Source organism: Haemaphysalis longicornis, unplaced genomic scaffold, assembly GCF_048455015.1.
Source record: "Haemaphysalis longicornis isolate Haplotype H1 unplaced genomic scaffold, Haemaphysalis longicornis Haplotype H1 scaffold_5, whole genome shotgun sequence".
Classification (NCBI taxonomy): Eukaryota; Metazoa; Arthropoda; class Arachnida; order Ixodida; family Ixodidae; genus Haemaphysalis; species Haemaphysalis longicornis.
The window spans coordinates 188,944,562-189,015,493 of NW_027526385.1; the positions used below are offsets into that span (position 1 = coordinate 188,944,562).

Consider the following 70,932-nt stretch of genomic DNA (forward strand, 5'->3'; position numbering starts at 1 on the left):
TAAGTGGCCCATTTAAAGGAGCCATGAAGAGAAAATACAACTTTGTTTGATGTGAAAGAACTAGGATGCAGTATCTCACTCAGCTCCATTAGAGCCACAAAAGATGTTTTTTTAACGAAAAACAAAGCAAGAAGTATTCAAAACTTTCAAATTTTACGCCACAGTGACGTGTTATGAGCAAGAATGACGTCATATGGGCCAACAATAAAATATAATTTTCAGGGCGTTAACTGCACATTAGCATTCAAGTGATGCGGTCAAATGGAACTAGAGGCCCCATTACAGACGTCCAGTCATGTCTCGTTGCAACAGGTCAGTTAGGCGGCCGCCAATTGCACAAACAAGGTTCCGCGACGTCATAGAAAAGTTGCTGGAAATTGGCTAGGGGGTCGCCATGGCTTCACACGTTTTCTTTAATATCTCCGTTATTTGTTCGAAGATTGCGATGATATTGGTATCATTGTTATCTCGACTAAGCAGTCTTTTTAATAAACCCAACTTGTATTTTGTCTTCATGGCTCCTTAACTGCCCACACATTATCGCGAGCCGTTTCAGCACTTGCACATCCCAAAATCTTAATCAAGAACCAGCAGTTTACACCAAGTTGTCTGTGACACCTCATTACAGTGAAATTTTGGCGAACAGGACTTCATTACACCGAGGTTCGAAATACGTGGTGTGGTGCACACCCTTGAAGTTGGAAAAACTTACTCATTCAATTTCATCACATTTTGTTACTTTGAATCTTATTAATAAGCAACTTATTTTCCATTCCATTTCTCCGTTCTGAAAGATTTCCGTGTGTATTATTGTATGCGTGGCTAGAAATACTTTTCTGTCTGTCTGTGTACGCAGACATATAGGAATGGGCACGTAGTTGGTACATACACGTTGCTACATTGTAATGGCACTATGCATTGTCATTATAACCTGCTTCCCGCGACTAAGCTCTGGCAAACGGAATGATGGACGATATCACAATCCCGCTGTTTTTGTTTTCTGCGCGTCGCACAGCTTTATTTATTTTCCCGTATTTATTTCGTGTCCCCCGTAAAAAACGAAAAAGGAGGCAGGGGGGAACAAAACTCGCTCCAACCAAGCTTTGGCAGAGGGAGCCAGTGAAAAAAGTAGGGGCAGAAGATTAAAAGCATTTTCCCACGAAAAACCAATTTGTAGATGGGGAAAAAAAACAGCGGACACTAAGAACAGAACCAAGAACACTCCACACGCATTGATATTGTGGGGAGCGAAAATAATAGAAGCCTAATTTGTACACCAAAAAAGGTTGACGAATCAGTCGATCACCATAGTTGCGTAAACGAGCATGTCTGACTCGATCAAATCCAGTACCAACGGTGAGAATCTCGTCATTGGGAGAGAGTGTAAAGTTACGGTGGCGTCATTCTCTTCCCGCGCAGCTGTATGGCCGGAGAGCGGCGTGGGAAGACCCGGCCGAGTGGGTGCTCGAGACGTACCCGTGGCCGGGTTCCGCCTCCGAAGCACCGCAGCTGCTCAGGTTGCGACCCGAAGACGTCGGGTACGACCCCAGTGCGGGGCCAAAGGTCGCACCGGAGCAGAACGACGCCGAGGCGGATCCTCTGGTGAGTCTCCGTCGCTTTGTACCTCTTGTGAAATGCAAACTGTTTGTTGACATGTCACAAGAAATTCTTGCCAGCATTAAGTGTAAATACCCCCACTATTGTTCCTTTGGTTTGCTTACTGGAATGGCCGGTGAATCTAGAAATGGCCTACGAGGAATGGTTTGGGACCTGAGTACGTCAGAACAGTTGTCGGCACAGTTGAATGTCAAAAATGTCGGAACGGTTGAATTTGAAAAGCTCGTTATCCGGGCCTTGAAAATCCTGGAGTTCTTATAAACCCTTGAAAAAGATTTAATGTTCTTTGTTACAAAGCATATAAAAGCAACATGAGTCTAGGTAATGCATGCTGGTTGTTTGGTTGATCTTTAGTGAATAAGTCTTTGTGTTTTGCAACACACTGGAAATGTTTATCCATGTAACTCTGAGACACCATTATTAGAAATGAAAAATATTGCTCGAGCCACCGTTTCAACAAGGAGAACTAATTTCCTTCAGACAAGTTGAAACATTGGCTTGAGCAACATTTCCATTTTAAAGTGAAGGTTTTAACTTCTCGCTGATGTCGTCTGTAGGCCCGGTTTACATTAGCATATAAATTATTATTGAGGGATGGCGCAAACGTCAAGCTTCTCAGCCAAGTTTACATTTCTGAATTCTGTCAGCACCACCTGATTCCAAGGAATTTTTTATGCCCTAATGAAAGAAAGTGCACAAAAGACATAATGCTTTTATGGCACTGTGCGTTCAGTAAAAGTCCTGCAGAATCTTCAGCTGTCATTGCTGTGAAAAGTTTGAAGCAATGAAAGATTTGAAAAGTGCTTAAAATGAAGAAAACTATACTTCAAAATATTATAGGGAGCGTTTGGATGTCTGAAAGTATGATGGGCATTATACTTTATTCGCAACATATTTAATGCAACCACACATGTAGCATGAGAAGGGAAGTACTTTCGGAGCATCACAAAAGAAAGCAAAAATTACTGCAATGGTCACACGATTTAGGTCTAACTGAAAAAGCAAGCTGCATTATTTTATTCCATACTGTAAGACTGAATAGAATCATTGTGTGGTGGCGCTGTGGTGACTTGGGTCGTCTTTTCTGCATAGCTAAACTGCTTAGAGGTTGAGCTCGTTGTAGTTCTAGGTTTGGGAAATAGAGAGTGTCATAATATCTGTGGCATAAGCCCAAATGTTGCACGAGGTGTGCTTTTGGGCGGGCAATTACAAGAACCTTGCCTCTTATTTTTAAAAATACGGTGTTGATCACCAAGGCCACAATTGCCAAATCTTGCAAAATGCAAATAATAGGCAGCAATTAACAATAGATGGCAAATAAACACCCCGAATTTTCTCGCCAGCCAGTTTCATTTTAGCGGTAGCATTGGTGATGATCATAATCGTTGCCTGCTTCTTTGCTTAGGCATACATCTTGTTCGAAACTTTTTCTGGATTGCAAACAAAGCTTTTAGAAAGTGTTACAAAACATTTCTCCGAATACAAGGAAACAAAAGCACTTTTGCGTGGTTAAGGGGGGACGCGGCTTTCAACTTCGGAAAAATGACCAAAACATCGTTTTTTTGAAACCCACATATTCGGCTTCTATGTTTCCTATTCTGTGCGTCTGCAAAGTTTTTACGCTGAAAAGCGTCGCAAAGTGGCATAAAAAATACTTTTGTCAGGCGCGGTGACAAACTATCAGCGCAAAAGGGCGAAAAAACGGCAATTTTCGGAGCGCTCTATCTCCGCAACGGTGCCACCGGGCGCGGCCATTTTGATATGGTTAGGTCGGCCGAGCGATCGTCTTTCCCGTTCCGCTCGTCTCTTTTATCTTCGTTCATTCACAAACGCACGAACAGCCCAAAAGAAATGACGCACAAACGAAGCTAGAAATAGATGCTGAAGCGCTATTCGTCCTCCGGTCGGGCCGCGCCAAGCCGGCCCTCCTGATTGGGTGTTGCGGCGCAATGCAAGATGGCGGCCGCCAGAACTGCGCAGCGTGCGGTTTGAGTTCATTTTCGGTGCTTCGCTCGGCCAAGTTTCTATTCAATCGGTGGTATTCAACACGGACGTTATCGCGATGGGAATGCCAGAGATAACGAGCCAGATTACGGGAAGTTGTGTGGCTCGAAAGGCGGAGGTCATCGAACGCTTCGTGGTGCGCGTGACTCTACCGTCGCCAGACCCCGGAGGGTGACGCGGTGTGCGCGCTTGCGATAGCGGTTCGTGAAGTGAACTTTTAGTCGGGTTTGCGATGTTTACACGCTTAGTTATTGCTGTGTTTTGACTGTGGGCTCGCTAGCCTTGAGAAAGAAACGGTCGACGCGTCAAACGCTGCGGCGCGCACGGCATAGCCGACGCGCATTGGAGCATCACATGACTGGGCAACCGGTTACGATTGAACGCCAGTAGTTGTAATTAATGCCTGCGACGTTAGTTTTAATCTTAAAAGCGACCTGACCAGCCATATCAGGTATAATCTAAGCTCGATATGTCGCGGTAAGCGTGCGCTGCGATGCGCGCGAGCCATATCGTCTTTCTTGCGCAACGTTTCCCGTGCACTTGTAATTTTCATGCAAGCAGGTTTGAGTTAGTAATATAGGAATAAAAATATGCTCTCTGCGTTAAAAATGTACGTTACTGTGGCAGCATTTAACAGTGATTTTTTTAGGGAAATTATTGATACCATTGCTCAGGGCATACTAGCTGTGCTGCGAGAAATATTGGATGCCTTGAATGTCAAAAGTAGTAAAAAAAAATATGCTCTTGCATTGAAGTTGGGAGTTATGCAGAATACTCTACCAAGCTTCAAAGTAGCTCATTTTCAACCTTGTGGTATGCAAACTTTTGGCAATGAACACCTGCACTATGAGTACTAAGTTGCTGTGCCAGGCAAGATAAAACATGAAAAAAAAGCCAAAAATGTTCAAATTTAAGTTAAAAAAATGCTTAACTTGTTGCCATGGTGACAACACTGCAAAAGGAGGTTGTCCAGTGCGATACAGCCAACCAACTAACCTACTTTGCATTGAAAGCCCATTGAAACCCATCTCCCCTCCGTTTGGTTTGCAAAGGGGGGTATGTACTCTTCACGGAGGAGCTGAAAATGATGTTTTCTGGAAAGAGAAAGGCTGAAAAGGCACTCCAATTTCAAGGCAAGGCCTTCCAGAAGCCCCATGTTCAAAAGGACATGAAAGGCTACAACCGTGACGACTTTTGATATGTGAAACCTATGTTGCAACTTCGGAAGCCGTTTTCTCAAAACAGTTTTTTTTGCCACCTGTGTCGCTTGTCCCAGGGATTTCTTCGTGACCGCTGGATCTATTTTGATTCCGTTTCTTGCATTACATTCCTTGATGAACTGTTCAGGTCGTGACACTTTTAGTTTTCCAGATTTGTTTTTTGTGATTTTTTTATTCAAATAATCGTTCACAGTTGACATGCCTGTTGCACATTAACCTCTAAAAAAATGAAAACTAAAAAACATTGTGTTGTAAAAAAAAAATTCTAAAACTGTCACGACCTCGTCCATTCATTTGGGAATGCAAAGCACTTCGAACAAGTTTTCTATCGTGTTTTATAAGCCGCTCAAGCTCGGTACAAGCGGAACAGAAAGAAAATTTCATACATAAAAAAGTTATCAAAATATTAACTTCAAATTTTTATGGTGTTATCACAGAAGCATTTCCAGTTGCTGTGCCAATTTTCATCAAAATCCACAAAGAAATAAAAAAGTTGATTTTGAAAGCCACGTCCCCCCTTAACTCGTGAACCGGCCATTCTTGACACGCAGCACCCATCACCGACCATTTTTGATGTTCAAACTTGTGCATTTCCACCATTGCAGCTGAATATGCTTATGCGTCTGCAAGAAGCCGCCAGCTACTCAAGCCCACAGGGAAACGAACCCGAATCGACCGACATGGAGACGACAAATGCGTGTTAACTTTTCGCTAACTGACGACGGAGGCAAACTATTCCCTGAATCACCAATGCAACGCACATGTCACCTTCGTGACCGAGACAGCATGGACACAAGATGAGCACCACGCCCTGTGCTTCGAGTGATGGTCTTGCAATGCTCCGTGCCGTGACTTCGTCCAGTTTTTGTACATTTCTCGAGTCTTCTTCAAACCTCGAACAAATTGAGGCTGCGTTTTTGCTGGATGTTTCACAGCCACCAGACAGCGGAAAAAACAAAAGATGATAGCCGTGGTCTGTTTGAGGAGCAATTCTCTGAAGTAAGGCAACTGCCTGTAAATAGGAAGTGAATTCTGTGTAAATAGAAGTAAACGAGAGGGGAAAAAAAAGTGACCGCTTTTTTTTTTTCAAAGCTGTAAACCTCCCGACGATGACTAATGGCTACTGTACAGAACAGAGGAGTGGCGAAAATCGATGCAAATATTGCAGAATGCTGTATGAAATATTCTTGTATGTGGATCCCTTTTGTACTGTGTGAGCACCTGTATGTTTATTGTTGCTGGAAAAGGGTGACAGTATGACGGTCAGTACGTTTATGCATGAAGGCGAAGTCAATGTAAACTCACATTCGTTTTGTTTTGTTCGAGCTAGATGCATGCGATGGTGGAAACGGCATGACAAATAGCTTCCAATTGTTTTGTCTGTATGTGTATCTATGTTCAATGTTTTGTGTAGGCCTATGAAATGGTTTGAAGGAAGCGCTTGCTTTGTAATGTGGGAAGCATCGAAATTTTGTAATATTTTTGTGGTTCATGTGTCCTAAGTTAGTCCTATCGCACAGCTGGTCAATCGCTGACCCTATCGACTGACTGTCCACTGTACAAGCTACAGAGCGAAGCGTCTCAATTGGACGAAGCAATTTGCAGGCATAGGATGCCTGAAAATAGCAATTGTAGATATAAGTGTGAAATAAAAAATAATAAAAAATGTTTAGTTTTAAAAATTATGTTTATCAACAGATTTGTGCGGTGAGGTTTTATTTTTTATATGCAGTGTCTAATGGTCACAAAAAAGCGCACTATGGCAACATGTACTGCGTGTCTCTCAAGCTAAAGTCAAGCTGGAATAATTTTGCTGAATTGTGAACTTAGAAAGCAAAAGGCACACAAAAATTGCTCTTCTTGCTGCACTAAACAATATAGCCTCCTCAAATTACAAGGACACAGCAAAAACAAATTTTCTTATCTTAGATCATACCATTAGTTGCATGCAGTGAAGATTATAAAACATACAAGCCTTTGTTTGCTTTGAAAGTTCATATGCTTCTGAATTCTGGATACATGCCATATAAATTGATGAGGTTTTAGCTTAGCCAAAGTTAATTTGAAACACAAAGTTTATTGGTTTCAAACAACAATAATGTAAAAACTTAATTTGTGCAAAAACACTAATTTATATGACTGCATATACCACTCAGTTCAGCAACACCAATCGCATGCAAATCATACTAGGTCACATTTCAAGTGCATCAATGGCTTAGAAGGTGCTGGTGGTGCCTTTTGAAATTGCATTGAATTCTCATTAAAAAAAAAGAACAGCATTTTTAAGGCAGTAAAATGGTGACCTAAGAAGTGTTAGCAGAAAAAGTACATTAGATGCTTCTAGAAAAAAAAATTGTGAGCGAGCTAGGAATTATTGCAGCACAAAATACATCCAGGCTACTCTGTTTTTTAGGCTTGGAACAAATGTTATACGTACATCACATGGTTTTCATTTCATTCTGTAAAGTTGTGCATTTTTTAATGCGCAAGAATTCTTATAAACATTGCATTAAACAGTACATCATAACTTTTGCACGTCCCTTTTATTTTTTTAATGCCGATTTTAACTGCAACAACTGCACGGGCTTGATCCGTAAGAGGCAATAAAAACCCAATTGCTTTCGATAACTTTTACTTTCGTTGAGAAGCACCTTAAATACACCTGCCGTAATGCTTTATCGAAAGCTATTTAGACATTTGTGGACCCTGAAATATCTGCCAGAACACAGAGCAACCCCTAAACCAGGCTGCTGCTTCTGCAGGATATCTCACAGTGGATCATCTTCAATGCAGAATGCATGCAGTGATGCGTGGAATGGTTTTGGGCATGGCATCTGTTTGACACTTTCTTTGAAGTGCTCACTTTATTCTTCAGCTAGACGCGACGAAATTCGAGAGCTTGTGGCAAGTTGCTTCATGAAGTATTTGGTACAAGAAACAAACACAGTGTTGCCACGAATACACGCAGATTTACTTTCAGTGTTCAGAAACTAATTACGTGGCATATAGCTTTCTCAAGGTTACATATTCGCTACCTCAATGGAGGCTTTTTCTGTCGCAAATTTGACATGTTACTTTCATTGTCCGAACAAGGCGTGGTATACGTAATACTCAAGAGGTAAGAACCAAAAACTACATATCGTTATCTTATTCTCCTGGGGTGTAGCATTTAGCTTGAACGAGATATATACGTGTGTATATTTGATATTTTAAGTGCTCATAATAGTCATTGGCAGACCAAGAACACATGCACACTAAAGTGTCATCATTTTCAGCGAAATACTGGGTATACATGTACGGGTTTAGCTACTGAGGCTAGGTAAACGCTGACAATAAGGATAGTTCTTGCTGTGGCTTTCTAAATGCAAGAGAGGACCAGAAAAAGTTCCGGGGCGACGTTTTGCGGTTTCTTGTGCATATTATTTATTTCCCAAAGCCCAAGGCGGTGCGTGTATAGTGTCTGCTCCGAAGCTTGCCTCAAGTGGTGTACTCGTGTGACCTTTGAACGTTTTCTCGCACGTATTCCTCGCGAGTGAGTGACCCTGATGATGGTATGCTGCTGCCCTGAAATGTGTGGAAGAGAGATGATGTGATTAAAAGACTCTTTTTCTTCAACGAAACGAGCCTGTGTAATTACTTCTTACAAGCTCTGTGACAGCTCATTGCTAGTGACGTCTCTGCCGATCTAAAGGAACTCGGCACTGAACACGAGAGAAAAAAAAAACTGATATTGAACAAAAAAATCAGCTACTAATCGTAGCAGATTACAAGCGTATTGCCCCAAAGTGAAATCGTTTTCTCAGCGACTGTTTTCAGGCTGATGTTGAAAAAAATGTGCTTGAGAGCACAAAAATTCGGAGAGGCATTTAAGACTGCTCACTTGTGTGGGTGGGTATGCTGGTGGCATAAACAAATGGGCATTGATGAATTGTCGGCGACATTCGGATGGCAGCTGCCATCGTCATTGGCCAGTTCACCCAAATGTTTTAAGCGCGCATTTAAAGCTCGCAAACGAGAGGGGCGACTGAGGCTGACCTTGCCGCGAGGACATGGCTACCAGTGATGGAGTCACTAAGACTGAAAAAAAGAAAAAGCAGCAGCTTCCCCCATTAGTCTCGAGGATACGCTTCCGTGGCTTTCCTGTGAAAAGCGGGGGTGACCATTGGATGCAGGAATGATCGGGCGACGAGACCGTTCCATGCACGACGAAGTTTTCGACAGCAAGACTGTACTGCATTCTAGGCAATATATAGCAAGACTTTTGGGGGTGTGCCTGACTGACATTTTTTTAGTTCACTCTGGCAAACCGGTCCTGAAAAAAGTAAAATAGCAAATGTTCAGAAAAGGCACCGTGACTTTGCTCCTGAAAAAGAAATTGGCCCAGTTTCACTGATCGTAAATGCTGATGTTAACACCGAATTAAGCTAGCTGGCATTTCCAAATCACAAGGCCAAACTTCATAGAACTTCTCACAGTCAGCGGGTTGTTTTGCGCTAGCCAAGACTGGCTGAGCGGTTATCTATTCGCTTGCGCATTTGGCATCTCCCACGCGGGCTTCTGTAGTCTCCCAACGCCGCCATGCCCGTTCACGCGCAAACTCTCGCTGGCGCTTAGCATGGGTGACTTCTCCATCCCTCGCTCGTGCACTTATTTTATTCCAGCATGAAGGCTAGACTTCTGCCAGTTTACGAGGACATCGTAACTTGGCTTCAGGAACGACAAAAGGTAGGTTCTGTAGCTAATAACAGCTTCGAGTTTCAGATTTACAAAAAGCTAGCAATTATACTGGACGAAAAGGCCACTTTACAAGTGCCCTTTTAAAAAGGGCTGCTATAATTCAGGAATGTTAGTATCTGAACAACCTCCACTTAAACCCTTTCGCACTTACCCCCGCCTTTTAATATATATCCTCCTCTGGACATTGAGGTGTCCACAAAAATGTGCATTCTGCTCTTTGTTCTTTCAAGCCCCACTAAAACAAAATTAACGCAACGACTTGGATAGTTTCGCAGTGTCAGCAAGAGTACTCAGAGTTCCCAACCAATTTTATAAATGAATTGTGAAACCGCCGCACTTCTATTGCACTAACGTTAATCACAACAGTTACCGAAGCCTGAAAGGAACTTTACATTTTTTTTGTGTATCAGCAACAGCTGAAAAAGCCTTGCTGTAAACAAATTTCGTACCAAACATTATGCTTGCATTATGGCACATATAGTTGGGATGTTTCGTTGCCGCTGCTGTACATCACAACTTTACATTAATATCAGGCAGAGTTAGAATGACAGCAAGCATTCCCCAAATGCTTTAGAGAAACTGCTGCTAAACAAAATATATAAAATATAAAATCAGCACATGTGCAAAAGGCCGTTAATTGTGAAAGTAAAATTAGAATTCAATGAGTACACTTGAAACACAACAAAAACCAAAGAACATTTTTATACAATAAGTGAATTAAAAGCGATGTATTGCAGGTAGTTCATCGGTAATGTGACTTGACTGATTTCTTGTTCATACCTGTAATTCTGCCTTAACAGTGTGAAGCATTCAAGTGGTAATGACTGTCTAAGCTGTAGCTATACAAGCCACTTAACTGCACTCAGCAATCCCTAGCAAAAATTCTGATAGAAACTTGTATTAGTCTTATACATTTTTGTATTAGGTGTATAAGACATGTATTAGTCTTATACAAACTTGTATCAGTTTTATAAGTTTCATATACAAGTTGTATTAGTCTAATACAAATACACCTATTAGTTTGTATTAGTTTACAAATACTAATAGATCTGATAGACCTGAGTCTAATACGAACTAATAGAGACGTATTGGTTTTAATAAAAACTAATACAAATGGACCCGCAAAGTGCGATTTCCTGAATTTTATTTTTTCTGGAAAATCACAAGCCAAAAAAGGTTGAAATGATCGCCCTTGAGCAATAACGTTTATTTAGTATATTATAGGTCAACTTTTTTTTTCATTTTCGCTCCTAAAAGATGGGAGCTGGGAGTGCTGCGCCAGCGATAAGCCACCTTACCTGACCTAGCGTAACTAAATAAGCTACGCCTTTATTTAGTGACGCTAACCTGACCTTAAAGGCCCTTGATCGGCGTTTAAAGCAGATGATGGGACTTTAACCTGACCGTACCTGCGAGGCTGCAAGAAGCAAGAAGCAGAGTTACTGGCAAGAAGAGCAGCAAGAAATCTAACTAAGCCGAAAAACTGCAATGAAGTCAAGCCAAGCCATGCCAATGATCTTCGTTGGGTAGCCAAGATGGCGACGGTATCAAAGTGCGGCTGGCGTGTGTGTACGTTCGGGAAGAAGACGGTTAGAAGGAAGCGGCTTCTAGCGTTATTTCACATCAGTCGCGTGTGCATCGCGTCATCTAGAAGTGTTGGAGATGTGTCTAACGCCCGTTTAACTTTGGCAAGTATGAACCAGGCCGCAGCGCGATCCATTATGGACCCGTCACCTCGCGGCTCCGGACATCTTTGCTCTGTCTGCTATGCTGACATCGAACGCCTGACATCGACGAAAGCCTGTGCATCACGTCATCCAGAAGTGTTGGCGATGTGTCTAGCGCCCGCCGAACATTGACAAATGTGATCCGGGCCGCCGCCCGACCCATCTTTGACCCGTAACCTCGCCGCTTCGGACTCCTTTGTTTCTCAACGCAATGCCTCACGAAGAAGAGACTCCGTTCGAATCGCGTTTTGCGGAAGGGTGAATGCCGTTTTGAAGTTGCATCGAAATGGGAATGGTGTTCAATCGGCCATTAATGCGCTCGATATGTACCTACGACTGGACCGTACAGGTTTGACGAGCTTTTCTGATTGCATGCTGCAGCTATTTTGTGGATTCGCATTCCAATTTATTCATTCGTTCTTAATCAGGTTACGAACTGATGTAACATTAAATTATTCAGCCAGATTTCTGTCAGCCAGAGGAATTTGCCTGTGTACCCTGATAATAAAATGTGTTGCCATGTTTCATTGCTTTGTTCGAACTTGCACTGGTTCTGATAGAACTAGTACACTCTGGTAGACCTATCAGACTAATACAGTCTGATAGACCTACCAGACTAATACACACTGATAGACCTAATAGACTAATACAGACTAATAGACCTGATAGACTAATACAGACTGATAGGACTAATAGGCTGATACAAACTGATAGACCCAATAGACTAATACAGACTGATAGGTCTATTAGTGCCAATAAGCATATACGTGTATTAGAATTTGTATCAGAATTTTTGCTAGGGATGCTACAGGTCTGTGAGACAGGGTAGTTGAGCAGACATTTATTTGAGAGCAGGCCTCGTGTACATGTGGGTGTACAAACATACTCAAAGTCAAATAACATACCGAAAGACAAACTAATATATACACAGGTAAACAATCCAATGTGGAGTAATAAAATGGAAATCAAAGAACACAAGACGACTCACACTTTGTTGTAGAGATACTGGTACAGACCACTGCACCTCTGTGCAATTAAAACTCGCGGCCATTGCAGGAAGCCTCCACAAAGATTGTTCCATGGTCAGTTAGAAAAACACAGTAAAGAGAACAGTTGGTTTTCAAAACACAAAAGGCACGAAGCCAGGTATATTCCAATACATTAACATGCATAGCTTACGGTACATGTATGCCACACCACTCTGATAAACTTGAACAAGGCACGGACATTACACAAATATAACAATAACAATACTTTATTTCAACCCAGGAGGGCTGGGGTGTGCTGGAAAGGCCAAAGGCCCATACCGAAAGGCCCAGCAAATATCTATTATTTAAGTACGTCCTAAGCATATACTACTGACCAGTACTTTATTGCTGAATTTAATTTCTCTCAAGTGACCCTTTTATTGTTATAGCAGTCAAAGAAACTAACACGTGGCATAGATACAGTAATGACACCAAAACAGCATACGTATCAGTTAATGACACAGCCTGCCGATTGAGCATTTTTGATCTCAAGTAAGCACGAACATATCAGACAAACCTCTTTTCACTGTCTTTAGAACAGGGAGTTCAGTTCAACAAAAAAGCACACTGTCGGGATGTCTGTGTCAGAATTTCAGTGTAAATGTAACATTAAAAAAGCCATGAAGACAAAATGCAAGTTTGGTTTATCTGAAAAGGTGTCTTGTTACAATAACCCTATACCACTTTAAGCGCAAGCTTCACTCAAATAAGCTATATCATGAGGAAAACAGAGAATAGGCATGCAACACCCTAGCTACTTTTCCGCACTGTATGATGCATTATGGGCAGCTTGTTGTGATTGGCTGAGGCCGACATAGCTACTTTTCCGCACTGTATGATGCATTATGGGCAGCTTGTTGTGATTGGCTGAGGCCGACAGTGTGCAACGCAAATCCAACAGGGATTGTAAGCTTGTAGAATGAGATATTTGTACCTAAGTAAATTTGCTGCATACAGTCAAACCCGTTTATAGCGAACTGCAATATGCACCACGATTAGTTCGATATATCCAATAGTTCGATATAGCCGAACCCACCTATAACGAGCTTATTGTTACGAGTTCGCAATGAGCAGGAGCCCCCCGCCCCCTCCCCAACTCCGCCATCCGCGTATGCAGAAACGAACACAGTACAGTAGCCATTACCATACCAAAATAATCCATTTATTGCAAGTAATAAAGCTACTCTCCGCCTTAACTGCCCACGTTGCAAAAAAAAAAACGGTGATTTTTGTTTTCACTTTCGTTTTGGCGGCTTCAACTAGCATAGCATTCTCTACACGAAACATTGTTTGCACCAGTTCGAGTCCGCGTCCTCAAAAATCTAAGAAGCATTGGCGGAGCACATCGACTGCCGAAAGCGCTTCATTATAAGCGTCGGGCGGATTTCACTCGCGACATCATCGGGAACGTTGGCGAGCTCTTCCCACCGTTCACCGATGCTGCTGTCTTGGTCCGGACTCGCTGACTGGGCTGACTGGGCGGAGTCCCGCGCATCGGAAACAGTTACGGAAAGTATTGGGCGTCACGTCGCTCCGTGCGAGGCGCAATGTCTCAGTCGCGGCTCTTGCTCCGTGGTCGCGGCCAATCCACATCTCAATCGCCGCTCCGAGATCATGCATTTCGGCAGCCATTCTAGGAGCCCAGAGTTCGATATATCGGATGTGAACTTCGTTTAAGGAATATGTTTCCCGTGTATTTGCGTAACTGAATTATTTTTGTTCCATATATAGCATAATTCGCTCTATCCGGGTTCATTATAGCCGGGTTTGACTGTATTCCTTTTATAGCAGTAAGAATGATAGGGTACATAATAAAAGTTACAAACATAAACTTAAAAGCACCAGTGCTAATGGCACGCACTATGCTGGCCGAAGCTGCGGAGCCGTCGGGCACAATGGGCTTGTCTGACAGGACACTGTTAACTGGCATAAGCTACATTGCCACTTGTGTAACTCTGTTTGTCGAGCATAACCAGTGTTTCACGAAACGATTACGATGCACCGTAACAAAAACAAGTCAGGTACACATCCGGTCAAAAACAAAGCGAGTGTGGACAGCTGTCCTTGCGCAGTATCATTGTGCCACGTAGGAAGGTGGACGGTAAATTAAGACAACAAATGACATGTCTCGCCACCTGCCCTAAATATGCATCGCTGATGTTGCGAAACACACGCAAAATTCAGCGGGAAAAATTTTCAACTTAAATGGCTTAATTTCTCAGTGAATAAGGCATTGTTTGCTGCCGACAAGTGCTGGAGGCACCGTAAAACACCAAATCTTTCACAAACTTGTATTTTGCCTTCGTGGCCTTTTGAGCGCAAAGCATTTTGTGGACAACTTGGAAGGACTTCATACACCACTCGCAAGTCACCTAGCCCACAGTAAAAGGATAGCGCACTATAGGCATTTCCGCTTTGGAAGGGGCTTCAAAGATGAGCATCCTTTCGTTGGTGAGCCTCGAATTTGAAGACCCGAACTGTGTGGCACACATTCAGCTAACCTACGGAACGCTGATTCAACCATTTTCTCGGTGTCCAACAGTGCATCAACGTCATGGCAGTAATGAAGAAGGGAGCTGCACTTTTCCCATTCTTCAGCTATGTCTTTTCGCAGCACTGACGCTGCCGGATTTCTCAGAGCTTCTCTCTCGGAATTCAGAAAGGGCCTCAAAAACGTGCAGCTCGATGAGATCAAGAACATCGGGAGATGTATCTGATAGTGGACAGCCGCCCAAAGTAATTGCGGGCCGATTACGGTAACCATCTGGGAGAGATGAAAACGACCACCCACTAACGTGCTTAAAAACAGCACAGATCTGCTTGCACGGGTATTTGTGCCTGGCAAAGTCAGGGCAAGTGCATAGAGGCTTGCAGAACTCAACTGTGTGTGCTTCATCATCATCTCTTTCCTACTGAACAGCAAACGTGCCTTCAGTAGGCAGCTGTGCACTCCTCTGCATTTACAAGCCGCCTGAGCACGTGCCTGATAAAGCTGTGGGGCCGGTTGTGAAGAAATGCGGGGACAGTGTCATTGTACTGTCTGTACAGTGACGACTGCCTCATTGTCGACTCGCGGAACCTTTTCTCGTAGTTCGGAAGGTAGCCACAAACAACGGCTGTGATCAGAGACGTCAGTGACCGCTTTCGACTCGCACTTTCGGCATAGTGGGCCTTGAGCACCCTGTTTTGGGCTTCACTGCCATTATTTGTCGTTAGAACGTCGTCAAATTCAAGCCTGTGAAGCATTACCCACAGCTCCTTCACACTCACCCACATCGTTTCAAATTAGTTGCGAATGCGAAATTTCTCGTTGTTCCAGTACTCTGAGCTTACAAGGTCTTCAAGTGCCTTTTCAAACTCGCCCTCATTTAGAGCGCTGCCCAGGTGTTTCATTAGCTGCAGGGCATGCTCTGGATGAGAAATGTTATTTTCTTTTCTTTGGAGCCACCTTTGCCATGCCTCTGTGAAAATCACAGATCGACACCCTGCTGTTCGCAAACACCTGCCGGACGGCACTTATTTTTGCATTGCTATAATCCACCACCCAGTAGTGTGGGCAAAAATTGTTGCCCCGCTGTTTGAAAATGTTCACAGCTTCAACAATGCAAAAGGATGTTTGAAACTGCACAATAAAACTAAACAGCATTACTACGGAAGCAAGCCATCGTTCGGTGAAATTTCGGATTGGATAGGAAAGTTATTTCTTTTGCAGTGCGCAGCCAGAAGTGGCGAAGATCGGAGATGCCGAGCGGAACGCGTTCCGCTCCCCGCTAGCAGACGACTCTCGCTTTCCTAGCGCATCTCGCAACCGCAGCGCCGCGGTGGCGAGAGTTGCGGCCGGCCGCCTTCTCTCCACGGCCGCGGCGGGGAGATACGGAAATGAAACTAAAGCGTGGCAAACTGTTCGCATGGCGACGCAGTGAAACATCCCCCTCGCGAGGGGCACGATCAAATGCAGAGCATTTCCGGGGGCGCACGACGTCAAGTAGTTTGCGTTACGTTAATGTTGTTGCACTTGTGGCAACTGCTGACGAGAGGGCGCTCGTCAGCAGTAAAATTGGAAGCCTCAGCGCACGTTGAGTCCGAGAGAGGGGAGAGAGTGTCCTTGAAACGTGCCTGGGCGCGCTATCGAATGTTGATCGCGCCGATAGCGAAACGTCTGAGCCGGGCATGTCGAAGCGAGCGATGCGGACAACTACGGACGCCAAGAACGGGTGACATCATGAGTTAAAGAAATGTTCTGCATTTAAAAGTGCCAACAGCTGTGTACCCTGATGGCGTCTTGGCAACCGGAAGAAACAAAGCCAATGCATAACCACTCGTTTTGTGCGTTGCATCTAAACATACAATTGCGCTGCCGTACATTACGAGCATGGTGTTCATAAACTTGGACTGAAAACAGAAAAGCAGTGTTTCCTCACACTCACTGGCGACAACTTCTTCCACATTCTCACATTCAGTACTGGTTACGCAGTTGCGTGCCCTGTATGGACGGTAGGGGACAAAGCTGTCTGGTTGCTCACTGCTGATTTTTTGAACTAAGTCGCCGGCATTCTCCTGGTCTATCGTGCTGAAGCGATCTTTTATCAGCACTGCCTGAATGTGGTTGCTCAGGTCTCTGTTCGTGGGGTAAAATGCCCTGCTACTGGTATTAGGCTTTTCTTTTCCTGAGAAAAGCACATCACGCACGTAGTAAAGAAGGCACTTCTTTACATTTGGCACAGACGTAATTCCTTCCCTTACAAGCATTTCAATACTCTCGGTAATGTCCTTGTTTAAATAAACCCTGGCTGAAGGCTTCAATTTCATCAAAACCATGATTGCAATGAGCGTCCAAGTCGGCAACTGCAACGTACACCCTGCATTCAGTGCTCACTGCCTGCTTTGCCTGCATTGCCTCGTTCAGCTGTCTGGCCTTGTCCGACTTGAGCCTCTCTTCCTTATTTCGGCCGCATGGCTGTGGTATGTCCGCCTGAAAATTAGGCATTATGGCTTGTAACGTCTATACATCAATCACAATGATTTTCATCACATGGGCACTGGACTATGAATGCAAAAAAGATTACATATTGTGCTACCACTATTCAGTCAGTAGTAGTTTCTCAGATTACGATAGAAGCCCGTAGCAAAAGGTGTTTTCAGAGAACTTGTAAGAGCCATTACATTATTACAGAGGTAAAGATAGCCTTGCTGACCAACAAAACTGATAAGTGAAGCCAACATATCATTCAAAATAGAGAGAGAGAGAGAACAATCTTTAATGAGTCTGGCGATGTCAGCCGAGCTAAACCGCTTGGCTTGCTACGCCAGATGAATGCTGTGACAATGATGATTATATGATGAAGAGGAACACATGATTTGAACAATTTACAAAGTATGATCAAGGCTTGTGGCTTTTAGATAGGCCAGTAAAGCTTTTGTGGCACGAAAGGCACGTTTGGAAGAATTCCAGGGACCTAATACGTCTCTCAGTTCTAGCCCTACGGAAAGCGGCCGGCCCAGAGACACTGCAAGGCACACTCTTTGCGTACTAAATCGCGCACAGTCACAAATGAGGTGTTGCAGATCTTCACGGACACCACACTGTGGGCACAGAGGCGAGGTGGACTGATTGATTTTGTAGCAGTAGTATCGCGTGTAGGCGACGTTCAACCGCATGCGGTGGAGTACTGCTTCATCATGCTTCGATATTCCAGGTGGCATGCTAAAGTTACAGTGCGGGTCGATAGAGTGGAGGGGTGCGTAATGATGGGATGCGTCTGTCCAAATCGAACGCTGCATGCTCCATGCCACACTGGATGCAAGAGCTGAAGCATCTTTCCGAGAAAATGGTACCGGTACTTGTGGTCCACGTTTGTTATGCGCTATGAATGCAGCAGCGTCCGCCTTCACATTTCCAGTTATTCCGCAATGGGCAGGAACCCACTGGAGTGTTATTTGATGACGCGCCTGCAGAGATTGAAGATGCAAAGCATGTACAGTCTTTGTCAAAATTTTGTGGGCCACGGCGACCGTGGCCAGAGCAGGCGCACGGCCGAGCAGGGATGCTGCGCTTGCCGCTGTCGGCTGGTTGCGCGGCTAAAGAGAGCGAGGGGAACTTTTGCTCTTGCTTTTGTAGTGTGCCCGGAGCAACAAGTGCTGCGCAAAGTGCCTGCGTTGAAGCGAAGTCGGCCTGCTCTGAGAAACCGGCCCCGCTACACTTATCGCGCCAGCCTACTACGAAAGAAAGCGTGATAGTTCCCTTCGCTCTCTTTAGCCGCGTAACCATGCAGCCGACAGCGGAAAGCGCAGCGCCCCTGCTCGGCCGCGCGCCTGCTCCGGCCACGGTCGCCGTGGCCCACAAAATTTTGACAAAGACTGCACATCAAGCACAAGCTTATCTTTGGGGAAAGACGCCAAACATTGCAGTGCAGCCCGAGAGTCCGTGAAGATGGCCCACACGCGTGCAGGCTGCTCGATGATACAAGCCAAGGCCAGACGCAGAGCTGCGAGTTCGGTAGCCGTAGAGGTTTTGTGGCTTAGAATGGCACTGAGGGTGGTGCGAGATGAAGGTATCCACACCGCGACAGTGGATGATGTGGATGACACCGATCCATCAGTGTACAGATGTGTGTACTCCGTATGTGTAGTGGATATATTCAAGGGCAAAAAACCGCAGAGCGGCAGGCGGAATATGCTCCTTGCTTGAAATTCCGGGCACTGTGGTCACTATTTTTATCGTTGGCGACATCCAGGGCGGATGCAGCGGAAGAGCTGGCGGCTGGTAATGATGAGGCAGGAAGTCACGCACTTCAGGGACCGAACTTGGCGCTAAAGGGTGATCACATGAGGTATAAACTAGATTGCAAGAACAGTAAAAAATGCTGTTTGAAATAGTTACTACGACATGCTATGAAACACAGTTATGTATGAAATATGGTATAATACATCATTCTTATCTGGAACAAGTTGCAAGTGATGAAACGTAATGCAACAGATGTTGAGAAATTTTGGCTTTTGTGCAGCTGGACCCGATAATTAGGAGAATGACATCATGATAAAACCTTGCCAACTATAGCATCTGAAAGAGGCTATAAAACTCATTGATAAAGGAACAAATGGTTGCACCAGGCACAATTATTTGGAAGTGAACAGCAGTGGAGAGTCCTTTGCTACATTTTAGGTGCCTCGTAACTTAGAAAAAAACTGAGACATTTACTTGCAGGCTGTGTTTATGCAGCTCCTAACCAAGGTTTTACATCTCATTCTGAGAGATTAATTATATAAAAATGCTTGCATCTAACTTCCCTTGTTCAGATCCAAACAATGGGAAAGTAACGGTTACAGGTCGCACTTACGAAAGCAAACATTGAAAGAGAAGAAAAAAATAGTTGTGTGTGAAAGATCGAAACACTTCAGCTGAAATTGTTGCACCAACAATTGCACACAATTACCTCGAAGTAAAGTTCTATATGCTTGAAATGTAAGGTTGATGAGCACCCTTTTTTCTTTGTCCCTTGAAGCAGGATTCTCTTCATCTGGAAGCCTTCTTTGGGCCAGTCTGTAGCTGTTAGGCCCTGTAAATTCAAGTAAGAGATACATTTCTATTCGTGATGCACCAATGTGCCAAATCACCAGTACCCAAATACATTGAGTGCGACTAGGCTTGTGCGAATAGTGATATTTTAGTTCGAAGCGAATTCGAAGCGAATAGTCCTAGGGTCGAATACTTTCAAAGCGAATTCGAATAGCTGTCAGGTGTCACTGAGCTTCCTGTCACTGAGACATTCCAGTAAAAAAGTTTTAAAGTAAAATCTCGATGATACGAATCTCGCGGGACCGCGAAAAATATTCGTATCATCCTAAATTCGTATGACCCAACACAGACCAAAAAATTGAGCACTGAAAAAAAGTTTTCGTTTATTACTTTTCTTACTTTCGCGTGGAGAAATCCGTGACGGTTTTCTGCTTTTTTTTTAATCTCGATGTCACCGAGCGGTAATTTCTGGACTTCCGTCTCCTCACTGGCGGTGCTCAAGCTCACTACAGGAGCGTTTTCGCACGCGATTCGTGCGCGTCGGCGTTGCGCGCGCAATTTTCACGCCCGCCTCGGCGATTCCGCGCCCGTGGTCGATGCCTCGGTCAGAAAATGACGCGCGTGGTGACTATTTGCGCCAAGGGGGAAGGCGTGCGCCTCAGGGCGGCAGTTTTGAAGCGCTCGAGACAGCTGGCTGCATGGAGGCTGCATGCATGGCCGGCTGGCTCCACCGGAGATGTTTAGGCTTAGAACCCCGGCAGATATTTCATGGGCGCTTTCACTAGCGGCGCGGATGATTTTGTATAGAACCGTTTTCGTCCACATTATTAGCTTATTTACCGCACGAGAAACTTCGTGTGTGCTTTGAACGGCATTTTAAGTAGCGGTTAGAAGCGGTGGCTCGAGCACCCCGGACCACTTCGCGATCGAAGCTGCCGCCATGGTTGCGGCGGCCGGCCGCGCCCCGCGCAGCGTGCGGGTGGTTTTGCGGCAGCGGCAGCGCGCCTGTGGAGCCCGCGACGCATTTTCGCGAGCAGAAAACAACAGACCGGCTGTTGCTGGAGAAAGAGCCCGTACGTCGGACTCTCGCTCGTTCGGCAGTCGGGCGCCTCGCCAGCTCGTTCGTATCATCCGCCGGGCCGCGCAGGCCCGTTCGTGAGAGCCGAAATTTTTCCCGTTGCAAATGTTTGCAATGGGAACAATTTCATTGTTTTAAACAATGAAACAGGAGCTTCGACTACCCTGCCGAACATGCGCGCGTAAGAAGGCTACGACACCACTCTGAATGTGGCCACAGAACAGGGAGGATTTTAGGCAGCGGTGCGACAAGAATGGTGACGTCAGGTGCTACCTCCTGTCATGGCGGCCGCTCGGCATTCGTTTTGTCAAAGCCGAAATTGGCACGATAAACGACGCCGTAAATGATTGTTTACTGTGCGATAGACCGTCTAATGTGCCATTCTACGATTACTGGCCTAGTAGGCACCCATAGGAGCGAAAAAACCGTAACACAAAAATTTCGTGTCAGTACCCTTTTGAAGACCAACTGCACTCAAATTTCACCTCGACCAAATTTATTTTTAAGGCGTAGTAAGCACCCCCAAATCAGCTGGGACACAAGTCGTAGCCCCGGGAAACGCCTCGTTAATCAGCCAGAAGCGTTTAAAAAAAGCTCCGCCGCAGACTACGCTGCACCACGGCCGGACTCTTCGGGAGGAGGAGAGTCGAGTCCGGCCGTGGCTGCACCTGCCGGTGGATCGCGTAAACAGCCATGACGCGCCTGTGACGTTCCAGCCGACGGGGGCTTCTTCCTCTGGCCAGCCCAAGGAGGTTTAAAAAATTGGATTTTTTTTAAATTCCTTGGACCAGCCACGCAGCGTGAGAACCGGTCGAGCACTGCTGCGCACGCTTCACCCATTTGCTGCCCGTGCGCGCGTAGGGCTTGCGCGCAGACTTCTTCCCGAGCTGGTAACCGTCCGGCCGCTCGCTGGACGGCTGAAACGTCACTGCAATGGCCGCGCTCTCCTCGGTTTCGGTTTTAAAATCGCCAATTTTTGCTGGCCGCTTGCGGCGTCCACGCGCGTATTTCAGCTGTTGTATTTTGCATGTTGCTTTCTTTTTAAATGCGGAGCATTTCTTAGGCTCGCCAACTCCTCCGTCCATAGGCGTCCGCAGCTCATGACGTCACGTCGAGGCGCAGGCGCGCGCCTCTCCCCCGTACCCTCCTCGCTCTCAACAACAGCTGCGGCGGTGCGGCAGGAGCGCGTCTGCGCGGGCATGCGCGCGCATGCGCCGTAGCTGCCCCGTGCGCCTCGTCGCTCTCAACAACAGCTGCGGCGGTGCGGGGGGAACGCATCTGCGCGCGCATGCGCAGTAGTTACCCCATGCGCTCCGTCGCGCTCAGCAGCAACAGCGGCAGGTGTACACGTGATAGCGGCGTGCTAGCGGCGTGACAGCTGCGTGACAACAGCGTGGTGGGGGGCGTGGAAAGGTCGCGCGCTTGTGTACGGAAGTGCGCGCATGCGCGTCTCTTCCAAACCCTCCCCACATCCAAACGGTAACCACAAACTATCCAATTACGCAAGTTTCACGCAATACAACCACCCCTATGCGACGCATTTACTCGAGTTCCCCCGTGGGAAGATGCGGGCGGGCGGCTTTTTAAAGCAGACTATACGAAAATAGGGTCTTCAAGAGGCAGAAATTTTGAGTGCAGTTGGCCTAGGCAGCCCTGTCAGGAACCAGCCCAGGGACGGTGGCAAACCTTTCTTGGTCCTAAATAACCTGAAATTCTGACTGAATAGTGCCGCCGACGTGTGAAGTTGCTGAATGCTTTCTGCCATAAAAAATGGAATAAACACAAAAATGTACCAAGTCTCGTTCCAATGTGCTGACATCTTGGGTGCGGTGCTCTGATCGGCTACAAGGCTGTTAGTATGAGCAAAGTGTTTGAAGGCAGTCTACTGCCTTAGCCGAGCTTTCCAAAGAGCCCTTGAAGACACAAACGTGCCTCAAAGATTGCAACCTTCCCTGCAGCTATTTGTTCGTTCTAAAAAAAATTAGGGGGTAACCAACCATGTCTTACAGAAGTTGAAGGCCAGCGAAGCTGCTTGGGAATTATTCCATTTAGTAACTGTGTGAAGACTAACAATATTAGACATCACAAAAGGAGTGCAACTAACCCTTAGAACTAGGTTGCAAACGTTCTTGAAAGTGACTCCACACAGCCGCCATCACAACAAGACCACTGGTATGGTGTCGAGCTGCGCGGCCCATAACTCTGTCTCCGTTCCATCTTCTTCCTACAAGTGATGAGTCTTCCCGGCTGGTGGTGTCCCCATGAACAGTGGCTGGCTGTGCACGGATTTACAGCCAGTGTTACAGACATTCACGTCGGAGTCTCTCGGGAGGTGCATTTGCCCTTGAGGGGTGCACGTGCACGGCTGGTTCACGTTCAATCTCTTTGCTTGTGTTTTTATTGTATTAGTAACACATGTGGTATGCCAGCAAAAATTTCTGCCGTCAATCTGTTGACACAGACCAATGTAAGAAAGTAGAACCAAGGAGCTAGTATGCAAAGAAAAGACCTCAAACCAAGTCGGTGGCGACATTGGCTGTGGCAGTGATGCATTCGCGCCTATGGCTGCCTAGACTCTCAGGGTAATGTCAGGTTAGGTCAGCATGCCTGGCACGGTGTTTGGATTCTGCTTGCAAATGGCGTGCAACAAATGCTGCATTCTGGGCTTCTGAACCGGGAGCAAGGTGTTAAAGGCAGGCCAATCCTCAAGTCGTGGCTCTGAGGGCAACGCATGATGAAAACTTTCGTGAGATAAGTGCACAAACCAAATAAACATTTCAAACCTTTCATACAGCAACGAAGTAATACTCGTCACACATTACGTACCGAGGGCGAGAAAAAAAATATGATACAACTTCACGAATGTGAAATGTGATGCTGAAGCATTTTAAGTATCCCCGGTTTTCGGCAATTTTTTTTTTCTTGCTCTCTGGGTTTTAGCTCACCTTCATTTTTTTCTGCACACAGACTACATGAGAACTCCCGAACAATGACAGGCTAACAGTTTCGCTATAAAAACATTGAGAAGTGCAGCAGCGTTGTAAATATAAGCTGCCGCATCTGCGTACAGGAGCCAAACTAAAGTGCCGTGGGTTCCGCAAGGCTACAATACCTTAAGAGTAGAGTTGTGATAGTCTGGATGCTTGTTTTTTTCTCATCTCGAGCATATCAAGAGAGATTCTCCTTTCAGCATCAAGCTTTTCAAATACAAAATAAACAAGTACTTTTGCTGTTGCACCTGTTGTCGTGTCCACTGAAATCCATATGTATGATTCACCGAGTTCTGACTTTTCTTAGCATCTTATTGTACATGGAAAGCAGGCATAGGTTGTGAAGAGTGGACTCTGATGGTATATTTTGGGGCAACATTGCACAACGTGGACCCAATTTCGACGATCTGGAGGAAAGCATTTTCAGGCGCCAAAAAGCCGATACATGCACGAACCTAAAAATAGGCTCTAATAGGCATGATCAACAGTTGATTGATAAGTTTCGATTCACGCAGGAAGGACGACAAGTACGCCTGTATCATTCATTTTCCTCGTCCGTTGTTTTGTAGTGTTCACTGCTTTTCAGCGCCTTCCTGCTGCCCTTTCCCGAATATCAGAAGTGCATTGCAGTAAAGCCTGCCCACAACGGCGGCCTGCAACAAACGCTGCCCGTGCAGGCATCACACTCAGCCGCCGATTGAGCTGACATGAAGGGCGATATCAGCGTGAAATCGGTAGACACAGTGAGCTCGACCACATCTTATTTCTCCATTTGCCCTGAACCGCACCACCGCATTTCACAGCTATCACAATCCGAATGTGCACTGAATTCGCTGCATCACAACACAGCATACATCTCCGTGTGGTGCACTCTGTGGCGCGTTGATTGCACGTTGTTGCTGATGGCAACATGACTTGTTCCGTATTTGTAGAATAGGGAGCGCAGATCTATATATAGTAACGGCACACTTCCAATCGGTGTCATCTTGTCGCCGTTTCGCCGGCGAGGGCTCAGCACGCCGGCTCACCCGTGAGCTGCTCGGGGAAGCAGACAACTCGAAGACGAGTGTTAACAGCTCGACGCTGCACTTACTCGATTTAAGTAACTGGCCACGACAACGTATCACGCGAATAGCATCTACGTTGACAGATACCAACTCGGACGCCAAACGCCGAAGCGAGCGTAAAACTATACAAAAACAAACGCACAAAGCAATCGGACGAAATTTGAAAGGAAGTGACAAAAAGGTCTTTGCCATGTTACTTTTAAAAGTGACGTCACGACCCAGACTTGTTGTTGGCCGGATAGAGCGTCCCCAATACACACCGACAAGCACAGCAGCTCGCTGTCAGTCACCGTCACCACCAGCAGCCTGCGGGCCATCACTCGGCTGGAGGGTACCGCGATCCTCCTACGTTGACGAATGCGGGGCAAATCGCAACACTGGCGACGAGGGAAGAAGCCCGCGGACCGACCGAAGCCACAGAGAGCGGCGAGACACCGCCCCCCACGTCTACCGCCATAACCGCCATGCCGCTGTACGGGAGGCTCGACCCGTCCGAGGGCGAAGGGTCCGGTCTACAAGGAACAAGTCGACGTGTTTTTCCGGGAGAACGACCGGCTTTACCAGTTGGTGTGAGGCCTAACATAGCAACAAAATTGAGACTTTTTGTGTTAAGCCCGAGGGTTAACATGTAAAGGAACGCCTTTCTTAGCTGAACGACAAAGCCCCTGATACTCCTCCGCACAGTTGTGCCCGAAATAGGTGCTGCCAGGAGGAGGGCAAAGAAGGCTAGGAAGATTTTTCTCCACATTACAAGTTAGCTTTGCCTGCTCTAACCAGTGCGCTGAAGCTGCCAAAGATCTGCGGGGTCGTTTTTCAAGCTGCGGTCTTTTAAAGGAGCACTGACACGAAAATTTTATGTAACACTTTTATTGCTTTTATCGATGCTTAATGGTCTGGCGAACCTGAAACATCACTTCAAATACTTCAGCGCGCGATAGTTAATTACATTGAACGGCCTGAAAATCGTTTGTTTCAAATTCCCGCGCTTTCATCCCGAACGGCGCATATGACAGCCTCCCGGTTTGACCTTACCGCTTTGTGCGGACGTCACCGGCGCCCGCTTGAGAGGGTGTTGCGCCCGCTCGCCGCTCGTGGGGCCGCGCGCGTGAAGTGACGTCACGAGTTTTTGACCAGCGCTGTCGCGTCACTTCTTTTTCCTCTCCTGGAGTGATGTCACGCTGATGTCCATTTGCTGAGTGCCGCTCCGTGCGCTGCTCCGTCGGCGCGATAAATGCCATCCAATTGAACTATGTTCTTCGCGTCGCAGGCCGCTCATATTTCAGCCAGGGTATTCTGTTGAGTGAAGGAAGCGAACTGTGCAATAATATTAACGTCGAAAATTGGTGTCGGTGCTCCTTTAAAGGCGGCAGTATCGGTCCGCAAATTCACTGTGCTAAAAAAGTTAACAGCTGTATTCGCAAAGCATATCTGTGCAGTCCATGCGGTGATATACGATGTAACCAGACTAGATAGTAATCTTAGCGCTACCCTATCAGGCAGAAAACTTGAAGCGATTTTGTGAATTTAAGCGTTAAAAACGTTGGCGAGTATACGCATGCAAATTCTTGGTAGCTTAAACTGCTTGTTATTAATTATTGGACCAATTTTGCGTGGCCTGTCGTGAGCATTGATATATTTATTTGGCGCAGTTGAGCCATAAATAAAGCGTCAATAGCTCATCCATCGCTCGTAACTCAACATTGAATGATACAGAGGTCGTGATAGCCCGGCTGTAAGATTAATTCATATGCCGGCAACTGTTCCCGCAGAGATGGCCGGCCGAACCTTCCTCGAAAAACACAAATAAAAAAAATACCCACCGAAATTTGCCTCTGCGAGTATTAATTGTTAGAGCTTAGTTTCCCTGCATAAAAAGCGCGAACGCTCCTTTTTGACTGTTAACCTTTGTGCCCTCACGGTTTTTTTTCTCAACAATATAACAAAATGCACTGGCCCTCTGTTATTTTGTGCAATGGACGCCACATGTGCGTGAATTTCTCCCGATTCATTGTTCGGAAACATGTCGACGTGAATTGCGCGCTTCAAATTTCGCGGCAGCTAACCGCCGCTGCAAAGCACCAGCAATAGGGTGCCTCGATGCGCGCCCGCTCCGCATCGAGGCACCCTAACCAGCAACAGCCGGCAGCGCGGATGCGTCTGAGTTCCGTCTCCTCCTCACGCCTCGCAGGGGACGAAGAGAAACCGACGCCAAGATGGTGGCGCCCTGACTGATATGCCTCGGAGGGCGGTCTTAGCGCTGGGGCGAGACAGAAGCGGACATGATTTGGGTGATTGGATTCGGAGTCGACGGGAGAGCTGATGCCGCAACGCGGGCACTCGGCAGCAGGTAAGTCACGTCCGTGGGGGTTTCAACGCCAGCTATCGATTCGCGATTGTTTACTTGTTGCGCAGATTGTTTATCTGCGCTTTCCGGTCGCGAGCCTGGGATGCGGCGCCAGGGTCGCGTCGCTGTCTGTGCTGGATCGATTGTTGTAGCCGAATTCGTAGGAAGTATACCACAAGGGTCGTCGCGTTCGTTTCGTGGCGCATTCGCAATCTTCGGGAATGCGGGCGTAGATATAGTTTCCAACAAAAGTATAAGTGAGAGGAAACTGACGCTGCAACCGGGTGTATTCACTGGAATTATGGACACAGTACATACTTGCAATAACTTCGCAATTGGTTTGGCTTTTAGCGAAGAGAAAGTGAAGTGAGGCACATTTTGTTCCGTTTTATGTTTTTCATAGCAGAAGATGTGTACGGGGCAATTCATCGTTAGCGATCATGAGTACCCAGACCAGCGCTTTCAAAGAGTCTCAACTAGCGCAATGCCCCATGAAAACGAATTTTAATTGTTCAGCCATTTATTTAATGCAATAAGTTATGGGAATAGCTCACGTAAGAAAAGAATCCGGGAAAAACCCAACCCCGATGACTGTCGATGGGGGTGCGTTGCTCATTTCCGGTAGAGTTAAATGTTTCTGTTGACATCTATTCACTTCTAATGATTGAAAATTTTGGCCGCATCAAATGACATCATTTCGTTTTCTCATTTTTTTTTCTCTTTTTTTCGTTTTGTTTTTCTTCTCTCATCTAGCGTAGCAAGCCAGCCCGACGGCTCGGCTAACATCGCTGGTTTTCATTAAAGTTATTCTCTCTCTCTCACCCTTGTTCTTTTAAAGCGAAGTTTTGATGTCCTCACCGATGCCGCTGTACGCCAATACGGCCTGGAGAAAAGCCAACTTTCCCTGACGATGATCATGAAAGGTCGTGGGTTAAGTTAAAAAAACAAAATGCTTCCTGTGGCCGGAATGGGCCGGGTGCCTCGCGCTTTGAAGCCGGCGTCGATCAAATAGCTGCATTTCGACATGGCCAAGCAGCGGGTACCGATTAGCGCCGTACACCCCAAAGCCAGACGTTAGGCCTACGGAGTGCGCACCCGAGAGTTGCTGTGGCTATTTTAGAAAAGTGGTGCGCATCTCCTCAGTGTGAGATTGACCATCCAAAGAATCCATTACGAGAAGGCTCTGCGTTGAACTATCGTCGTCATTAGACGGAGGGAGGGGTGCATGATCTTTTTCCGCCCTCTCCGCTCTCTTCTGCTTAAAGTAGAATTGCAGCCTTTTCGCACTGTGAGAGGATTAGGAAAACCGCGAAAATCTGGATGAACAAGCCCAAAATGGCTGATCGCAATAAAAGAAATACAGCGCTCTTTTTAAACCACGCAGTCGTAACTGCTACGGAGTTCGCTGGTCGTGCCGGTCGCAGGTTCAGTTTAGTAGCAAAAAAAAAAAAAAAGCAGCTCGAGCGACACCAAATCATGCGAATAAGTGATAAGTAAGGGTACCGTTCTTGGCTACCTTTCTTCACAACTGTCACCACTTTTGCGGGTAGGGGGCGGGGGCGTGGGAGTAATTGACATCAGCGTATACAGCTGTCTGTAGTCGCACTGCAGTAATCTGCAAATTTTCGCCCCGTGAAAGAAAAGTGACTTCACAATCTCGGTATTGCAAAGCAGTTGTGAAGACGACGACAATAAACACTTGTTGCAATGCGTGATGGGGAGGACGAGTCTGCGGTAAATATATTAATACACATCAACACGCAGCCTGATACCGAAGGTTCCCTTCTCGTTAACGATGATGTGGCTGGCAGTCTACGCGATGTCACTCCTTGTTGATGTCGTCAGCTGTAGTGGAGTTTGTGAGCAAGCTCCTGGAGACTGTTATTCATGCCCCCAATAAATATTGCCGTATTTTACAACAGGTGTTATGTGAAGTTGAGGGGAAGGTGTGGTATAGCAAATCGAAGATTACATCGACTTATGGAGCAGCCCACAAATCAGCTAACTGAAAAGATAACTCAGCTTGAACCCGGGCTGTATTCATTAGAGAGTTTTAGCTGAATGTTTTTCACGGTCCGCTCCTCTCCGATAGCAAGCGGGAGCCAATTGCGCGTGCGAGAGGAGCGGGGACCCGCTCCGCTCGCCGAGCTCTGTGAGCGGACCTTCGCGGCAGCTACGCTACCGCGCGGAATTCTACCATGGCAGCCCCCGGAGAGGCGAGCGCGCTACTGCGAAATCTGTTTCTACAATTGAAATATAAGCGACGAAACTGCGAAAGCACTTCTGAATAGGCAAAGGTGGAACATACATCGATGAGGTTTACAACGGGAGCGAAAAACGTCGACCGAAGCGCAAGCCTTCTTCTATGCAGTTCCCAGTTAGACAGCCTTGTCTTGGTCATCCCAAGGTTGAACGTCTTCTTTTAAATTATATGGCACTACTATATCGTGTCAGCGAATAAATTATACCAGAAAGTGAAATAAGGCAAAATTCACGGTATTTTGCTTTATTTAAGTGAATAAAATATAAATTCTTAAATTTCCTTTGGGTGGAGTTTTGGTTTGCACACGCACAGGGCACGAACGGTGACGCGAATGAATCCCCGTCGAGGGAGATACAGTTATCAGTTAGCTAAAAGCCTTTCTGCTGCTGACATGTCCGGTTATGCTGAACGGGCCGTAGGTAGCGGAGCGGGCAGTCAAAAACGGTCAGCTAAAACTCTTCATTTTTTACCATTGTCAGGGTCTTCTAAATGACTCTAATATTGCACACCGGTTTCAAACAGTTGTCGATAAACACGTACGCAAAGTCTGCGATTCAAAAGTGTTTTTACAACGTTCAAATATCTTGTCGGCGCAGGAATGCTGCTCACGAGTGACGCCTGGTTCCGCCTCTCGAACTTCGTCATGGCGCTATTCTTCGCTGCGGCATCGTACGTCCAGCTCAACGACCCAGACGCCATCCTCTGGATTGTAAGATTGCGACTAACCGTTGCTATGCCCTTATTTTTCATACCCAGGAAGGGAATCTGCGCTTGAGCTCACTTTCTGACCGAGAAGCTTTCACAGCAAAGCTGTTAGCATCTACTTGATCAGCCGTAAGTGCGCCACTCTGCGAAGAAGCGCTGTTGTTGACCATGCAGGAATCGGAAGCCTTGAGGTACAATGCGCCCACGTCACAAAATTCACAAAACTACAAGTTTAAAACGCTAAAGTTGTAAAAATAATGAAAGCTCACAGTAACGCGTAATTCTTGAAGGTAGCGAAGCTGCATTCAACCTTCACTACCACCACGATGGTTTAAGTCCACCAATGCCGACGATTTGCTTCTTCTTCGCTGCCGCAACGACCTTTACTCTATCACTGCTATAAGTATGAGATTCCTTCACTTTTTTGGAAGTGATAATCAGTGGGCATCACTTTCGAGGGGCGTACGCTATGACGCGTCTTTCTCGTTCCGAGCAAGTGTTGTCATGATTACGGCGATGTTGGAGTTTTCTTTTTGTTAACATTGGCGAATCTCCCTCAGTGGGTATGCCTGGCGTGACAAACGTGTGCCGGGGACGCTGGGAGGTTACCGCGTGGCACGCTCACACGAACGCTCGGCATTTACTTGGCTGTGTCTAGAGTGCCGTCTGACGGTATTATAAGCACTGCACTCCACTATATCGACGTCCACCGGCGTTTTGTGGTAAAATTGCCGCGCCTGGCAGTACACCGCTCTAGATAACGCAAAAGCTAGGCAGCCTCACCTAAACATAACATAAGATAACCTAACGCACGCAAAGAAATCATTTAAAACACCAAAACTAACCTAAGGCATGAAAATTAGACTTCAATGAAATAATGAATAAAAAACATCCAAGGAAAAAGCCGGTCTCGAACCACCGACTTTGGGATCAAGAAGCTAAGACGGATCCTCTACACTACAGCGACAGACTCCTCGGCCGGTGCTAGTCTAGTGTTAAATATTCGAATGTCGTCGGACGGCACTCTAGCCATGCCTGCAACGATCAGCTAGAGTGCCGTCGGACGGCACTCTAGACACTGCGTTCTTGGTTTTCTTAACTGCTGGGCGGTCGCCGCAATCTGGGCCAATCTCCCTAAGTGGGTATATTGCTGGCTTAACGAACGTGCGCAGGGACGTAGGGCGGTCGTCGCGAGGCACGCACACACAAGGTTTCGTTGGAAAAGAAGCCTCTGCGCCAAACTCGCTTATGCGAAGTTTCGCTGACTTCGTTTCGTTGTGGTGTTCCCCCACTTATTAGGTACCTATACCGGGCAGATCTAACAACCTCACCCTTGTGCCACTTCTGCCCTGAAATTGAATCGGATGAACATTTCTTCCTTTTTTGCCGCCGATTATTTCATCACCGAAGAAGGCTGCTGGAGGCTCCCTTGCGGCGTCTTGGAATGCCACTAACCTTGCCAGTGCTTTTGTCTTTTGGTCTTTTGGAGGCACGAAGCTAGGTCACTGCCATGGGAATGTTTGTCACGCCACCCATTCCTTCATTTCAGAGATGGCTCGTCTGCCTTGCTAAAACGATTCCGATCAGGCTCTCTCGTTCCTCTTTCTTTTTCTATTTCTCTCTTCGATCTACGTACTAAATTCTTTCTTCGACTGTACTATTTTTGCCTTATCTGGTTCTTCTTAATGAAAAAAAAAAAACAATCTTCTTGGCCAATCCTCCTGAGTGGGGATGCGCCACATTATGGGACCCCACCACCACCACCATAAGCGCGCGGCATTTTCTTAGTTTTGTTAATTGCCTGGCGGCCGCCGTGAGACACGCGCTCCCGTGCGGCATTTTCCTGGTATTGTTAACTGCGGACAAGAAAAATTACGATTTTCTAAACAGCCTCGCTGTTAAAAGTGCGTGCCGCGTGACCCCTGATAGGGATGGCACGTAAGTGGAACAGGTGCCAACCGGCCGCTCTGAACTCTGATTTTAGGGAACATATATGGCGTGTGCCAGTCTGCTTGCTGACGTAATCGAGCCGTCAGACGAAGCAACGAGAGCGAATAAAGAGATATATACGCACCGTAGCATAAAAGAAGGCGGTCCAAATAACTTGCTACACAAGGCAAAGAAACGAAAGCAAAGAAAACGATGTTGCAGATCGGAAGGTGGAATATATCGCTTCCGAAGCACTTAAGCAAACTTTAATGCCCCAAACAAAATTTTTAGTCTTCAGTACTCGAGAAAAAACTCATGCAGTGTTACGTACTCACGGGTAACTGAATTTAATTAAAAAAAAAAACGAACATATATAGAAGGAACAAGAACATGAATCGCGTCATCACCAAAACGTTGATAGCATCGACACATTTGGAAAATACTTATGAACGAAAGAAATATCTATATCAGAAAGCAGTAAGTAAGCACCAAATAATCACACAGGCACGTGTAGTGAACACTATAAAACCCAATCAAACCCCCTCCAAAAACGAAACTCGATATCGGATAACTGTACAGATCGCTGGCTGACACAAGAAGTGGCTCCCTTCTTAACGCGAAAAGCTTCCATGATCTCCCTTGTGGATCAATTTGCGTGCTTATCAATGATGGCCATGTCATCTAGTTTCGCTTTGCACTTTTTTGTGCAATGTTTTGTGCACTGTCTTCGTGTTTAAGTAGCGCTGTTTCAATCATGAACGTATACCAGCAAGCCCAACTGGCAGTTCTTCTAAGTACCCACGGGGTCGCATATACTGGCAATGGTCCATTTTTCAACATTCTTATGGAAGGCCTAACATTATATTTGGGGTCTCATGTCAGCAAGTACGTGAAGCTTGACAAAAAGTTTGACGTTGCTTGGAACATTGTTGAGATAATTGTTAAGCTACCTAGCGTTTAGCGTGACAAGGGCCGTAACACGTGCGTACCGACAGAGTATTATTGGCCAAAGCCTACTACAGAAATTTTCGTGCGAGACGCGATATTCCGTTTCAAGGTAGGTACAAAACGGAAGTTCTACGACGGAAGTTTCCGGTGTGACGCAGAACGTTAATTAATTACACGTGTTGATATGCCGCGCCCCACCCCTGAACCGAACTAAGATGCCAGAACACCTTTGGTTACAAAAGAAAAAAAAATAGCCGTGGCTCAGCTCGCCTATATATATGCCATGATATACGTAGCGTGAGCTAAGGCTCAGTTATCCAATCCAATCAAATCCGATCCAATCCAATCCAATACTGTCACTGTTCCTCGCGCATGCGCCGCACGGCTGTCCAGGAGCCACGCGAAACGACTATCAAGCGGCTCCGGTGCAGCGTCAGACTTGGCTACTGCGCACGTCATAGCCGCGGCTGGGCACGCACCCGCGCCAGTGCGTCTGCCGCGGCTATGACGTCACTCCTCTGGAATGCGCAGACCGGCGAATGTGCAGACCCAATTCTCTACACACCCGTATTCCAATAGGTGACCGGTAAAAAGCGGAAAGGCTGATGGGTGCATTGTTTTCTTCCGCGGAGAGCCGCCACTTCCGGTTCGGGAGCTCTCCTGGCCTCCCGTATGCCGTCGGCTTTCACGCGCGGGTGTGCTTGTTGTTTATCTGTTTCCACCGAAAAAAAAAAAACGCTCATGCATCGGGAATTCCATAAATAACAACGATTGACCCTACTAGGGGTTTATCTGACAGCTAAGCACCCTGTGACAAATAAACAACATGCGCACACGCGCCTGACAGCCACCAGCGCACGCAGGCGCACGGGAGGGCAGGAGAGATCTCGAACCGGAAGTGGCGGTAGCAGATGGCGTACCCATGAGCCTTTGCGCGTTTTACCGGTCACCTATTGGGTTGGATTTCCAATCCAATACTATACAATCCAATTTAATACAACCCAATGGCGATGGCGTAGAGGTAGAACACCCGCCTCGCGTGCAGAAGGACCGTGGCTCGAATCCCGGTGCCGGACAATTCCCACCGAATCAAAAAAAAAAAAAATCCGCGTATTGATGGAATTGCACAAAGGGGCTTGGGGTGCGGCCTGACCCCGGCGACCATTGCCGGTAGTGCACTCCCTCACCAGAGCAGGATTGGCCACCCTGGTGTAGTAACGGCCACAACCTCCCATGAATACGCCAATAAACCCTCGGCCCTCAGTCCGCAGCGGCTGCGAAGCAACTTACCACGGCGGCGGTCAGACCTGTGACGCAGCAGAGGGTGCTAAGAATCCCTGGATCCGGACAGGCCGCCAATGGAATCTGAACCTGGCAACGTTTAACGCGCGAACCTTATCTAGCGAAGCAAGTCTAGAGGTGTTGTTCGAGGAATTAGAGGGCATTAAATGGGATGTGATAGGGCTTAGTGAGGTTAGGAGGGCAGGCCTTACGGTGCTTTACGGTGCTGAAAAATGGACACGTCCTATGTTACCGTGGTCTAGAGGACAGAAGAGAACTGGGAGTGGGATCTCTGGTCAATAAAAGCATAGCTGGCAACATAGACGAATACTATAGCATTAACGAAAGGGCAGCAGGTCTTGTAATTAGGCTCAATAAGAGGTACAAGCTCAAGGTGGTGCAGGGCTACGCACCCACATCCAGCCACGACGACCAAGTAGTGGAACGCTTCTATGAAGATGTGGAATCGGTAATGGCTAAAGCAAAAACACAGTATACCGTAGTTATGGGGGACTTCAATGCTAAAGTAGGCAAGAATCAGGCTGGAGACAAGGCAGTTGGGAACTATGGTCTGGGCTGTAGAAATAGCAGGGGGGACCTACTAGTTGAGCTTGCAGAACGGAATAACTTACGCATAATGAATACCTTCTTCTGTAAACGGGAGAGTCGGAAGTGAACCTGGAGGAGCCCGAATGGGGAGCACAAAAATGAAATAGACCTCATATTATGCGATACCCCTGGCGTCGTGCAGGATGTGGAAGTGCTCGGAAGAGTAAGGTGTAGTGACCACCGCATGATAAGATCTCGAATTAGGCTAGATTTGAGGAGGGACCGCAACAAGCCAGTACGAAAGAAGCCGATAAATGAGCTAACAGTAAGACGTAAAGTAGAAGAATTCAGGATCGCGCTGCAGAACCGATATTCCGCCCTTAACGAGGAAGCCGAGCTTACGACACAGGAAGCCAGCGACAACCTTACACGCATTATCAGGGAGTGTGCAGTTGAAGTCGGGGGCACTATGGCTAGACAGGATACTGGTAAACTTTCTCAGGAGACGAGAGATCTAATCAGGAAACGGCAAACCATGAGAACCTCTACCCCAGCTGACATAATAGAACTAGCCGAGCTCTCGAAGTTAATCAATAAGCGTAAGACTGCTGACATACGGAAGTATAATATGGAGAGGATCGAATACGCTGTAAAGAATGGAGGTAGCCTGAAAGCAGTGAAGAGACGTCTTGGCGTGGGGAAAAATCAGATGTATGCACCTAAGGATAAGCAAGGCAATGTCATCACAAATAGGGATAAAATAGTAAGAGTGGCAAAGGAGTTCTATAGGGATCTGTACACTAGCCGGGACATACAGGATAATGCCGAACGAGACAGTAGTTCAGAGGAGATAGACATCCCACCAGTAACGACCGAAGAAGTCAGGAAGGCTTTGAAAGAAATGAAAGGGGGCAAAGCACCTGGTGAGGATCAGATAACAGCAGACCTCTTGAAGGATGGCGGAGAAATTGTACTTGAAAAACTGGCAAACCTGTATACGCAATGCCTAATGACCGCAATGGCACCGGAATCTTGGAAGAACGCGAACATTATCCTAATCCATAAGAAAGGCGACATGAAGGACTTGAAAAATTACAGGCCGATCAGCTTACTGAACCGAATCTCTGCAACCTTAGATTTCAGTCAACCTAAAGAACAAGCAGGGTTCCGTAAAGGTTATTCAACAATGGACCATATTCACACGATCAATCAGGTGATAGAGAAGTGCGCTGAGTATAATGAACCCCTATATATAGCCTTCATAGATTATGAGAAAGCATTTGACTCGGTCGAAACCCTAGCAGTCATTCAGGCATTACGGAACCAGGGGGTAGATGACCGATACGTAAGAATACTAGAGGATATCTACAATGGGTCTACAGCTACCATCACCCTCCATAGGGAGAGCAGTAAAATACCTATAAGGAAGGGTGTCAGACAAGGAGACACAATCTCTCCAATGTTATTCACCGCATGCTTACAAGAAGTATTCAGAACGTTGGATTGGGAACAGGTGGGAGTAAGGGTTAATGGAGAATACCTCAGTATATACCTCAGATTTGCTGATGACGTTGCCTTGCTAAGTAACTCGGGGGACGAATTGCAAAGCATGCTTTCCGCACTGGGCGAACAGAGTAGAACAGTGGGCCTGAAAATTAATATGCAGAAAACTAAAGTAATGATCAGTAACCTCGGGACAGCACAGCAGTTTGAGATAGGTGGCGAGGCAGTGGAAGTGGTAAGCGAATATATCTACTTAGGCCAAGTTGTGACCCCAAATCCCAACCATGAGGCAGAGATAATTAGAAGGATCAGAATGGGGTGGGGTGCATATGGCAGGTATTCTCAGATAATGAATAGCAGCCTACCATTGTCGCTGAAGAAGAAAGTGTATGACAGCTGCATCTTACCGGTACTCACCTACGGGGCAGAAACCTGGAGGCTCACTAAGAGGGTTCAACTTAAATTGAGAACGACTCAGCGGGCAATGGAGCGGAAAATGATAGGTCTAACATTAAGGGACAAGAAGAGAGCGGAGTGGGCCAGGGAGCAAACTGGTGTTAAAGACATATTAGTAGAAATTAAGAAGAAGAAATGGACGTGGGCAGGACATGTAATGCGAAGGCAAGATAACCGCTGGTCATTAAGGGTAACAGAGTGGATCCTTAGAGAAGGCAAGCGTTGCAGGGGGCGGCAGAAAGTTAGATGGGCAGATGAGATCAAGAAGTTTGCGGGGATAAATTGGTCACAGTTGGCACAGGACCGAGGTAATTGGAGAATAATGGGAGAGGCCTTTGCCCTACAGTGGGTGTAGATAGGCTGGTGATGATGATGATGATGAATGCTCCTAGAGCTTGCGCAGCAAGGCCCTTCAGGGTCCACGCGAAACTGCTGAACCTCGACCATTGTAACTTACTCTACAAAAGAGTGCGTAGGGTGGAGCTAACAGTACATTTAACGGCAAGAATTCACTTGTCTTTGAAGAAAATTAGCACTTCTTGGACGCGAACCCAGGCCGTTCGTTACAAAAACCGCGATTCTACCCCTAAAATAGCGAGTCCGAACAGCGGTTGTCTAATGGACGTTTCTCAAAAGAAAAAGTATTTCAAACGAAAGTAGGTCAAACGATGCAGACGGTGATGACTGCAGCGAAGGGGCAGCTGGCCTTGTCTAGTAAAGCTAGAAACCTTGTGGTGATTGCCGCGGGGCTTAACGATGTTCTAAAGGGAGAGGAGAGAAAACTTGGCCAGGAGATAGCAAAGGGGGTAAAGGACCTGCGGTCGACGGCCCCAAATGTGTGCATTGCAGTCTGCACCGTGCCGGAGGTGATGAAGCAGGGCGTGCACACCGAACGGGTAGTACTCGCTGCTAACAGCGAGATCGTGAGGTGCGGCAGGGAACTTGGGCTTGAAGTGATAGACGTGAACAGGGTAGTGGGCAGCATCGGACATAGGCAAGCTTTTCAGTGGGACGGGATTCACTTCAGCCCCAGGCTAGGAAACAAGTTGGGGTGGCGCTTAGGTGGGAGAGCGGTAGCTTTTTTAGGAGGCCCCGCGCAGCTAAGGAAGGCAAACTAGGAGACAAAGGGGAAGCAAGAGACACATGCACACTCAACGCTGGGAGGCAGCCAGGCCTAGAGCTAAACGGAGAACCTACGGACGTAACTGAGAGCGTTGACGGAAGCCATTTAAGGGGAAACAATGGAGCAAACAATTCTGTAAAAGACAAAAACAGACCCCGTAAGCGGAAAGGGAAAAACAAATGCATTAAATATTTAATCAGCTACATAAATATGCAGGGAGGCAGAAAGCCAGATAAGTGGGTGGAAATTCAAAAGCAACTTGAACGGGAAGGAATAGACGTGTACGCTTTAGCCGAGACTCACCTCCGGGACCTAGAAGCCCCACCTATCATAGACAATTATGTTTGGGAAGGTTGCAACAGGACCACAGGAATGAAGAAAGGGGGAGGTGTTGGCATGCTCATTAAACAAGGGACCGACTGGCAGAGAGTGCATGAAAGTTGTAAAGAGCATCTATGGGTTAGAGGCACCATACAGGGGGAAAATACATGGTTAGGAGTGGTGTATCTGTGGACCGGAAGTAGTGCTAGGGAGGAAAATGAGGAAATGGTAAACTGTTTGAGAAGAAATATTAACGAGTTCAAAGATTCGGGCGAAATAATCATAGTTGGAGATATGAATGCCCATATAGAAGGTTTGGATGGATACACAGACCACAACGGTTCTCTAGTGATAGATCTATGCCAGGAAAACCGGCTTGTAAGAGTAAACACGGAAAGCAAGTGTAACGGACAAATAACGTGGGAAAGCGGTAACAGACAGTCCAGCATAGACTACAGTTTAGTATCCGAGACAGTATACGGAAGGCTGCGGGAAATGAGGATAGATGAAAATGGAACAGACAGCTTAGGAAGCGACCACAAGCGGTTTAGCTTGCACTTTGGAGGCGCAACCCGGACAAATGCAGAAATAGGTACAATAGGAGGAAATAGTTTGAATAATGAGCAGTTAAAGATCATCGCTGATAGATTGGAAGATGAAATCAATAAATATCCAGGCAAAAATTGGGATTACGACGAAATGATTGCGTTCATAAAGGGTAAGATGAATGAAGCAAAGGAACGAAACAGATGGAAAGGGAAGAGAAAGCCGAGAAGCTGGTGGAATAAGGAAATAAAAGAGGCTATTGACCAGCGAAGAAAGGCGTCGAGAGAACATAGAGAAGCAAAAAGAACTTGTATGGAACCGGAGGTAGTGAAGGAAAAGTGGGATGTCTACCGTGGGAAAAAACTAGAAGTGCAGAAAATGGTGCAAGCAAAGATCAAGCAGAGAAGCGAACAATGGATGGCAGAAATACGGAAGAAGGACAAAAGCGCATCCAAGAAGTTTTGGAACCATGTAAAATCACTAAGCTCAAAAAACGATAACCATAAAAATTCCTGATTGATGAGGAGGGGGAACATTTAGAAGGAGAGCACGCGTTGGCGCATATTCATCGAGTGATTAGTGAGAAGTTTAGGACAATAGTGGTTGGGAAACCTGCACCGATAACATCAGCGCCACAAAAGACTGCGGAAAGGGAAATAAGTTTGAGCAACCTTGATTGGAAAAAAGCAGAGCAAAAGGTGTCCCCCCAGACAGCAGTGGGCCCGGACGGAATACCAATGCAACTGATAAACCTACTTGGACTTAAAAGTAAGGAATCGTTTATGAGGGCAATAGATAAGGTGATAGAAACCACACAAATACCAGAGGACTGGTTGGAAAGTAGGATGAATTTAATATATAAAGGCAGAGGAGACAAAGTCAGTATTGATTCATACAGACCACTCACAGTAACGTCAGTGGTGTATAGATTCGTAATGCAGGCGATAAAATCAGAAATTCAAGCATGGATGGAAGAAAATGAAATACTTGGGGAACTGCAGAAGGGATTCGGACAAGACAGGCGACTGGATGACAATCTGTTCGTGATAACGCAATGCATTGAAATCGCGAAAGCACAGAATAGACCACTATGGATTACGTTCTTGGACATTAAAGGGGCATATGACAACGTAAATAGATAACGGCTGTGGAGAATGCTGAAACTCCAGGGATTAGATGACGAGTTAGTACAGTTCCTTATAGCAATCTATAAAGACAATAGAGTGCACCTTACTTGGGAAGGACAGAAATGCGTCCAGCAGGTCAACATCAACCGGGGACTGAAACAGGGATGCCCTTTGAGCCCAATACTGTTAATGCTTTACATGGCAGGGTTAGAAAAGAAACTGGAAGAAAGTCAAGTAGGGTTTAGCCTAACCCATATGCTGCAAGGCGAAGTGGTACAACAGCATATTCCGGGAATGTTATACGCAGACGACATTGTTCTTTTAGCTGATAACCAAACCGATATGCAGCGGGTAATAAATATTTGCGGCCGGGAAGCCACTGACCTCGGGTTAAATTTCAGTGCAGAAAAATCAGGAATAATGGTTTTCAATGACGCTACCACCGACGTAGTGTCTATCCTGCAAGGCGAATTACCTAGAGTGAAGGAATATAAATATTTGGGAGTGTGGATAAATGAAGAGGATAACTACTTAAGTACTCACGAGGAGCAACTTAAGGTTAAGGGAAAGCGAAACGCAGCTATAATGAAGCATAGAGCTCTATGGGGGTATAACAAATATGAAGTAGTAAGAGGAATGTGGAAAGGAGTAATGGTTCCGGGTCTCAAGTTTGCGAATGCTGTACTCTGCTTAAAATCAGGCGTTTTATCAGGCCTTGAAGTAAACCAGAGAACGGTAGGACGTTTGGCCTTAGGCGCGCATGGAAAAACAACTAATGAAGCAGTTCAGGGAGATATGGGCTGGACGTCGTTTGAAGTTAGAGAAGCTCAGAGTAAAATATGCTTTGAGATGAGGTTGAGGGCAATGGATCAGCGAAGGTGGGCAGCTAAGGTTTTTAGGTACCTATACTTGAAAAGCGTGGACACGCAGTGGTTAAGAAAGACTAGAAGGCTAACGATGAAATACAGAAAGAACAGTGGGGAATCCAAAACAGCCAAGGTAACCGAAAAAGAGGCAAGGCAGATTGAAACGAATAAATGGAGGGAAAAAATGGAAGTTAAAACGTCGTTAGAGATGTACAGGGCTGAGAAGATGACCATCAGAAAGGAAAATTTCTACGATAACTCCCAGGGTAGTGCTTTGCTTTTTGAAGCTAGAGCAGGTTGCCTGCGAACTAAGAGTTTTGTGGGGAAGTATTCACAAAATGATGGGGTATGTGTGGTCTGCAGAAAAGAAACAGAAACTATGCGGCACATAGTGTTAGAATGTGAGGGTATCCATCCAAATCTACATGAAGGGAATATGGGGCTTTCAGAAGCCCTAGGATTTAAGGGTATCAGAGCGGAAGTTAACTTCAAGGCTGTCGAGGGGACGAAAAGAAGATTAGAATGCTGGTGGACGAAAAGCAGAGAGGGGAATATTGCCTAGGACAGTTACCACCTGTAACAGGGAAAAGAAAGTATTTCGGGCCTAATAAGCTTTAGTGCCTGCCCTAAGCAGCGCTAGTATTAAACCAAGAGGGTAAAACATGGTTATATTAGCCCTTTTTGGTATGATGACATGTCATCACCCCGCTTCAAAGGGGAAACCAATAGGAATCATCATCATCATCATCATCATCAGTAGATGACGCTGGTGCGTACAGGAAGCGGTGGGCTTGTACGTACCCGGGAACGGAATGCAATGTGTGAGACCGAATACTCATACCTACAGAACAGCGTATACCCGCAGAATTGTGTAGTGGCCAACGCTTACCACCGTTTTTTTATTTTAACGCTAGTTTCGAAACTCAAATCCCCGGGGCAGCCTATACGCGCAGACGTGGCCGAAGCTTTGCCACAAAATTGGTTCTTTCAGGCCAGTCCCAAAATTCACGGACGGCGATCATCATAGCAAGCAGAGCGCCTGATTCTGGAGCCAGAGATCAATGTCAACAACTTTTAAATGCTCTTTTAATACGAAAGGGTTTTATGCCGCGGTACACAAACCTCACCGACGTCATATCCGTCACGCGGAAATGACATCACCAGAAAAAGCTCCATTGGCGCGGCGGCGCGAAGTTTCGAGCCCACGATCACTCTGGCCGCAACGGGAGGTGTGAAACGCTCTACCGACTGAGCCACGAAGTGTTTTTTTGTAACACATTTATTTACACAGATGTACATATATACATGATACACTGACACGCACAAGGCGTTGACGACAGCAAACGTAAATACTGTCGCGACGTAACCTTCGGTCACCTTCCAGTGAGTCTTCGCTCAGTCACAAAATACACAAGCATAAGACTGCAGGTGCAACAAAGGAGACAAACAGAATACCATGACGGTGCAAAACACTGTGAAATCAAAAGGCCTGAACAGAGAATGCTGAGAAGGTACCTTGTTCACATGCGGGTGTATACTCCGGGTTGGTGCAAAGGATCGACGCCTGACCAGTGGAGAACAACGTTGTGAAAACGTAATGGTAGGACCATCCACGAGTCAGAGCCGTTTCCAGCGATGCATTTCTTTTTCTTTGAAGTTCTGCAGGGCTTGGCAACCCTTTTTCAGTGAGTCGCGAAGCTCTGTGTCGACATCTGGTTCTCCCATCGCGCTCACGGTCCATTCAACCTTTGCCGTAAAGTGCCGCCAGGCAGGCTGGGGCCTCTAGCGCACTCCCCTGCGTCCATTCTAGCCCTCCACAGTGAGTGGAGCCCAATAACGAGCGCGCAGTCTCGTAATTCAGGCGCCGTAGGTCTGACCACGACAGGTCCCATCGCTCAGTGAAGGCAGTCCGCAGCCAGTCCCAGAAGACGGCTGCGCTGTTACATTAACACCCAATGAGGACGTGTTCTGCAGTTTCCCGTTTTCCGCAAAGAAGGCACCCCGCGCCGCCATGGAGGAAGAAACCCCTATCCTCCAAACGGGCCTTCGTGGGCAGCACTCCCATGTGAAGGCGTAAGAAGAAGTCAGTTGTACCGGTGGGCACAGGGAGTTTTCTGTGAAGTCATGCCCGGGTAGTTGTACGAACGCGCCTTATGTCCTTGTCCAGTCGGATGGTGAAGCGAGAGGTGAAGCGAAGTGGTGCGTCATGACGCTAATGAGCGCCGATAGTTGGCGCCTCGCTAGGGCAGCGTAAGCTTCTGTGTTTTCCCGTCCGCCTATGTGGAACGCCGCCGCCGCGTTCCACAATCTGAGCTCGTCGCAACGCAAACATCTGGCGTACGCGCCTCGGAGCATGAACAATGTGGTCGCACCTTTGCCTAAGCGACCCGCCAGCAGGACGTTGCTCGCCAAGCACACACACAAGACTGCTGCCGATCCACAAATCATGTTCCTTTCCCTGTAGCGTACTGTGGCTTCACCAAGCGATTCGCTGACAACTTCTTCGGCTTCGTTCGCACGGTTTGCGAGCACCTGGGCTTTCAATCGGATTTACGCAATCGGATTTACGTGTAAGCCAGTGTCTAATGTTGATGCTTCTAACGGTGCCATAGCGACGAAATATAAACAGCGATGTGCAATTTCATATCGGTGTACAATAAACCTTCAAATGCTCCTGTGAAAGCACATTTCACTTTCGTGTTTTACCGATTCCTATGAAAGAAGAATCAACCACATTTTTGTTTAGCCTGAGCAGGGCGGCGACCTGCTCAGGCACCTCAAACATCATCGAAGTCCACTTTTACTTTCCAGGTACCCGCCGCGGTGGCTCAGTGGCTAAGGCGTTGTGCTACGGAGCACGAGGACGCGGGATCAATTCCTGCCGCGGCGGCCGCTTTTCCGATGGAGGCGAAAAGCAGAAACGCCGGTGTGTACGAGATTTCGGCGCATGATAATGATCCCTAGGTGGTCAAAATTATTCCGGAGCCCTCCACTACGGCGCGCCTCATCGCTGGGGTTACGTCGGAGCATTAAACCATGCAATCAATCAACTTTCCAGGTAATGAGATACCCCTAGTGGACTGTAAATGAATCCTAGACCTACGTATGGAACAGGGGCCAATTCCCCCTTGATCCGCGCCTTATAGTCCAGGGCTAGACAAATTGTAAGGCCAATCGCCAAAGTCGCTACAAAAATCATGGCACCAGGGGAGCCAAAGCTCTTAAATTGGAACATGCATTCGTAATAAGATGCATTATGCATGTTACCCCCTTTTAAAGATGAATGTAATGGAGCATGACAAGGTCTCATTTATCATTGAAAGCAGTCAGGCTTGCAGTATACCATATATAAGCCTGAATAGAACGCCTAATGGCTGAGCTCTTACAAAATGCTCCAGGAGGTCATCGTAGCACAACGAACCCGTCAATATCTATTCTTATCCGCAGTGCCAGTGAAAGAACGTCATATGCCTTGGCACCAGTTTCGCAATCCATCGGCCTCAGAGTCTCCTGGACGACAACGTGCGCAACACGTTCACGTGGCATTTCTTCTTTGACATATGCACACTGACCATGTAATACAAGGAGTGACGTATCGCCCACGGTAAGGCCATATACGCCAGCAACCTTGTTGTCTGCTGATGTACGTAGATGCTGCGAAATATCGAGAGCGGCAAGCAGCGGACGCGTGGCTGCAGGTGTGATTTAACTCGCACGAAGGTGCACTGACATAACAATCCATTCATACTCGACATTCTGAAACAGAAGAAGAAACTGCCATTACTCTGGTCACGGCGTCGACGCCATCTACGATCACTATTTCTGACTCCAAGACTGCCATTCGTAACTGCACAAAGCAAGAGGAGTTTCAACCAGAGCAGCGAATAACCTCCGCGCCTTATCTGGTGACAGACTTCGACACATTTACCAGGCCTGGAGAGAGAGAGAGATAATATTTTATTCACAGGTAGAAAGTGAGGAGGAGTTGTAGGGAGCGCTGCGAGATTCAGAGGCCTCGGTCCAGGCTTCTGCTGACGGCTTCTTGAATGAAGTCAATCAGGCCGCGTTGCTCCTCTTCTCGTCTAGGTGAGGTCAGCCACTCTCTAGTGTATTGTTTTCTAATTTGGATGTATTGGGGGCACTGCCAAAGAATGTGGTCTTGGGTATTTGTAATTTTGCACTGTGAACATGATGGTAAGGGTGTTGTTTTGCCATATCTGATGAGATGTAGCCTCGCAGGTGTTTCGAGTGTTCCGGCTTGTGCTTGTCGGAATAGGGTTTGCTGCTGTCTTGTTAGGTTAGGGTGGGGAGCTGGGAGTAGTCGTTTCGCTGTTTTGTATTCTTTAAGGTGAAGTTGCGGGTGAGTTGGCTCCTGAGAGGTCGGACTTTGGCAGCCGTTGCTGGGAGCCCGGATGTATGCGTCTCGGGCAAGCTGATTAGCCTTTTCGTTTCCCAGTACCCCGGCGTGGCCAGGAATCCAGTACAGCTTCACAGTTCCTTGAATATGCTTGAACAGGTGTGCCGCCGAGCGGGATATATGGCCGGAGTCTAAGAGTCGACATGCCCTCTTGTTGTCGGTATAGATATTTAGGGGACGGGCTGGTTGGGAGAGGTGGATAACAGCTTTACCAATGGCGTATAGTTCCGCTTCTTCTGCTGAGTTGAACTGTTTGTTCCCTTCTGTATAGGATCTGTTGAGCACCGTCCAGTACGCGACAGCCCACGAAGTGCCTTTTCCCGCCGCGTCCGTGTATACATGCATTTGCTGGGGTTCTCTTTCCGGTTTCTTATTGAAATATTTGGCCCTGATGGCTCTTCGCTTTGCGTGTCTAGTGCGGTCCATATTACTGGGAATGGGTGCTATCTTTAACTGCTGTCTGTCTATAGGTTCTATCTTGCAGTAGTCGTGCACCGTTGCTTGGGAATCATAGCCGATCGATTGCAGGAGTTGAATTCCGGCCTTGCTTTGCCTCAGTCTCCTAAGTTGGTTGTGTTTGTGGACTGAGACAATTTCCTCAATGGTGGCTGATGTGCCCATGTCCTCGATGACCTTATTACAGGCGGTTATCGGTAGTCCTAAAGATATCTTTGAGGCTTTTCGTAGTAGAGTGTCCAATTTCTGCATTTGGGTTTTGTTGACGTTTGTATAAGGAATGGAGTATCTTATGCGAGATGTGATGAGTGCTTCCTTAAGCCGGAGTAGGTCTTCTTCTTTAAGTCCTCTCTGCCTATTAGAGACACGTTTCATAAGTTGAAGTAATTGTTCTCCTTGCTTTAGAATCCTGTTTACTGTGGTGTGGCCCCCGCCATCCTTCTGGAAGTGTTGGCCAAGAATCTTGATAGTTGGCGGGGTAGGGATGGCTGTGCCCTGGAGCCCGGCCCACTCGTCCCTCCCAGGAGATGAACTGACTTACGAGGCAGCCCGACAATTTGGGCTGCCTCAGTGAAAATATTAAGCCAGTCTTCACGGGAGGAGGAAGGGACAGGCAGGTCGCCTACCCGGATATCACCCGACATGACAAACTGGGCCGTGTCCTGGTGAACTAACGGCGCATTCCTAAATCTTTGACAATCTTTTGCATAGCACAAGCCTCAATCCAACACTTTCCTATATCCCGCCCCTATACTTACGTTAAATGCAAACACATATTAAGGATTTTGTAAATAGTGGAGCGTTTACTTTCTTCTTTTACGCACATGGTGTTGACTTGCACGCTGCAGCCTTCTGCATTAGCCACGCACATAGCTATACCACTAGTACTGAGAATTGGGAGGCCGTTTCAGCAATTACGCACCACGACAAGTCATCAAGCAGGGGGAAGACGCTTCCGTCTGGCGGGGAAAGCATTGACACCACTTCGGAGGAGTAACAATTTTTAGCTACAAATCGACAATAAAATTTACTTGAACTGATCTGCCACTGGCTTTGAGGTTGTCCTTGTCGTAAACACCACTCGGAATGCTAATCGTCACTATCGAGATCACACTAGAGAAATCTACAACAGACTCCGAAATCACTCATCCGCCTGGTGCGTTGGTAGAGCGGCGTTGTGCTGCTCTGGCCAAGGTCCCGGGTTTGATCCCGGCCGCGGTGGGATTGAGGCGAGAAGCGAAAACGCCCGTGTGCCAAGATTTCCGCGCCCTTGGTAAAGGAGGAGGAGGAGGAGGAGAAATAAACTTTATTTTTATATTAGTTCAGGAGTAGTGGCAATGGGGGGTCTTCTCAGTCCAGAAGTCCCTGGGCGGTCGCTGCCAGGCGGGCCCTTTCACCCAGCCGAAGCTGATCGCCGGGGTCCGGGCTGGCTAGCATGCTTCCCCACTACTCATGGTTGGGGAGGGAATAGGGGGGAGGGGGGTGTGTGGGAGCACGCCCAAATCATATGGTAGAGTGTGCAGGGTTGGGGACAGTACTTGCAAGTGGCGGAGTATGAGGTGTGGTGGATGGCGTGGAGGAAGGTGCCGTGCGGGTAGGTTTTGGTTTGAAGGCGGCGATACCTGGTGGCTTCTTCCTTAGTCAACTTGTCGTGGGGTGGGGGTAAGATGCGGCGTTCGAGGCGGTAGTGTTCGAGGATGCCTTTGAATTTTTGAGGCACAGATTGGTATGCTTCCGACGGTGACGCTGGAGTGTTGAAGGGGAACGCCCGGTAGACATGTGCGCGCGGGCGGCAGCATGCGCCGCCTCATTCCCCTCAAGAGACTCATGTCCCGGGGTCCAGAGAATGTAGAGGTGGCCAAAATTACTCCGCAACCCTTCACTATACGGCGCGTCTCAGAGGCCAGGTGTAACTTCGGCGGGTTATTCGTCCGAAATCTGAATATGCAACCTTTACATAAACATTTTTCATGAAAGAGACAGGACCAATCATGGTATGCTTTTGTGTTTTAAAGCGAACCTTTGCTGTTCCCGCTGATGGCGTCTGTAACGCAAATACGCCCTGCAGGAAATGCAATTTTTTCTGACGATGATTGTGGGTGAGGTGTAAAATTAAAATGCTTCCGTATGAAACTTGGTGGCAGCTCCGCTACGCTCCCTTCTCTAAAGGTTGATGTGCTGCAGAGGGAAGAAGTGACGCAGGCGTGCGATAGCGCGACGTAAATAGGGCCAACGTCATGTTGTGGGGTGGACATCGACAGCCGTATACCCACAGGCTGACGTATACGATATGAAAGGCCTTGGACTGCGTGCCATAAGACTGCTAGCCACAAGACGTTAGGCCTAACTTCCCATTTCGAGGTTTAGGAAGTTAGGCCTAACGTAACCTCTTGGGTTTTAACACCTCGAACCGGCACCCACTCAAAGAACTGCTCAGTGCACGAACGCCAAGCCGCAGGTATACCGATTCGCGCCGTACACCCCAAACCCAAACGTTAGGCTTATACGGAGTGCACACCCGATAGTTGCTGCGGGTATTCTAGAAATGCGGTGCGTACCTCCAGAGCAGCAACCCGCACAGTGTGGGATTGGCCAACCAAAGGATGCATCGCGAGAAAGCTTCGGGCTCAACCATCGTCGTCGGTATACGGAGGGGTGCATGGTTTTTTGTCGGCCATTTCGTCGACACTGCAAAACACGACAGGAAGGAGAGGTTCTTTAGTTTAGGAAAACTTGGCACTCGCGTGCTATAACGACCCGAATAAATTAACCACGCGCTATATAGTATACACATCGTCTTTAGATTTGGTCTTGGCAACAAAGCGATTGTCGCTACCCTTACTCCATAGCAGCATAGCGCTCTATATACCCATTAGAAGGTGTACAGGGTTGGAACAACTTCACCGAGCATCCACTTTTGCAGGGTAGGGATGACAAACGGCGCCGCAGCGGTCCCCTCAACCTGACAAACCCTGAGCCGTTAAGCGCTAACCACATGGAGCGATTTTTCCAGCGACGCGACGAGCGACGCGACTAGGATCCGCAGTCGCCGAACCGAAGTCGCTCGCCGAGGCAACCACATGACAGCGACGGCTCGAGCGACTGAGCATGCGACTGAGGATGGCGATTTCAATGTTTCCGCACTGCGCATAGTAACGCGCTTGGTACGCTGGATGTTTGCAAACATTTTTTTGTGTTCATTTGTCATAAAAAGCATGACTAAAAAGTATTACGCCTTTCTACCTTGCTTTTTTGCACTTCATTGCATCTCTAAAACTGGTTTGGGTTAGCGATAGTGCACGCTTTTCCTTCTACGCCTCGTTTCTCGGCTCCAACATGAACGCCGTGAAGAATTCGCTTGCTTGACGTCGTTTTTCCCACACGGGTCTCACCCAGTGTGAGCGGGAGCCTTCTTGCTTCTGCTTCAGCGTGTACACAAGCTTTGCCACGCAAAGCTTTCTTTGCCGCTGCACCGCAAACGTCGTCTGCGTGGATTTGCAAAATCTTCCCCCCGTTCTCTTTCAAAACCGGAGGTTGCGTGCTTACGTAGGGGCTCTCCTATTGGCTAGTCGCTGAGGCCACTTCCGGGAGGCGAGCGACTGTTTCTGGCGACCCAGAACCGAGCGATTCGATGAGCGACTTGGTGCGCGGCGAAAAGTAGTTCGTCGCTAGTCGCGTCGCGCCCCAAGTCGCTCGCAAAATCGCTCCATGTGGTTGGGGCTTTAGACTGCGAGACGCGCAAGCACAGCTCCATCGCATCCAACGTCGCCATCGTCTTGGCTTGGTGTATACCCTGTCCTCACGCGCCCTGTCGCTTTCGTCGCGGGTTCGATTCCCGGCCGCGGCGGCCGCTTTTCTGATGGAGGCGAAAAGCAAAAACGCCCGTGTGTACGAGATTTCGGCGCACGTTAAAGATCCCCAGGTGGTCAAAATTAATCCGGAGCCCTCCACTACGGCGCGCCTCATCGCCTGCGTTGCGTCGGCGCGTTAAACCCCCACAATCAATCCTGTCGCTTTCTGTTTTTGTTGCTCTGTATTTCCGGCTTAACGGAGCAAACTATTGCCGACATGCGCCATCTATTGCGAAGGCGCAATAAAAAATATGGTCGCCATCCCGCTCTGCGAAAGTTGATGTCTAGCGAAGCTGTTGGTAAACCAGCATACAAAGGCTGATGGGGGAGAGTATTAAATGTTCCTTGCCGTCTCGGCGGGCTTATCGTTTGCGCTCGGCGTCTTGGGCAAGAACTGCTTTATTTAGTGACACTGGTCCTGCCCAGCTTCAAAACATGACCTGAAAACATATTTTTTACCAAGAACACATGGTGGGGGAGGGTTTGCCATTGTTCGCGGGCGCCTTATCATCCATGATGCGGTTTTGATGCTTGTTGTGTGGTTTCGATCCTTAAACGAATTCTGAGCTCTGTGTCATCTACCTGATTAGCCTCACGTATGCGCTCGGCGTCGTAGGCGAGAACTGCTGGGTCCTGCCTTGGTGTTTTGTTTGCGACACGAAATTTTCCGACCTACTAGAGGCTAACAGCTTCGATGCAAAACGTCCCGGAGTGTCGCCAGAGTTAGCCGAGGCGTATACTACAACTGCTCCTAGTGCTATTTTTACAGCGGAAATCTTCTCCACCGTCAGGTTCGGCAACTACTGAATGTTATACTCGGTTACAACTCAAGGACGGCACCACCTCATGTAGTGTATCACTCCGCCAAAGCGCCGGACCCGTGACGTCAGTGCGCGCGCGTTTTGAAAGGGGTTTGCTATGAATGCGTGATATCGTCTGTCTTGTCTCACGCAGTTTGTTTGTCGTCCCTGGAGTCGTTTATAAGCATATTAAGTTCAAAAAATCACGGGAACGGCTCACGCCATGTTCAAAATATTCCCAGTAATGCCCTACTTGCGCCGCGCGGAGAAACATCCGGCTACGGTGATAAGGCACAGCGGCAACTTCCGGTGCCGTTTTTAAGTTGTCACGGAGTATAGTAATAACAGCGCACACATCTCACTTTTGCAGGTGGCCTACTCACTGCCCGGTTTCGCCAGCGCTGCCGAAGTGCTGCGTGCCCACTGGTGGTCGCGGCGGTTTCGCCTGCGTTTCACGGGCGCCGCCATCTTGCTTTCTGGGTGCCTGCTGGCCGCGAGCATCTGTTTCTGGTTCCGCGACCCGACGTGCGTTGGGCTCAACCCGGTCGTCTGCGAGCACGGTCGCGAGTCCGGTGGCTCGGCTGTTGCGCTCACCTGGCTGGTGCTTCTACGATACGACTCCGCCAAAATCAGCCAGAGACGCGCTGCCCTGTCGGCAGCCTTGTGTCTACTCCCTCTGGCCCTGTGGATTGCGCTGTTAACGGGAGATAGAATCAAGCATCTGTGCAGTGTGGAAGTGAAGTGAATTACCGCGTGAAACTGTTGTTTACCAATGATTATTGGAGAACATACTTTGGTCCAAAATCTGAGGTCAGTGGGCCGTCCAGAGGAGCGAAGGCGCCGATACGAGACCAGACATCCTGGCCTTAAACACACCGTTCTTAGCCAGGCATTTCCTCTGGACAAAATAAAGGCACCTGCTCCTCCTCCTGATACAAGCTAATATTTGTTCGTGCCTAATAACGCATACCAAACACATAGCAATTTTTGGCGTTCGCTTAATTAAGCTGCAGGGGGGGGGGGGGGTTGTGGCGATGTTCGAGCGCCTTGCGTCGTGCGCTGCAGCAAATGAACACGCTGCTCAGCGGTGGTGCTGGGGTTCAGCCAGTACCAACCAGTAACGATCGCGCACTACAACCGTTTTTGCGATGAAAAAACGGGTGCTTAGTCAGTCACGTGCAACCTCTCCTTGAATAAGGTTGTCTCTCTTTCTCTCTCTCTTCCCTACGAAGTGATGAAAGTGTAATTTGGTTTATACACGTCATTATTTATGGGAGATAAACGTTGGCGGATCCCATGCAGACGTGGTAATTGAAGTAACGTGGAGCTTTAATCGTGGCATGCCTGGATTGCAATAAACCGACGTGCGGCCGGCATTTCCTTAGTGTTATAGTGCTTAGAGTAGGGCTAAGTTTTCAAAATGGTAAGCCGTGTGAGTGCGTAAACAAATGGGCCGTAAGAAAGAAAAAAACGCTGAAAGTTGCGATTTCGCTGACGAAGATGCCACCAGCTCCACGCGTAGGGAACGTGATCCACAAACGAAAGGGGCCCGCCAAAGCGACCCCCCCCCTCCTGCTCCCCCCCACCCCAGAAGTCGCTTCGCCGTCCAAACTCTACCGCGGTCTCAGGAAGAGAGCATAATATCGTGTAATTTCAGCAAGTGGCCCCTCCCCGCCGCTACTCTCGTACCGGGCCCCGGGGGCGCGATGAGCGGAGGCTAGCTGGCGTTTTCGGCTGCACGACTAAGCCAGCGGAGCACGACGCCAAAAAGCAGCAGCAGCAGCCCCCTCCAAACCTGCCAGAAGAGCCAAAGAAAGCTTCGCTTGAAAAGTACCTTAGTTAAGGCTATTTTAACGGAACTGCGATTGCTTCTCTTGCTATTTATATTTATTGCTCCGATCACTCGGATAGGTTTTACATTCTGGGCAAATTATTAGTAGTAATTGAAATCATGGGAGAAAATTAAGCGTAGAATAATGAGATTTCCAAAGTATCCTGAAATCAACACAAATCGTGAGCAGAAAGCTACCCCTGTCACTAAAAAAAGACATCCCCCTCGCGAGGGGCACGATCAAATGCAGAGCATTTCCGGGGGCGCACGACGTTAAGTAGTTTGCGTTACGTTAATGTTGTTGCACTTGTTGCTGTTGGTTGTTGTATTGTAATTAAATGAGGAGACGTAATTACGTGGTCACGTGACATCATTTATTAGCCGGTGGGTATGAAGACTCGACGACGGCAACTGCTGACGAGAGAGCGCGGCGATGAGTGCGTTCCAGCCTCGCCGACACCAGCCTTTATCACGCATCGATCGCGCCACACGCGCGCGATGCTGACGTCACGTTAGCGTTTAGTGTTTGGGGAGTTGGTGGTAGTGAATGCATTGTATCAGCAGCTTCTTGACGTAGTTTGAATGAGTCAAGGATATAAGGCGCGTTCGTAGCCCTCCATTCTGTGCCGGCTTTGTGGCGCAGTGGGTAGAGCACCATGTACCTTGCGTTCCGCCCGCAGGGTCGTGGGATCGAAACCAGGCGCCGGTAAGTATTATTTTTTTATATAGTGTAGGGGGAGGGGTGCGGACTACTACGGACAACTAGAACGGGTGACATCGTGAGTTAAAGAAATGCTCTGCATTTAAAATTCCAGCATACGAGGACTTCGTAATTCCGTTGATGACGTGAGCGGGTCGGGCACTTGAGTTTTAGCAGGTTTCTTTTGGTCTGTCCAAGCAGGCACGGGAAGAATGCTATAGGGGTAACAATCATGAGCAGAAAAGTGCGTTGTGAATAAGGGAACTGATTATGCTCGAATAACCCAAGAAGCGTGGTTTGGAAGGTCGTGGACTGTGAATGACGGAAAACTCGAGGGCCACTCGTTTTACGCCATAGCTATCTAGAAGTGGAAAACAAAAATGCGATGGAGGGATGAAGTACGAAAATTTGAGCGCGAGGGATGCACTCGGAAAATTGGAATTCTCTCTCGGGAGCCTTCGTTCTGCAGTGGGAATACGAAAATGTACTCTGGATAATCATGATCGGTTGTCTGAGAGAGAGGGAGAGAGAGAGAGAAAGGCTGACCCACGCATAGGCGGCAATCGATCGACCAACGCGAAACTTTCATCCAGCAAACAAGCAAGGAAGCAAGCGCGCATACGCTCGTGCCTTCTGTGAACACACGCGAACAGGCTCCAATGCTGGCTTCACTATTATAATACCTTATCTGCGGTGGTGCATCCTTTACAGGGGACGCAGTTCTTTTTCTCTGTCTTTTTTTGCTAACGCCACCGAACCTAGTTCAAGCTTAAACAGCTTCAGTGTTAATAAATTATGCCAATTTATATTGTGTTAAACATCTTCAGGTACAAAACATACCCCGCTTGTAGAAAATGTTCAGTCCACCAGTGTAAACGGGTGCAAAATACCTCCAAAGTTGGAGGTCAAGCTCTTACACCCTTTTTCTCAGTTCGTGGTCTTTCCTTACACCTTTTTGCTTTAGATCCCTTTTTTAGTTTCCAACACCCTAATTTGTAGCTTTACAACCTTTTGGGGAAAAGGGTGTTGACATAATGAACACCCTTTTTCGTGGGTGTTGAAATGGTCTGGCATATTTGTTTGGTACTTAATTAAATTCTACGACTTATTAAACATAACTAACTCCCTCCCGATTGAAAAGTTTTTGCTAATCCACATGCTGATTTGTATATGCTCACATTAAAATGCATAATTACAAAATTAGCTCTAAATTATCTTAAATATCTTATTTTTTCGACAAGCCCACCGACTCTATCGGATGACTTTCCTCTGCTGGCTATTAAAACAACAAGAGCAGATGTATTTTCAAGTAAGTATGTACTCGCTGTCGCTATGCATCCCGTTGGAATTCTTGCTCAAATCATTTGAGGGTCACGTGTGACTTGTGCGTGTTGAATGCGTCCGTATGTCATGCTGCAACTTTCGGCCCATCCACACCGTCACGCGTAGCTCCGCTGCCAGCACCCTTATTTTAAAGCGTTAAGCAACTTTACACCTTTTAGGGTGTTCACGCGAACACCCTTTTTTAGCCAAAACACCTTTTAAGGGTGTGCGTCATCGGACAAGATTCTTACACCCTTTTCGGCCGAAAGGGATGTCAAAAAGTTTTTTGTGTGAGAAGCCAGGGAGCGTTACCCCTCTCTCTGCTGTGCGTCAACCTCGCGCAAGCGAGCCATAAAGCGGAAAATACGGGAGGCTTCAACAAATAGGGTCAAACAATATTATAGCGAATCACGCAGATGTCGAGTACTATGGTGTTAGCACCAAAAGATTGGGCACAAGATGCCTGCCCACATTACTAGAAAACTGCCTCAACTATGCATGGCACATCGGAAGAAAACAAAAAATGATGTGCGCGCGAGCCCGCGCGCACGACAGAGCGAGAGGGAGCGAGAGAGAGAATATACTTTATTGCCATCCTTTTCAATGACGAGTTTAGCAAAAGACACTAATTTTCATATCAAAAGCAGATTGATTATTGGGGATAAATGGTAGAATGGTAGAACGGTGGAACTAACCATCAGTATTGAAAAATGTAATGGTGAAGTTTGGAAGTATACTTGCGCCACTTCAGAGCATAAAACTTGACTTGGATCACAGAAACGTTGCCCATTTATATAAAAAAGGAACTTTAGAAAAAACGGCAATCCTAAGCAGGTAATCAGTAGGCTGTTAGTGTTAGTGGGCCAATCAATGCTTTCATAGAAAGAAATCATCCAGCTCGGTGTGGTTCAAGCCTTGCACGAACTAATGCAAGCTTCGCCATTTTTGAAATGAAGCTTTCTATTCCTCACTGGTAGCGTCGGTGTCTGAGTAAAAAAGCACCGCAGGAAAGCGATCTTTATAGTGGGTTTCACAAAGCAATGATGATGATAAGCGAAGGCACATCAAGCGTTTAAGGAAAAAACCTTTCCCGTGGTGCGAATCGAGCTTGGGACCTTGGGTCCCCCGCGATATGAAGCCGACGTCTACCAATGTGAAGCTCTTAAAACACCGAATTTCCTTTTCGCTTCACGTAACGACATCACTGTGGTGTCGGTGTCAATATGGCCACATTTAAGGTCTCCACAAAATGGAACGATTCCTGTGGTTTACAAACAAAGCGAAGTTAAAATTAAATTCCCATTCTGCAAAGGAAGAAAGCGAGTTCTAATGCGAATTAGAGGCGGTTGTGAGTGAGCGTAAGCGGGGGATGGGAGTGGCGAGTGCGTGAGTGGAGGAAGCGAGTGGTGAGTACGAGTGAGTGTGAGTGGCCATTGCGAGGGGTGAGTTCGAGTGCGAGGGAGTGTAAATAGGAAATGCGAGTCGTGAGCGTAAGCGTTAGTGAGTGCGAGTGGTGACACCGAATGGTGAGTGTCAACGCGAGTGAGTGCGAGTGGTGAGGGCGGAGTGGTGAGCGCGAGTGAGTGCTAGTGGTGACGGCGAGTGGTGAGCGTAAGCGCGAGTAAGTGCGAGTGGTGAGGGCGGAGTGTTGAGCGTGAGCGCGAGTGAGTACGAGTGGTGACGACGAATGGCGAGCGTGAGCGCGAGTGAGTGCGAGTGGTGACTAAGAGTGGTGAGCGTGAGCGCGAGTGAGTGCGAGTGGTGAAGGCGGAGTGGTGAGCGTGAGCGCGAGTGAGTATGAGGTGACGACGAATGGTCAGCGTGAGCGAGAGTGAGTGCGAGTGGTGAGCGTGAGTGCGAGTGAGTGCGAGTGGTGAGGGTGGAGTGGTAAGCGTGAGCGCGAGTGAGTGTGAGTGGTGGGGACGAGCGGCGAGTGTGAGCGCGAGTGAGTGCGAGTAGTAAGAGCGGAGTGGCGAGCGTGAGTGCGAGTGAGTGTGAGTGGTGGGGACGAGTGGTGGGCGTGAGCACGAGTGAGTGCGAGTGGTGAGGGCGGAGAGGCGAGCGGGAGCGCGATTGAGTACGAGTAGTTAAGGTCCCTAAAGTAATTTCAGGGACCTTACGAGTGGTGGGGACGAGTGGAGAGCGTGAGCGCGAGTGAGTGCGAGTAGTGAGAGCGGAGTGGCGAGCGTGAGTGGGAGTGAGAGCGAGTGGTGAGGGCGGAGTGGCGAGCGTGAGTGCGAGTGAGTACTTTAGTATAAATATATTTTTTGAGTGAGTGTCAGTGAGTGGCATCCAGATTTGCCGAGCTATGCTTGCCGCACATGTTGGAAAGAAGCTTGTACGTTATGTTGTCCGTCCCTGGTGCACTCTTCTTGTTGCTTTCATCTATTGCCGACCAGAGCTCCGCCATGGTGTAGGGTCTGTCTAGCTCGCCGTTTTCCGATCCATCATACTCTTCGGGTATTGGGTGAACTCCTTTTTCAGTCTGCAGGTATCTCTTCTTGAGTGCCCTGAAGAGTTCGCTCTCGTTACCGTCGTAAGTGTTGAGTACCTTGGTAAGGTTTCCGTTGGTTGCCGTCTTGCTCTGTTCCGTGTCTATAAGATGGCGTAGTAGCTTCCACGTCTTTCCCGCCGATAGCTATCCCTGTAGGCCTTCGCACATCTTGTTCCAGTTCTCTCTACAGAGCTTCGCTGCATATTCTGCAATCTGCTTGTTCAGGAGAGCAATGTGTCTTGCTAGCTTCCTGTTTCTTCATTGGCGTTTCCATCTGCGAGTCAGCGAATGTCTAGCTGCCCACATGTCGGATAGCCTGGCGTCGACGTACAGTGTGTCCGTCGTTGTCGTGATCCTTTGGGTGAACTTCCGGAGTGTTTCGTGCTGTTTCTTTGCCCACTCCTCGTACTGTTGTAAGCTATGCTCGACCTCTGCTCCTGTCTCCTCGGCCGCGTCGTTGCCTTTTCGAGTGTACTTCCGCATCTTGTCCCAATCTGTAATCCATGCCTTGCTCAGCTCGGCCCGGTATTGGGGTCCGTGGACTTCGATGCTTATGATTTTGTGGTCGGATCCCAGATCAACGTCGTCGCATCTCCACTCCGCTTCGAGTGTCCCTGCCATCCACGTTAGATCCGGTGTGGTGCCGTTAGTAACACTGTTTCCGCTTCTGGTGGGGACGCCCGGTTCGTTAAGGAGTGTGAGGTCGTGCTTTTCCATCGCTTGTATGAGTGCCTTGCCTCTCTTGGACGCCATCTTGTATCCCCACATCGGGTGTGGTGCGTTGAAGTCACCTAAGACAAGGAGCGGTCTGTCTTTCGCGAGCTGTTTTGCTTCCCTCACTATCACGTCAAAATTGTAGTAGTGCTTTGCTCCGGGTCTGCAGTACACATTCAATATGAACATGTTCCTTGCGCTTCCGATGTCGCGTGCGTGTATCTCTATAAGCGTATGTTCGCATCCGTGTTGCGCCGTGATGTGCTGGGTTGCCGTCACGGTGTTGCGTACGAGGACTGCTGTGCTTATTTCCGATGGGTCTGTGTATGTTATGTATCCCGGTAGGCGCGGCTTCCCTCTCGTCTCTTGCAACGCTATGACGACCGGTTGCCGTTGTAGATCTTGCCCTCTCATGTGCAAGATGAGTTCCTTATCCTTATCCCTTATACTTGTGCAGTTCCATTGGTAGATGATGGATACTTCCCTGCCACCTACCCGCTTCTGAGCCCGCGTATTGTTGGGGTTAGGCGTCATCCTTTGTGTTATCGCCTAAGCGACCTCGCCTCTTCGCGATAGTCTCCTTGAGTCTTTCTGCCCTTTCCTTCTTGAGGGATGTGTATCGGTTGCGGACCTCCATGGCGTTCACCCTGGCTGCTAGGCGATCGTGTTTTGCCTCCCGTGTGGTCATATCGTCTTCTGGTCTCCCTAGCGCTGCCAGAATGGCCGTCTCCCCAGGTGACATTTGGATCTGTTCTTCTGCCCTCGGCGTCGTGTTTCTCTGCTTGTTGGTAGGGACTTCCTCGGCCTCCATCTCCTCTTGTTTCTGTGGTCCTACGTTCTGTGGAGGCTGTGTTGGCTTGGGAACAGCGGGGGGAGGCGACCTCCTCCTCAGAATTTTGCGTGGCCCTTCTCTTTTGCCACTCGCTATTGTCACTTCGCGTTTGTTTGATTTTTTTTCTGTTGTGATTTATTCTCCATTTTCTCTAACCTACTCATAAGCTCCCAAATTAGTGCGTTCTGTCTTTCAATAACGTTCCTTCACTCTAAGATTGTTGCGTTTTCGTCTGTGTAGCTTGGAAAGGGGTAGGGGAGTTGGATGAGGAGGGGGAGGGGGGATTCAGGAGTAGGGGGGAATTCATGGGTTCGAGCTTTGGGAGACCCATTGGGCCAGCCCACCTTTTTGTCGGCGTTCCCTCGCTGGTCGCCGGGTCCGCCCCTCGATCTCGAATGTTCCCGCTCCGCCACGTTCTCCGCACCGCCTCGACACCTTGAACCGCTCCGCGCAGTTGACGTCGCTCGTCCAGCTGTTTCCCAGCGCCGGTTCGCCGCCGTCACCGCCGGCCTTGACCAGGAGTGCCCTTGACGACCGCCTGCGCCGCTCTGCCCCCTGGATTGCGGTCCTCGGCTGACGCTTCGCTCTCGTCGCAGCGGTGGGAACTCCTCGTTGTCGTCTTGCTGTTGTTGCTGTTGTCTTTGCTTTCTCTCCCACTGTCGCCTCTTAACGACGTATGGGACCTTGAACTGCCCGCCGCGCAGCTTGCACTTAGGTTTGCAGCGTTCTTGGCGATCTTCGCCGGGATTCGGCTCCCCGCAGGCGACGCAGACCCTCGTATCCGCGTAGGGGCAGACGTCGCTCCTGTGACCGACCTTCCCGCACGGCTTGCACACGTCGAAGTGCTTGCGGACGCATCGCATCAGCATTGGCCCGTACTTGATGTAGTTTGGCACTTTGGCACCGTCGAATAGCACGATGACCGTTGATGACGCGCCAATGCGGTGCGCCATTAGCGCAGTGGGTTTGGTCGGATTCACACAATGTTCTCGTTGATGTCCTAGCACGGGAGTGTCTGCGACATCCACCCCCTTAATTACACCTTTCACTGTTCCTTCAGTAGCGGCCCGGTATGTCCACACTTCGTGTGTTATACCCCCGACGACCAGACTCTTCATTCTGTTGTATAGTCCCGCTCGTCGCTCGTCAGGGGTACTCACTACGATTATGTTCTGAGCGACGTTAGAACAGTTCGTATCCGCTCGCGCTTCTTCTTTGGTCACTCCCGCTGCCGTTATTACGGCCATCACGATGGTCGTGGCTCCCGTGCGAGCGATGTTAAGACCGCCACGTGGCCGCACAATAATCTTCGCTTCTTCCCTGGGCATTGCTGGCATGCGTGCTACCCGCGTTATTGCCGCTGTCACTCGCTTCGCATAGTTTGCTCTTTCTCGGGGTCAGGATTGATGTTCTGTCGAAACGGACTCACCGGCTTTCGGATCGGTGCCGACACGCTTAGCGCGCCTGCCGGGGGCCGCCCACCCCGCCGTGTCGCCGGGTACTTCAACGCTTGTCCTCCTCCCTTCATGGCTGCCGAGTGGCAGTCCCATTGTTGTTGCGGCCGTACTCACGTCCATTTCCGTTGTTAGGTCCATAGCGCACCGGCAGAGGCCGCCCGAGGCGGCCAGACCTAGCTAAGCCTAGGTGTGGCGTTCGGTGCACAGAAAGTCCGATAATTCCCAAATTCCGGCTTCCTCCGCGTTGAATCGAGTGTAAATTGACTCGAGGCTGCAGAGCCCGAACGGTTTGTAGCAGGCGCTCAAAAGAACAGCGCGCAATTCCTTCCTCAACCCCAAGGTGGACGAGCCCGATACGGTGCCCGGTACTACTGCTCATGCGCACAACCAGTTTTTTTGCCCGCTGCGCACGCGCAGTAGCACATACCGGTCACCTACCGTGTACCGTACCGGGACACGCGTTTCCAAACGCTTTGCTGCACAGAGCACCCACGTCACTGCCCAGGTAGCACAAAAGAGCTTAAGGACGTCTACTATCAGGGTTTTTCAGGACGAAAGAAACGGCTTTTAAACATCCCAGACAATCCGATAACGCTTTCGCGGCGTTTTAGAGAGGTCTTAAATCACGTCTAATGTCCAGCGGGTATTACTATTTCTAGACAACTTATTTACCCGCTTTAAAACGTCTTTGGAAATCGGTCTAAAAGTGGGATTTTGCAAGAGCTGTACAGGTCCGTCAATGTGGCTTTGCAATCGGTATTTTAGATGGTTTAAAGACGTCTTAAAAATTACGGTCTAGAAAAGGGCTTTGGGAAGACGGTAAGAATCCGTTTCGTGGGATATTTAGAGCCGCATTTTATGCGGATAAAATACGGCTGCATAAACCCGCTCCCCTACTAGCCCCCTCCCCCGGAGGGGGGCTAGGCGTGAATGCGGCCATTTTGCTGCACGCATTCGCAATAAAAAGGCCTTTGGTTTTAGAAAGCATTTTATTTGAGACCAAGCAACGGGGGAATGTACTGAGCACAAAAATACCATTACCATTCAAAACACACAATTCAGTGGAAAAATCTTCCTTGCACGTGCCAGAAGCATCATTATACAAAAACACTACATTGGTTATTTTAACGGGAGAATTCAGTGCAAATAAAACATTGAACAAAAAAGATCAATTCAAGAAGCTTGTACCAGCATGTCCACAAATTTCCACACTTTCTTATTTTTAAAGCAAGAATGGAGCGCACACAAAACATTGAAAACAAAACGAAAAGAATCAACTTGTACAATCAGGTCCACAACTCTGCGCATTTTCTTATGAATATTTGGAGGCAAGAATGCAGCACAAATAAAACATTGTACAAAAAAGGGTACATGCAAGAAACTTGCACTATAACGTCCACAACTTTGTACATTTGCGTATGGTTATTTGAAAGCAAGAATGCAACACAAATAAAGCACTGACAAAAAACGGTCAATCCCAAAAAATTTTACCATCAAGTTCACAACTTTATACATTTGCTTTTCACGCTTAAACAATAAAATGCAAGGACATCTGGTTCTGCAAAAAATGACAATCACTTAGGAAAGTGAAACAATTAAACTGAGTTTATTTAAAAGATCACATTGTAAAGATCGTGTACAAGAAAATAGGCAGAATTCCAATGCTCACCTGGCGCCAGCAACGTTAAAAACTTTTAAACAAATAAAAAGCTATGTGTAGCCTTTTTCTCCTTGGAATAAGCACTACAGTGAAACCTCGATATATCGAACAGCACGGTTCCCGCGAAATAGTTCGATATAACCAGAATTCGATATATAAAATTACGTAAAAAACGCGTCATAAACTGGTACAAATCAATAAATGAACGAATTGTGCAGTAAATACTCACTTGGTGCTTCAAAGTATTTGTTCTTTTGGCTTAAAGTACTGCAGCAGGGTAGCCTGGCGTGTTATACACGATTTTACCAACGTAGTCCAAACGTTCCACAAGCGACAGGCCGGTGCCTTCTCCTGCTGTAGCGGTGAGATATGGCCAAAACCGCTGAAGCCCCGGTCGAAGTCGGCAGTGGGGCACTATCAGCGTTTGCGGGTACAACCTCGGCAGCGTCTTCGTTTGTGCGCTCAGTAGTACCCTAGCTCCGCTAGGATCTCCACATCCGTCAGCTCCGCCGTCGTTCCGGTGCTGTCGTCACCGCCAACAAAGTCATCAATGCACATGCTTCGTGGCTCAGCACCAACAAAGCGCTCCAGCTGGCCCCAGGTTTCTTCAAGCTCGCATTCTTCTTTTGCACCGTCCAGCTCTGCTTCGGTGTAACCGATGCGCAGCAGTCGGGAACGCCCATCGCGCCACCGCTATCCTCGAGGGTGCTGCGGGATAGCTCGCCGCCTGGCAACAGAGCTCGAGCGGTCTGGGCAGTCTAGGGTGGCGGAGTTCGATATACCCATTTCATGTCCGTCCCAGTTCGAAATAAAAAATTCAAAATGCAGGTGATCTTTTGCGTGATATAGAAAGTGTTCGATATAGGCAATAATTCGATATACCCGTGTTCGATATATCGAGGTTTGACTGTATAAGCACTGGTTAAACCCCCTTCTAAAAAATGACTACTGCAAATAGCACTTGCTAACACAGCATAAAACGAACATTTACTGGTCTGGATAACACAAACTGAAACAGTGCCGAAAAGCGCACGCAATGAAAAGGTAAATGAGTAACTGGACAAGTCGAATACGGATGACAGCCACTGCAGCTAAACAAATGAGCTTCATTCATGTGCACTGGCTACCACCTTGGGTTACCCCGAATAATAAGGGCAGGAAAAAAGACTGCCCACTTGCGTTAGAGCAAACAGCAGTGTAGCCAGTTTTCCCTGCCCCGTCATTTAACGTTACACTGTCCACGAGGTTGGTACAATTCACTTACTTGCTGTGCCAAATACCCGTACGTCGTGCTTTTTGAATGAAGGGTCCAGTCGGTCAAGTTGAGTAATTGCTTTTTTTAGCTGTGTTGTACTATAGGCGACCGGCCAAAAGCAAATCTTGTCCCATACCCATGAAGAATGTACCGCCTCCACTTCATCAGTCTTCAGGAACCGCAGAACTGTAAAAGCTACAAACAGGCACGTCGCATTAGTGCACTTCCAACACGGAAGACTTAAAGCTTTGCACATTTAAGTAAACTGGCGTTTATTGAAATTTGAGCAGGAAGTAACCTCCAGTTGTGAAATTAAAGAAGTCAAAAGCGCACACATGAGAACAATGATGAAAGCTTTTTAGCAGCTGTAAATAGACAGAACGAAAATGAAAAATTCAACGCTCGCATGCATGGAAGAAATAATGTTTCGAGCTGATATGTTTTATAAATCGCTTAAAATATTCAAGAATAACAATCCCAAGAAATTTTCGCACTATTTTAATTTAATGCTGCCCAACGATCGAGCCTTGTCGCGAACCGGGTTTTGACGTAATTACAACGCTTACCACGTCAATCATCGGGCTGGGACGGCATGTCGCCATGTCGACGTCGGGTTCACAGTTCTGAGACAAAGCAGGTCGTGGTTGGAACCTGCGTACGCAACACCCGGCAATGCATGGATTTGAATTTTTGCAAAAAAAAAAAAAAAGAATAAACAGGCGCAAATAAAAGCGCAGTTCCGCTTAGAGCAGAGAGACAGGCACGTTGTAGACGGTTTGCTGAGCTTTATCGGCATCAAAACACGGACACCTGAAGCGCTACGGGGCGCTAAAGGCCGCGTGCGTTCACCCACGATGCCCACGACGCCTTGGTGTGCAGGCACTACGTCACGTGGTACGAGATAATTCTCTCATAAGGAGTGAAACGAACCCCGACCAATGATTCCAAGATAGAGCACAAGTTGTCGCTCAAGTAAACCAAAACACTTAACAAATGTTACAATGCGAACAGTATATTCGAGGTGCATGCAGTTGCTTACCCAAACGCTTCCTGCTTATAACTAGCCACGGCATTTCAATTTCAATACTTCACAACAGCGCGAAACTGCACACGTCAAAACAACGTAACGGCGCTTGTGGATGGAAATAAAATAAAGCTCTCCTTCGCAATCGCTATCACAAATATATCAGAAACATTTACGGTTCATAGCACGGCGGTCACATCGGGCGGAACAGATACTGAAGTACGGACCCGGCACAAACTGCAAATACTTACAAAAATCCTCCCGGTTCTATGCGCGTACTATGAAAGCGATGCACAAAGAGGCTCCGCCACAGCGTCGGCGTCGCAGAACTGGCAGTACAGCGCGCGCTGCCGCCAACTCTGGCCTTTGGCGCCAAAACTGATTAATCTCTAACCAGAGCGCGCCCAGACCATAGCCTCTTCCTCCATGATAGCCTCCATACGCATGCGGACGGCGGAGGAGGCAGAGGCGGAGAGCAAAGCTTTTACGTGAATTCTCTCCCACCGCCTTCTCAGTCACACGAGGCTATGAAAAATGGCGCGTGAAAGGGACACTGAAGTGAATTTGTCAAGCTCCCATTTTTGCTTGAACTGCGTAGACTGGCTCAAATTAGCACACTTTTCATCGTTTATTCGGTTGACAAATCGGTAATTATTTTACAAAGCGCGAAAGAAGAAAAACTACCATGCGCGGTTTGCGGCGGCCGCACCAACTAAAGCTGTGACGTTAGGAGGAGCGGGTACCGTGATTGGACGATGCCCAAGGTGAGCAACCAAACAAGTTTCGGTTTCGGTTTCGGTTCTCTAAAACACAACCGTTGGCGTTGTTGGATGGGCATTCTCAATAACTCAGTAATCATCGTACCGCGCTTCTGCCATGTTGTCAGCTGTAAAAATGCATAAAGATAAGCCTCCTGGGACGGATTGGTATCGTAGCATTCACTAGCCGAAACCTACGCAGTGCATGAACGCCCTCCGCGTACCCGCAGACGCCCAAATGTCATGCGCTTTTCCCCCATATTTGGAGCTTGCCTCCCTCATGCCTGTGTCGTAAAAAGCGTGTTCGCACCAGGCCAAGGGTCTGTTCATTCTGGCCTGTGCCCACTGCCTGCAAGCAGTCGGTGCTTATGGCAACAGCACGCCAACGAGAACTCGCTAGCGCGCCAGTGCCAGCCTGCGCGCGTTTTGTGAACTAGTTCGTGGAGCCATGAACGTTGCGGCCCAAAAAAAGATGAACTCAATATAGAAAACATCGGCGGAAAACGAAAAAGTTAACTTGCAAAAAAAAAAAAAAAAAAAAACACGTTTCCGCGGGGACTCGAACTCGTGACTTGCAAAATACTTGCGGTGGCATACTAGCAACCCAGACCACTCGGCCACAAAGCGGGCTCCGCTGGCATTGGTAATATAGGGTATATATTGTACAACCAGTTTACACTTTTATTTAGTTTTGGCATTTCAAGCAGCTTAGGTGACTATTTGTTGTATTGCGCTCGTGCAGTAAGGGTCGCCCGAGTTTCCACAATAGCTCACGTCTAGCAATTGCATTTCGTAGACGGAAAAGCGTTCGCAGATGCGTAGTCGTGCTGCTGACCGCTGTGCTTGTTCGCCCAGCGCAAAAAAGTGCTTCCCGCACCCTAGTTTTACGCTGTACGGTAAAAATATCAGTTGATTTTATTTCCTTAGTATCTATATTGACTTCGCTGACTTTTCTCCCGCCTTCAATTGGCCTTAGATTTTCCTACTAGCGTAAAGTCAGTGAAGCGTCGCAGGGCCGTACCCAGAAATTTTTTTCGGGGGGTGTTATGAATTTTGGGAAGGGGGTAATTTGGCTGAAAGCAACAGTAAGTATTGTTTACGTGCTGCCTGGAAAAGATTTCGGGAGGGGTTCGAACCCCCAAACCCCCCCTCTGGGTACGGCCCTGAAGCGTCGCATGTGCGCTTGTGCAGCGCTTGTGTGAAGCGACCTTGACTTGGAGCAGATTCTTCCATTCACAAACGTGTCCTGGCTTCGTTTCAACTGAGCGAACGAATTGCGACGACCCGTCGGCGGCCAGCGGACGAAACGCTGGGCCGACTGACTGTCTGAAGGCCGGGGAGCCGTGCATTGGCTAGCCAATTGCCAGCTTATCCCCTCCTGACGTCACACGAAAACGCCGCAGAAAATGGGCGAGCGTAAAGAGAGGAGGATAGCATTTTCGAATTAATTTTTCTACTAAATAAAATCGCGTAAACGCGCCCAGGGTGGTCGAAACATGGCCTGGGGACTCCGGACTACAATTTGCGCAAGTAATCCCGCAATGTTTACATATCACTTCAGTGTCCCTTTAAGGCACTATACCCTCGACAAAAGTATTGGCATGGGATTTTACGGACGGCTACAAGAAAGCCAGAGGAACAACTGCTTAAAGCAGTTGTAAAAATACGTTTTAAAGACGCAGTTTTCGGAGGGATCTTATCCTTGTAATTATTGACTTCTAGAAGCCGTCTTCTCCTGTCTAAAATCCCTTTCTGACGTTTAATCCATGAATACGACGTTTTCTAGACATTCTGTGCTACCTAAGCGGCGTAGGTTACTCGACTCCGAACGAATTCCTGCACAAGCCTGATTAGGTTGTCTATCATCCATTGAGCTGGTTGGCTATGCACAAAATGAGGCGGGTGATTTGTTACATGCTTTTTGACAGCAGAGCTGTTTAAGCTCTTGGTTGCGCCGCCCATAAACCGAAAAAATACCAACAAAATACCGCGCGCGCGTACGCGTACGTCCCGCGAGTATTCGCCGCGAGCTCGACATGTAGGTGGCGACAGCGTCGCGCTGCTAGTGTGGATGCTCCGCTGAGCGGCCCGTAAGAATGCACACTGTGGGCGCGCTTCGTGCCTTTTTCCCGCTGTATGTGCGCACGAAAGGTGCAAACAAGAGTGGTATGGTGTAGTTCGGTTCCTCAACGTTCAATGTATAGCATGGAAGCGGCAGTCAGTTTTCATTACTACGCCAAAAAACAGCGACGACTCATCGGGAATCTCAGAATGGCCGTAATTGTGACAATGAACTTGTACGCTGTGGCTCGTAACAAGCTCGATCTTTCCAGACTATGGTTTTGAGCCTTCAATAAAAGCATAAATAGAAACAAATCAGGAAGCCTCGATCTCTGAAATTCAGTTTACAACGGCAATCTCAATCGCTTTCACTGGTAGAATGACGCATTCTTGCATTTGTGGGATGCCCTGAAATGGTAACACTACTTAACTACCCCGAAATTCTTTCGAAGAGCTTACGGTATTTTTTGTGTGTTCAAAAGGCAACACAAAATTACTGAATTTTGATCAGCGCAGAGATATAAATGTAACCGCTCTAACGGGTCATTTCAATTACATTTTAACGACTCTGAAGGAAGGTTTGATGAATAACGGTTTCGGATCACTTATTTACGGCTTTCGTCGCAAGTGAACTTGCGAATTGAATTGTCAACGCACGCAGTACAATCAACATCTCATGACAGATTTTCGCAAAGTGACAAGCAGGTTTACAGTGTGCAAACCATGCTTCTGGGACCTCACAGTGAGCACAAATTTTCTGTTACGGCTGCTCTGTTGACCATTTGCGTTCCTTTTAAAATCTAACAGGTGCCTGCAACAGCGAGATGTGTTTGCATTCTTGCGTATAAGGTCCCTAAGGATGGCAACAAATGAAGTTGCGCTGTTGCAGATGTAGTAAAACATTTCCTTTTTATTTCTCGTTTCGAATCAGCGCAACGGGTTCCCGGTAACTACTTTGTTTTGTAAACTGAATATCGCCTTTGTCTTGGCATTTAATTCTTGAGGATTGGTTAAAAAGTGAAATTCTGTGCATTTAGTTTTTTTTCGGAAAGGGGGGGGGGGGGGGGGGAGGTCCCGCCAACGTTGCAAGAGCAGCGAGAAGAGAACGCATGTAACGCGAAAAGCCAAAGCCAAACTATGGTTATCAGTATTACTTACAATCGAAACTACATTAGGCGTCGTGTTCTGTAGCGGGAAAAAAGCAGTACGTATTTTCAAAACTGATTAACCCCCCTTTTGTCCGGAATTGTCCAGGAATTGTGGCTCGCCTTTTTCAAAATGGTATTGAAAGCAAGCATTGTGGGAAAAAACTAAAAAACAGCCAGTCATGGCACACACCCCTCACATATGTGAGCAACAACGTGCGCTATATTACGCGTTTTCTCCTCTCCCTTTAAACTTAGGTCCACCTTAACAGGTTAAGACGTGACCATATTAGGCATTTGGTTATGCTGAGTGAGACACCTTTCTGGACAAGGTGATTCATGTCGGATTTGAAAATGATATATATGAAAATAGCACACGAAATGCCACATGACAGACGCAAACTCACAACTGCTTAATTTTACCGTAAACTCCCCCTAAATACTCTTGCGCATCCATAGAAACGTATTTTAAATAATACGTAAAATTAGCAACTCGATACAGTTGAATAAATGTTTATTCCTCCTCCTTAGTTAAACGACTGTCCAAAAATGGTATTTATTTTAGAAAAGGTACGGGAAGGACACGATCACACAGGCGCTTGCGGGTGTAAAATACGTGTCCGGTAATGTATGGGCGATAGCGCACGGGTCGTGTGCAGTGTAAATGTTCTTGTTTGTTTCTTCTTTCTATAAGGACACAGCGCAATTTTACAAGGGTGTGGAATTTGCACGCGTATGCACAGGTCTTGTCGCTTCTTACCCGTTTCGCGTACTAAACTTTTATCCGTTAAATAATCACCACGCCACCTTCAAAACGCACCCTTCGACGTTCCTGAAACAGCAGACGACTGCACTCAACAATACAAAAAGTGCAATGCGTGGAAGCAATGTTTATAACACGTTTCACACTCAAGCGGTGACCAGGGCGAAGATGTTTCGTGGAATTAAACCAGCGCATTAACCCATAACGACCGCTGATTATTGCGTTTCTAGAGGAAACGCGCAAGCAGAGGTAACTATGTCATTGCTTACTGCCAAACGAGCACACATATTGGTTGTTTTGTCGTGTGCAGCACGCGTCTTGCAAATTAATCCGGAGCCCTCCACTACGGCGCGCCTCATCGCCTGCGTTGCGTCGGCGCGTTAAACCCCAGAATCAATCAATCAAGCACGCGTCTTGCGCCGCACGCAACGTGAATAAGCAGACGACGCGAGAGCGCCATCCACACTCACGGCCGGTCTGGAGGAGCGGCGGGCGCGCAGTTGCGCTCGCCGCTGCTCCAGTCCGGCCGTGCCACACTAGGAGCGGTTCTTCCCGCCGCCGCCAGGGGCCGACTGTGTTCGCGCTCGGGGCGAATACCCGGCGTCGCCAAGCCAGGCTTGCACGAGGGCTTGTGCCACATGAGGGGCTCGCAAAAAAAGAAAAGAAAAAAATGCCGAGCGCACGTGTCCAATTAGGCCGACTTTATTGTTTTCTTTGTCGTCTCTATCCCTCTTGAGTCTACATACTAAATATTTGCTTCTGCGCTACTAGTTTGCTTTATCTGATTCATTTTCATTAGAAAAAAAATAACTCTTCTTAGCCAATCCCTTAAGTGGTTATGCGCATTTATCTGGGCCACCATTGCCACCAGTCAGCGCAGGTTTTGAGCAAACTTTTGGTTGGTAAAAACTTTACTGAATGCCTACTGAGCTTTCACTCACTGGGCGTAAGGGACCCGCTTAGAGGCGTTGCCAACAAAACGACTGTCACCTGGTCCTGATGTCATTCACTGCGCGTTACTCGGGGTAACTCCGGCTCTGTGCCGTCGGCATGAGGGATGGGGCGACTAAAGAAGATCAGGACGCCCGTGAAGAGGCGGCTTATCCGGAAGCGCGCGCGCCACTCTGCCAGGCGAGAATGCAATTGCCCAGGAGAAGAAAAGGAAGCAGTAGATGGATATGGATAGATAGATGGAAACTTTATTGTTCACGGGATGGTGGGCATGAATCAGCCACTTCGATCAACAGGCAGCCGCTGAGGGCTGATGATGTGGGTCGCTAGTTCCCGTTGCTCTTTGAGACTCGCTGCAACAGCCAGCCACTCTCCGGTGTAATTGTGTGACTGTGTAGGGTTCTAAGGGCACTCCCACAAAATGTGGTGCTAAGTACGTAGGTGGAATAAGGCAGTGCGGACAGAGTGTCTGGCGTGCGTTGAAATAAATGGAGCCGAGTGGGTGTGTGCAGTGAATGCGTTTGTGCCTGCCGAGTGACTACTTGGTGAGGCCGAGTGCACTTGGTGAGGTTAAATAATGTAGGAGAGAGGACCGCTCCCTGAGGAATGCCTCTCTGTGGGTAAAAGACTTCGTGACAGCAGACGATGAAGGATGTGAAGACTGGAAAGGGCACTGTAGAAAAAAAACGCTTACCTATATACTGTGCGTTTGCTTTTACTTTGCGTTTGGTTTCCTGGGTGCGGCATTATTTTAAAGTCCGAGCTGGTTTTCTTCTCCTGAGAGGGAGAGAGAGAGAGAGAAGAAATAAATTTTCTTTTATTGAGCGGAGGCCGATGTTATAAACTTTGCTCCATCGAAGGCACCCCTAGCCTGGGGTTACTTGACTTTGGTTGAAATCTCCTCCTTCCGGTGCTGCAGACAGACTGAAGAAAATCATTCTTATTGCAACCCCTGGCTACAGCTGTCTTCTTCTACACGCATCTCTAAACAGGGGCTATTTTCGAAGAAAAGAAAAAGACAAATTCTAAACTTACTGGCGCGGGGTGAAAGTTTTCGAAGAAAAACGGAAAAGACCGAAAAATTGCTTTCGAATTTCAAGGGAAAACCTAATTTCCGTATTAAGCTAAACTAACCCAATCTTTCCTAGCAAACCTCGCACCATGGTCTACAACATTACTTCAGGAGGTTTAGCTGATATTCACAACAATAATTTCGCCCCGGTAGACTTTTGCCCAAATGTGTGAAATAAAGTGGTGCGCCAAACTTTCTTCAGCCCCGCAACCTTATGTAGCATCGAATAAATTCATGGGGATAAACATAATATTTGCGACATTTTCAATATAATTGACAAAATATACCTCGACTCCACTGTCGCCACGTTTAACGCTGAAACCTTGCCCTTCTGTCAATATGCACGTTATTTGGGGTTTCTACCAGGAACTATCGTACATAATAGGTACACGACTATAGTGGACACCTCACTGAGTTTAAAGG

General features: G+C 47.6%; 2 protein-coding genes and 1 pseudogene across 4 annotated transcripts in view; 2 read left to right on the plus strand and 1 right to left on the minus strand.

Annotated features, from left to right (window-relative positions):
• The window catches only part of LOC144138901 (uncharacterized), a 917,654-nt gene extending 909,565 nt beyond the window's left edge, over positions 1 to 8,089 (plus strand). For both annotated transcript variants that reach the window (XM_077671409.1, XM_077671410.1), the window contains 2 exons: positions 1,420 to 1,602; positions 5,447 to 8,089. In XM_077671409.1, the coding sequence (XP_077527535.1) occupies positions 1,420 to 1,602; positions 5,447 to 5,545 (282 nt within the window). In that variant the 3' untranslated portion in view covers positions 5,546 to 8,089. The remainder of the gene's footprint in view (positions 1 to 1,419; positions 1,603 to 5,446) is intronic.
• Positions 8,090 to 9,134: 1,045 nt separating this feature from the next.
• LOC144140052 (uncharacterized) lies at positions 9,135 to 19,886 on the minus strand (annotated as a pseudogene).
• Positions 19,887 to 27,123: 7,237 nt separating this feature from the next.
• Positions 27,124 to 51,455, plus strand: LOC144138904 (transmembrane protein 220-like). 2 transcript variants are annotated; one of them, XM_077671411.1, is made up of 4 exons: positions 27,124 to 27,331; positions 30,188 to 30,300; positions 43,757 to 43,871; positions 50,840 to 51,455. In XM_077671411.1, exons 1-4 carry the CDS (start codon positions 27,304 to 27,306, stop codon positions 51,178 to 51,180), a joined length of 597 nt encoding a protein of 198 aa, XP_077527537.1. In that variant the 5' UTR covers positions 27,124 to 27,303; the 3' UTR covers positions 51,181 to 51,455. The 2 variants fall into 2 exon arrangements, with proteins under 2 accessions (XP_077527537.1, XP_077527538.1); XM_077671412.1 differs by lacking the exon at positions 43,757 to 43,871 and having other exon boundaries at positions 27,130 to 27,331; positions 50,840 to 51,454.
• Positions 51,456 to 70,932: the final 19,477 nt, after the last annotated feature.

Excerpts from the sequence above, each read along its gene's own strand:
- LOC144138904 (XM_077671411.1), top strand. The coding sequence starts at position 27,304 with ATGCCGCAACGCGGGCACTCGGCAGCAG. Across the intron at positions 27,332-30,187 it reads ACGCGGGCACTCGGCAGCAG|GAATGCTGCTCACGAGTGAC; the intron begins GTAAGTCACGTC and ends TTGTCGGCGCAG. Across the intron at positions 30,301-43,756 it reads CAGACGCCATCCTCTGGATT|GTACCCGCCGCGGTGGCTCA; the intron begins GTAAGATTGCGA and ends TTTACTTTCCAG.